The sequence below is a fragment of the Acipenser ruthenus genome, chromosome 21 (assembly GCF_902713425.1).
Source record: "Acipenser ruthenus chromosome 21, fAciRut3.2 maternal haplotype, whole genome shotgun sequence".
Classification (NCBI taxonomy): Eukaryota; Metazoa; Chordata; class Actinopteri; order Acipenseriformes; family Acipenseridae; genus Acipenser; species Acipenser ruthenus.
The window spans coordinates 18128730-18200818 of NC_081209.1; the positions used below are offsets into that span (position 1 = coordinate 18128730).

At 38.4% G+C, this 72089-nt stretch overlaps 1 protein-coding gene across 4 annotated transcripts; it reads left to right on the top strand.

The window, feature by feature from the left end:
* Positions 1-26950: 26950 nt before the first annotated feature.
* LOC117428152 (ubiquitin-conjugating enzyme E2 Q2) lies at positions 26951-46472 on the top strand. 4 transcript variants are annotated; one of them, XM_034046855.3, is made up of 14 exons: positions 26951-27209; positions 27301-27538; positions 29117-29221; positions 29925-30029; positions 34631-34687; positions 35745-35900; positions 36778-36862; positions 37275-37335; positions 37727-37817; positions 39576-39634; positions 39956-40004; positions 40935-41030; positions 41366-41432; positions 41680-46472. In XM_034046855.3, the coding sequence occupies exons 2-14, from the start codon at positions 27380-27382 to the stop codon at positions 41709-41711; spliced, it is 1122 nt and encodes a 373-aa protein (XP_033902746.1). In that variant the 5' UTR covers positions 26951-27209; positions 27301-27379; the 3' UTR covers positions 41712-46472. The 4 variants fall into 4 exon arrangements, with proteins under 4 accessions (XP_033902746.1, XP_058850876.1, XP_033902747.1 ...); XM_058994893.1 differs by having other exon boundaries at positions 35745-35885; XM_034046856.3 differs by having other exon boundaries at positions 26951-27105.
* The last annotated feature ends 25617 nt before the right edge of the window (positions 46473-72089 follow it).

Consider the following 72089-nt stretch of genomic DNA (forward strand, 5'->3'; position numbering starts at 1 on the left):
CGCACCGACTCCTCCCTTTTGGGCTGTGGACGCACCGACTCCCCCCTCTTGGGCTGTGGACGTTCGGGCTCCCCCCACTCAGGCGTAGGACGTTCGGGCTCCTCCCACTCAGGCGTAGGACGTTCGGGCTCCTCCCACTCAGGCGTAGGACGTTCGGGCTCCTCCCACTCAGGCGTAGGACGTTCGGGCTCCTTCCGCTTGGGCCGTGGACGCTCAGGCTCCTCCCATTTGGGCTGTGGACGCTCAGGCTCCTCCCATTTGGGCTGTGGACGCTCAGGCTCCTCCCATTTGGGCTGTGGACGCTCAGGCTCCTCCCATTTGGGCTGTGGACGCTCAGGCTCCTCCCGCTCGGGCTGTGGACGCTCAGGCTCCTCCCGCTCGGGCTGTGGAGGCAAAACCAGCAGGCATTCACCCTCTGCTGGTGGAGATGGGGACAGCAGGTACTCACCCTCTGCTGGTGGAGATGGGGACAGCAGGTACTCCTCTGCTGGTGGTCCTGCTACCTGGGCTGCTGTTTCGTTTATGGTTGCCTCCAGGTAGCTGAGGACAAACTCCACACCTTCCTCCAAGGTGTTTGGGGTGTGTTCCTCCTGATATGCCTCCCATCTCTCACTGTCCATCATCCACAGGGCCCGGACGACTATGGGCAGAGACTGGGCCTCCAGCCCAGCATTCTCCAGGAACCAGCCCCGTAGTTTGATGGCGTCTTCTGCCATTGACTTTTTTTTTTTTTTTTTTTTTCCCAAAAACAATATTTGTAATCCTTTTTTTTTTTTTTTTTTTTTTTTTTTAATCCAGACCCCTCCTGGTCTGACGCTTGGAGGCGCGGCTATCCCACGATGACACCACGTGTCACAAAGACGGCCAGAGTGGGTTGCATCAGACCAGAAAGGAACTCAAAACACAGACAGTGGTTGTGATGAGCTGAGTGCAATGGCTGCACTCAGCGTTTATTAACAAATAAAAGGGTTGAAAACAGCACAAAACACGGGACACGGCACTACACGCCAAAGTAAAAAGACAAACAAAACGGACTATACAGTAAACGGACAGACACACAAACAAACACGGTGAGTTTTAAATAAACAAGTATCGTGCTGGTCCTACCAGCACGTAATAGCAATTGATATTTAAATGTATTTCTCCTTCTCTCTCACCCGTTCTCCACTCACCGAACACCTAACCCCAAGTGACTAAAACGTGCATCTATATATACTGTTGTGCTGGGATTCAATTACTAATTAATTACTCACTTGAATCCCAGCACGTGAATTCATTACGTGTAACCCCGTGCCACACATTATACACATTTTATCTGCACATGAAGTGATGTGCCATCCTCGTGCCTAAATATAATTATACACTTTAAACACACGTGAAACACAGACCCGTTTATATCCCGTGTACCAATCTATACACCAACATTAACATACGCACCCATACATACATACACAGAACACACAAATGCACACAGGGACGGGCACTTTGCCACAACCACCTTGTAGAATAGAGGGGCTGGTGGTGATGTGCTTAGTCTTGTAGGCTAAAAGCTAGTCTTTGTTTCAATAGAGCTCCATTTTGAATTAAACTGTGGTCTGCAGACAAGGTGTCCAGTTGAATGTGAGAGTTTCTTGGCAACAGCGGGACCAGAGGGAGGGTTGGATGTGTGCTTGATCTTCATTAAAATTTAAGAAAAAAAGTGAATTCCAAAAATGTGGTTGACAGATAAGTAAATGGGGAGGTTAGGTTGAGGGGGACTAAGACAGCACCAGTCCCAGACATGCATTGCAAGTGAGTGGATTTAACCATCCGTTTTTTTTATTTTTTTAATTGAAAACCCGGACTTATTGGTCATGTGTTTCTGGCAGTTCCCAGGCTGGCTACAATTAGCTGTCCTGGCAAGTCTATGATCCTTGGCATTCTCTAGTTACCGCATGCACATTAGTCAAAGTGGGGCGGTATACGCCGGTATGCATACCAGTAAAAAAAAAAATGATAATATGGCAAAAAAATATATAAATGTTATACTGCTGCAAAACACTCTACCCGTATCTCTTTAGTTTCGAACAAAAAAAATGTAGTGATAGTGTCATGCCCTTATTCTCCGGAAGGACTTCCCCTGTAGATCACGTACCCGTAAATTGTATGCATTATTTTGGTGTGTTGCAAATCGTACCAGTCAAATCCTACTAATACATTTTGTGATGATTTTCGTCTGTTTTATTTTGTGTACTAGTTTTATTGACGTCAAAATGAAAAGAGCAATCTAGGACAGTCAAAGCAATCTAAGACTGAACAATCACAGAGTGACGATTCCGACAGTTTGGACAAAACAAAAACATCAGACCTAAAAGAAGAAGTCGGCACCAAGCCTGAACTAAATCAGCAAACTTCTCATCAGCCAGGACCTTCAATATCTGAACAAGTGCAAAGAAACTCCCTGAACTAAATCAGCAAACTTCTCATCAGCCAGGACCTTCAATATCTGGACAAGAGCAAAGAAACTCCCTGAACTAAATCAGCAAACTTCTCATCAGCCAGGACCTTCAATATCTGGACAAGAGCAAAGAAACTCCCTGAACTAAATCAGCAAACTTCTCATCAGCCAGGACCTTCAATATCTGGACAAGAGCAAAGAAACTCCCTGAACTAAATCAGCAAACTTCTCATCAGCCAGGACCTTCAATATCTGGACAAGAGCAAAGAAACTCCCTGAACTAAATCAGCAAACTTCTCATCAGCCAGGACCTTCAATATCTGGACAAGAGCAAAGAAACTCCCTGAACTAAATCAGCAAACTTCTCATCAGCCAGGACCTTCAATATCTAAACAATAGCAAAGAAACTCCCTGAACTAAATCAGCAAACTTCTCATCAGCCAGGACCTTCAATATCTAAACAATAGCAAAGAAACTCCCTGAACTAAATCAGCAAACTTCTCATCAGCCAGGACCTTCAATATCTGGACAAGCGCAAAGAAACTCCCACGCAAGTATTCATTCTGTTGGAGTAAACAACAGTATCTGGAATACAAAGATAAATATAAATAGCTGTTTTTTCAAAAGATTCTGTCGTGATGCAAATAAATTAAATACTGTCTATTCAAGGTGTTACATGAGCCACATAGTGGGTAGCATGTAGTACAATCCCATTTGGAAGCACACCAAAATTTCAACAGCAGTCACTAAAAAAAAAAGATTAACCATGTGCTGAGGATGCAAAAATTGTTCTCACCGACACTTTTTTAGAAATATATATTTATTTTAAAAAAAAAAGATCTTTGAAGGTTTCTACAAGAATCTTTTGGGTATTTTCCCATAGATGAATAAATGTACACATCTTCCAGAGAAACCGGTTCTTATGTTGACCTTTCCATCATTACATTTCAATGTAAAACCATTTAAATTAGATTTTAGTAGCAAGATTTAAAGATAGCGCAAAACAACTAGGCATGCACAAATTAATTTGCATGGGCGCTGATTACAAATTAGACTCTTTTCTTCCGAAGACAGTATTTGGCATAACACCGGAACATTTTTTTTGGTGCATACCGGCACCTTTTCAAACCGCTTTAAACCCTGCACATTCAGTATATTCACAATTAATCATTGAGACTTCGGGAACAAACAAAGTTCAAGAAGTCTGATAACATGCAAACTCAAGCTGTGCAGCAACATTTCTATGCTTATTATTTACACATGCAATTTAAAAACCATGCGATATTCATATTTAAAAAACATATATTTTGTTTAGTATACCTAAAGTTAAGATATATGAAGGTTGAGACACTCAGCAACAGGTTCTTATACAAGAATTAAAGCTTCTTCCAATGACACAATTTGGCATCAATGGCAGTATGGGACCCTGCTTTCAAATAGCTGCAGTGTATTAGCCCTGATTCTTGAACTAACCAGCTGAACTGTTGACACCATGCTGGCTGGTATCTCCTTTTCTGGGCTTTCCATTTAACTGCCTCCAAATACAAAGATTCATTCTGCTTCCCTTGTTTTGTGGATTACTAAATATATTTAATGTTATCCTTTTGAAAATTATAAATCTGCTATGTGTTTGTATTTCAATTTAAAAAACAATGTTTAAAATGTGAATTGCATTTTTTTAAATTATTATTAGCAGAGATTTACTGAGCTTTGAAAATACACTTTGTACTGCTGTACCTGAAGGAGAAAAGTGCAGATAATTGGAATTAGACTAGTGAAGGAGGGAGAGAGAGGACACAGCAGGCATGCAAAGTCTTTGAAATGGTCTGGAGCTCGATGAAGACTCACATGTCAAACACAGACTGGATCTGCAGTGTTAGGAGCTCCACAGGGAGTTCAGAGCACAAATCAGGCCAGGAACACTGGGTTCAAACAATGAATCTGCACCATGTGCCACATACACCTGCTTATAACAAGCATCAGCAGCCTTACTGAGACATCACGTTATACTGACGCAGACCTCTTGTCTATATCAGAGCCCAGATGAGTTCGAATGGGTCTCCAGTCAGGACGAAGAGGATCGTGGGAGATCACACCACTGCTTCATGTGCCATAACTATCCAGAGAATAAGTTAAACTCCTCGGTCTATTGTTATAAACACCTCTCCAGAGTATCAGTATTGGTTCTTTAAGGCTTGGGATCTTAATGAATTGCCATGTCATTTGCTGTTTTAATTTACGTTCTTTAAGACAACAGTGACAGAATTGGGAGCTATGGAACTACAATACTCAGCAGCATGTGCATGGAAGTGATATCATTAATACAGGTCCAGTCACAAAAGAAGCACAATGTTTAGGGATATAGTTGGTCTGTGTTAGCTAATACACATGAAAAATATAAATTATAACATCATATTGTAATGGATCCACAGTTAAATCCAGATTTTATTATCAATTGTTATCAAGTTTTTGATGCAATGATGTACAATGTAGCAGTCCAATGAAAATACCTAATTTTACTGTATTTTAAATATTGGTGCTCCTGCTGTGCCACTGTATAAACAGCACTTTTACATTGCTCTATTCACAGCTTTCTTGGGGGTATTTTACAAACAAATGGCTACCATAATCTAAGAAAGCACACTATGTAAATAGTAAAATTAATAAGTGGTTGAAAAAAACAAACCTGGGAGAAAACCTATCTGGATCAATTTTGAGTAGGATTAATATTTGGATCTGCCACTAATTAGATCATTAAAATAGACCCCAGTTTTGTTTTTTATTATATTACTACCAATAAATCATACATCTATGCAAAGGGAAAAGCTCTAGAACCCCAGTACAATTTTGAAAGTCTTCCCGTATTGTTACCAAATCGGTAAATGACATTGTCTTTGCATGTGTATGTCGGTTTCAGGTTAGGTTTTATGACAGCTCTGAAATGAAACCAATTAAATGGTTTTAGTGTATTTCTTCTATTGATATTGCTCACTTTCGCCATGGGGCTTTAGTTGGATTCCAGACTTCATCTCAAGTGAGACACGTGTTTGTTGTTCTCAACAGCCTTCCCCTGCATGCTGTGCCCCAGTCAAGGTGAAGTCGCTTCTTCCTGTCTCGCACTGATTTGTGAATCTCTGTCGCAGCAATAACTAAGGTTAATTCCAGCCTCTGTCTAGATTAATAAAACACTGAATGCATTGAAAGCCAATTGACCATAAAATGACATGGGTTATTCTGGATGTTATCCCTGTCTCTCCTCTTGCTCTACAGACTGTCTCTCCCTCCTTTATTACTCTCATTCCCTCCTTCTCCTTACGTTCAGTGCAGTAGTACTGCAGAAGGTATGTTTGATATTAAACAACCTCATAAAGTTGCTTCATTACCTCATTTTTTTTTTACTAAACAGTTCCACAGACAGAGAGAAGTAAAATATTTTCTTAGGATTAGGATGGTGTTCAGTTCACGTGCTGCAATGGCCAGTCACACAGATCACATTACCATTGCATGATTTCCATTACACGAGAGTAGATGTTAAAACTTCATGCTGATTTGAACTCGGCTCTCGCCAAGATAAGCACCAACTAAGACGTAGCTTTACAGTAAACTAATGTGATCCATATGTGTCTCCATCCATTTACGTTTCCTTCCATATGATGATGTAGATATCCTTCTGTCTGGTGTTAATGGCTGAAATGTAATGCTGGCTCCAGGGATCAGCTTATTTTGCCTCCCTGGCGCATCAGCACACACAACGGCTGCGATGCTGGCTCCGGGGATCAACCAAAGTGCGGCCTCCCCAGCGCATCAGCATGACAACCGTCTGGATTGAGCTAAGTAGGGTACATCTCTGGGGTTTTCAAGTGGGCACCTTCCATCCTCAGTGTTTCGTCGACTAGCCCACGACACCTCAAGATGGCTCGACGGTGATTCTGGCGTCCCAGCATCACCCCCCTCCGTCCCCCACTCAACTCAGCCCAGCTTACTTACCTGTACATCAGCGTTTCTTTCTTTCTATTGTGCTTGAGATCCCCAGCCAGAATCTTTCCGTCTCAACCACAGCCAGTTGCTGCTCCTCTCTGCTGCTTCAGATAAGTTCTTCACTGTGCGACGCAACACAGAACAATACCGTTAGAATTAACTCAATAATCAAAATTACAAGATGGCTTCCAGAAAGCATCCTAGCACTTAATAGAAAAGAAGAAGAACTGTTCATGCTTTGACAGCTGTCTTTCATTGGGTATTATGGGAGGGCTTACTGACAAAAGATGTGTAATCTGCATGAAACCAAGCAAATTTTGGCTGCTTTTGAAAAAATGGGGAGTGATGCACAAAAGGCCGCAGAAACATTTTTTCATTGTAAAAGACAAAAAGCCACATACTGTACCATCAGTAAAGAGCTAATCAATTCAGCTTGTATCTAAATGGATGAGACAGTGTTGGGACCCCAAGATGCTAACAAGCTGAAGGTTACTCCACTCTGACAGTACAGTAAAGGACAGAATAAACATAATGGCAGTTCACTGTGAGAAAACTGTAGTAGAAAAAAACCCAGTAAATTCACTATCCAGCTGGATGAAACAGCCACCGTGCACTTGTATATCTGTGATGCTTTGCAACCACTTATCTCTGAAACTGCTTTCGGTGCACTTGTGATCATGAAAACAAAAGCTTGCAACAGGTTAGATATGCACCATGATTTCTGACTTGCTGTTCCTAATATAACACCAAACATCACTCGTAAAGGATCCTCAAACCCAGGGATCTCACTAGATGCAACTGCATTCTCCATGCACAAGTCAGTTGTAGTAGGTAAGTGTTAATTAGGTCTGAAAATTAACGTAATATATGCATTGTATATAAATTATATACAGCACTTTATTACATTTGAGATGGGGGTATATGCCATACATTGCGTGTGCATATGGGGGTCTCTGCGTGGAAAAGGTTGGGAAACACTGGTGTTGAGGTCCTAGATGACAATATACTGGAGACAGGAACTTCAGTTTTATAATGAAGCTTGACTATAGCAGGATCTAAACTATAAAAAGTTTATTGCTGACTTCAATATTGATTAAAATGAGCAATCTATTTAAATGGTAGCTCTCGATTATAGTATTGTTTATTTGTATTTTTTTATTTGTACTTTATTTAACCTTTAATATAATTGGATAATAACTTCCCCAGCCTTGCATATCTTGGCTTCACCGGTTTATCTAATTTGGGAATCTGGGGATGTGTAGTGAGTGCTGCTATTTGCTTCCTTTAGAGGGAGCAGAGACCTTTTCAATATACCACCTTGTAGAATAGAGGGGCTGGTGGTGATGTGCTTAGTCTTGTAGGCTAAAAGCTAGTCTTTGTTTCAATAGAGCTCCATTTTGAATTAAACTGTGGTCTGCAGACAAGGTGTCCAGTTGAATGTGAGAGTTTCTTGGCAACAGAGGGGCCAGAGGGAGGGTTGGATGTGTGCTTGATCTTCATTAAAATTTAAGAAAAAAAGTGAATCTTTCTGTCAGCAAAATAAGGCTTAAAGAATGAATTGTACATACCAAAAAAAAAAAAAAAAGCCTTAGTCTGACAGGGGGTTGCAGCCAACCTCAAAATTCTGGTACTGGCCCATGGACTAAAACTGTGGGTGAAAGGGACTCCAGTGGGCTGGGTAAGTAAGAGCCAGGATTATTATTATTTGTTTCTTAGCAGACGCCCTTATCCAAGGCGACTTACAATTGTTACAAGGTATCACGTTACTTTTTACATAGGATTACATTATTTTTACAGACAATTACCCATTTATACAGTTGGGTTTTTACTGGAGCAATCTAGGAAAATACCTTGCTCAAGGGTACAGCAGCAGAGTCCCCCACCTGAGATTGAACCCACGACCCTCAAGTCAAGAGTCCAGAGCCCTAACCACTACTCCACACTGCCGATTAGCAGCAGGAATCTGTTTGCTACATTATTATCTGGTTTATATATACAGTATATTCCTCTTCCAGAATGTATTATATATTGTTTATGTTCCATGTGTGCTTACTGAAGAATTGCATTAGGGTAAAGATGGGAATTAATGGGAAATCCATATATTCAGGATGGCAGCCTGCTTATTCACTAAATTACAATCTCAGTTCATTTAATTAATTCCTGGTCTGTTCAATAAGAGTGACAATCAGTAACCACAATCCACTGCGCACATGGAGGGGGGGGATTCACTCACTGAAATAGCATACATGCAAATGAACTGCCATTTTTATAACCCAAGTGATCTATGGCATATATACCTGCTATGTAATTGGATATGGAACAGCCATGTATGATGCACACACACATTGGGATGTTGTTGCATATGTGTTTGCTAGATATATGTTTATGGCTGCTGAAAAACTGGAAGAAATACTGGCTGTAGGTTAAGCTAAGCATCACAAAATGGTTGATACACATCACTTCAAAGTGTTACAGCAGCAGCCCTGTAAGACAGAAACAGAAGAGACGCTACAAGCAATGGTAGGACATGGGTGGATATGCAAAAACTGCACAAACAAAATACTGTGCAGTAATAAACACAAAAGGAAAATAAAACAAAGTACACAAACACACTGAATCCTGTGTGCAGGGTCTCAGCCCTTCCACAGGCCCCATGCAGTCTATTTATCATAACACCATGCTTTGCATTAGGATGGTGTTCAGTTCACCTGCTACACAAACCAGGTCAACTTGAAGCGCAAGTTTTAATCGAAGGATAAGATCTTATTGTATTGCTGCCAACAGGCTAAGGGACGAGCCTAATTCACTTGGTTTTCCCTCATTTGGTAGACATTTTGAGAGTTGTGCCTTGAAGCGTTACAGAAACATGTTACCTGTAATCCTGTTTTGTCCTTATGACAACATATTTTTAAATGATATTCCTGATATTTTATATATATTTTTATTTCCACATCATAGTAAAAAATAACTAGGGAATGATCTTTTTTTTAGCTTTTACTCAGCAACATTCGGCAGGGGAAAGAATTTTTTTTAAACATTGCAGTGTATCCAGTCCATGCTCCCTCCTGCAACAAGGCTGGGGCTCAGATTAAAATAAGTGCAGTATTGTGGAAATAGAAAACCAGCAGTGTTGCAGGAGGGAGCATAATCTGGATACACAGTGATCCTGAGCACACATTTTCTCAACATTACTCCTGAGTAAATGTTGAGAAATGTATTGCCAGGTTGATTTATGACCCATGATGTGTGATTACAAATTTCAAAAGACTCGACAATATGTTTAAAACCATAACCCTTGCAATACGGCCAGCACCGAACACAGCAAAGGTAACATAATGCGTCTCTTCAGGGAGTTCTGTAACAGTTTTATCTATCACTCATATTTAAACAGGCAGGGTATTAACCTTTGAGATTCTGTGTTAGGAGCCAGGGTATTGTTACCTCAGAAATCACGATTCAATGTTTTGTTCTAGATGTACATGTTTTTACTATTCTTTGCTCAAGTCAGGGAGAGTGGATTAGGGGAGGCTTAAGCTTTGTTTAGCTCTATCTGTGACTGCTTAGTCCTCTAGCTCAGTAATCACAGATGAAATCACGGTGCTAACAGGGGAGTGCTCTGCCTCTCCACGGTAATAAAGGGCTTGGTCATCCATCACCGGGTAAGAGCTGCACATTGCAGGGTGCCATCCACTCCTCACACAGGCCTGCTCAATATCACTACACCACCAGACCTGATCAACACAAAGCTCCCCTCCCTCCCATCACCCAGACACAGCCCTGTCTGACACACTGTCCCCGTCACAGCTTCATTTACATCATCACTAAATATGGATCCTTGCTTAACACCATCTCAAGGCTGATCACAGTGGTGATGTGGATGGAGCCAGCATGCAGGGCCCCACAATGAAGAGCTGACTATAAGAAGCTACGCCTCAGGTTCCCAAGACCACGGTACCTAGTACATGTCTCAAGGTCCCTAGCTGCATTGTTGGGACGCCCAGTTGAAGCCAAAAGTGCTCCTTTTGGGAGAGGGAACAATGTAAAACGCAACTAAAGCTTGCCATATACTTTGCTGTGACTCAGTTTCACCAAACAGTACAAGAGAACAGAAGCTCAAAACTCCCGGTACATTTTCATGACTGGGCCAAGAGCTTGCCATAAAAATAATAAGACTGGTAATGTCAGCTTGTGATTGGCAGTGTGGCAACAGGTTACCCATCAGGCATGGCTCAGCACCCCGGCACGGCCCAGTCACTTCCAATTTACTGAAGCTGATGGCTTAATCCATCACAGCCCCACCTCCATGCCTGAGACCCCTGTAGCAATCCTCCACCAACCATGGCACGACTCAAAGGTCACTTACGCACTTCACAAATCTAAATCCAGTCCACTGGCATCCCGGGTTTCAGGCTAACTCAATTTTTTTTTCATTTAATTTAGATTTAAAGGCCACTCTGTAGCTACTTGATTCATTACCAACCGAGGAGCTCAGAAGACAAAATAATAAAACACCCTGGTGCTAGTTTGCTGGAGACTAGAGGAACCACAGAAAGACAACACGTTCAAGACATTGAAACCATGGCTTGTTAAATATGCATTTATTAAAGTTACGCTATAAAACAAAAATAAAACTGACACTGTAATTACAAGCAAGCAATTATGTATATTTTCTTAAAAAATCAAATTAATTTAAAAGCTAAAACCTATTAAAAAAAATATAGGCTGGTGTTTTAAAAAATTGAACTTCTGTACCTGGATCTGTAACAGTACCTTTCACTAAAATACATTATTTAAAATCTTAAAAGAGTTGACAAAGTTAACCAATATTGTAAGTGCAGCACAGTTACCAGGACCAAAAGACACAGTTTGCAATTAAGTGGACAATTAGGACTGAGGCAGTGGTCTAGTCCCAAATCAGAACGTTCCGGAACAGGAATTATTATATGAATTCACATTTTTAGTTGTATACTGAACTTCTAATAACACATATGATATCTACAAGTATTTCCACAAAATGTCTTTCTCCTTCTTGTCAGAATGCTTTGCTTTACGCATATGTGTGTCAGTGGCTTCGTTTGTGTTTGTGTCCACAGTACCTGCACTACAAACAACACCCTTTTACAATAATATATTTTTAACCCTTCAAGCCAATGCCAACGAGAGGGAAACATTGAAAACACAGGGGCCAGTAGATTACATGGATCAGTTCACACAAAAGGTACATCCGAGGACAATCTGCATAGTTCACAAAGTACGACAGAGCTCTCTTTCTGAAATAGGATTAAAAGACTGTTGAATTTGGCTTTACACCACTTACAGGGCAGAAAAGCACACTTTCATTGAAGAAATGTTTCATTGAATTCACAGAAAATAGAACAGCAAAAGCATGCAGGTGTTTATTGTAAATCTCACTATGAATGATTGCATTAGTAGCATGTTTCTACCATCCCATAACCCAGTCATAAAAAAGGATGTGTGTGCCCTTTAACTAAATCTGCTTCTCAGGAAATGGGCTCTGTTTGTTCAACATTGGAAGTCTTTGATATGTGAGTCTGAAAAAGCAATAATGTATGGGAATGGGTTAATAAGAAATGAAAGACCTAAATATTTTTCCAGTGGCATGTTGGCAGGTTGGCCTTCGTCAGGAAATATCAATAAGGAATAAATTTAAATGTCATTCCTCTCTCTCACATAGTGTTCCAGCTGAAATATGGCCTGGATTTATTATGGAGAATGACATACAAAGTACTTGCTTGTATTTTTACAGGCAGGGCTGGGTCCCTAGTATACAAATCTGACTCTCTACTATAGATTTCCAGAATGTGTCCAGTAATGACATAATTTTCTTACAAGACACCATTGTAGCAGAACAAGGAGTCTGTGAACAAGCTGAAGAACTTTAATTACATCCAATTCTCAAACCCTAAACAATGCAAAACATGTTGAAAACACCTGATTGTCATTCACGCCAGAGAAAAACTTTTCCACATGTTTTCATCACACATTATTAGGTAGTGTTCCATGAATAAGGAGCCAAAAAAAACCAAATCTAAATGAATCAACTGAATTCAGAGAATGACCTTCCTCAGATCAAGCTCCACATCTGCATAGCAATGCAGTGTCATTGGGAACAGTGTGTTCACAGGGTCATTTTGCAGTCCTTTTTCACTGAATGCAAGACAGATTCCAAAATGTAAAAAAAAAATGAATCACTCGGCACCACTGAATATGAAACAGTAACAATGCTAAATCTTTCTCAATAATGATCAAAGCCATCATTATTTGAGGACTCTGTTGTTCTTACTGGCACTAAAGTGTCTTTCTTGGCCTACAAGAACAAAGCAACTGAGGAACAAAAATGGCACCAAAGGGATCAATATATACTAGAATGCCCAATCCTGTGATTGTCATTATTAACAGCGACATATTTTTATTTTTGTAATCAGTTTTAAATTGGCAAATGATTTCTACCATGCTTGTGGATCAGTTTACAGAAAAGGCACAGCCTGACATTAAACAGGCCAGGCTTGGGTGTTCATATCTAAATAAATGTGTTTTTAATTATTATTCAGGGGTTTTATGCTTTTTACTGATACTGGTAGCTTTACAATATATGTGCAAGTGTTTTTACACCCGTAATTAATGTACATTTTGAGTAATAAGAGGTAGTGTTTTGTTAGGAGCAGGTTATTAATATATATATATATATATATATATATATATATATATATATATATATATATATATATATTATGTAACCCGGCCGGCACTCACGGTCGTTCGTTTGCCCATGTTTTTGGCAGGGAAGATTTTAACCCCCTCCCTGCCGTGTTACACATATGTAACCCGGCCGGCACTCACGGTCATTCGTTTGCCCCTTTAAAAGCAGACCCAGGACACAGGAAATGGAGTTTCAAGCGCGGTTGCGCTATTTTTAATAAACACAAAAATAAACACAAACACAAAACAAAACCTAACTCCGTTTTGGAGTACTTACTAAACGGGTTATTCCCTGACTAACTTGCAGGACGGCTAAGCCGTTTACCCGGCACCACGGAACATAAACCAAAACCACACAGGTTTAACACAGCACGTACTTCTTTTATGACTGCTCGGAAGCAGAGCACCTCTCTTCTGCTTCCTTCTACTCAGCAGCCCCGTGCAGACTGACTGCACATCTTAAATACCCCTGCACCTAGTACTAATTGATAATAACTACCAGGTGCGGGTGATAATTAAACAAATAAAACAATTAATTTAAACAAAATGTGCATTTGCCCATGTTTTTGGCAGGGAAGATTTTAACCCCCTCCCTGCCGTGTTACAATATATATATATATATATATATATATATATATATATATATATATATATATATATATATATATATATACAGTGTATATGACAGTTCTGCGTAGGTTTGCACATTTTGTACAATATTAAACATTAATGATCCAGCAGCATGATTCCCTATAGTAACTTTATTGATTTTCTTGTTTAGAGACTTTGGTCTGGACAATTGCCCTCGGATTACAGGAGGTGCAGGGAGATGTAATAAATCTTGAGGGAAAAGGAGCTGTGTTATTAAGTATGGCTTTAGGGAATTGATGAAAACCTGACAATTTGCAGTAATTTGGTCAGTAACTATGAAAATGACTGCATGAGCATTTTCAGTGAACAGCATTACTGGAGTGATCTCTTTTACATTATGCTTCGTATTAAGCAGGATTGTATCTGTGCCTAATTGTTAGATCTCAGCAGTGGTAACCTTTAGAATAGTTCAAGTAAATTTGTACAGTATTATTTTGGAGTATACTTTTCCCATACTGTGCATTTGTAAGTGTGCTTTACTATACCTCTTTGCAAATAGCTTGGCTGACCTCTGCTTTCACCACTTTTTTTTATATACCGAGGTAAAAGGTGTAAATCTTTGTAAGAGAAATACAGGTCCTATATGATGTGGTTGATGGGAAAGAAAGATTGGAATTAAATGGTAAAATGTCTGCTCTCTGTAGAGTTTCTCCACCACAGCACCAACAACAGTATGGTGACGTTCCTTTTTAAAATAACTACTTTTTCAATGGGATTGAGACACACTCACACACTGAGAGAATAAAACAAAACAATAACATTACAAAAAGATGCATGTAAGCCTTAAAACGGGGAGATAACATCAGATAATCACACGAAACGTAAACAGTGCTGTGTCTAAATTAGTTTGAATTAGTTTCCGAGAACGAGTAATGGGTTCTCTGCACATCCCTACTTAATTTGGATTTCAGTACTGACTGAATTTGATTGAAATGAACAGTGCTGCACACAGGGTTAGGAGTAGACCCTCCTAAAGAAATAACTGAGCGATACACAGTCTAGGTACCTGGCCTTTGGAAGTCAATGGATCTGGATTCAGTTACATAACTGTAGGCCAAGAGCAAGGCAAGAAAGGAAACACTGCCTTCCAGCTGACTGCTTGTGAACAGACTATTACAGGCCTGATAATAAATGTCTTCAGAGTTCCCTCTTACGGATCCATAAAAACAAATTATAGCCGGGCAGCAACCAAAAGAGCATGCTGTCTACGCTTGCTGTATTTGATGATCATTTTGGACGACCCCATACAGAAGAATGTTATGTTAAAGCAAAGAACAGAAATACATTGTGTTTATGTGTTTATAAATTATATACAATCCAGTACAGAAAGTACCATTTAAAAACAGCTGAGAACATTAACACACAACATTTTAACCATTACCATACATTATTTACACAATGTAAAGAAAGATATGACAAAGGTAATATCAGAATTGTATACATATTGTGTAATAACATTCAGTGATCTTTTAAAAAATGTTTAAATAATTTAACCTCCATCAAACTGCACATATACATGTATTATACCAAAGTTGTTCAGTTATTTTACACCAAAAATACTGATAGTTCTTCATTAAGTCCCACTGAAAACAAAATTCCCAGTTTATACGTCCAAATACCTTCAATAGTTTATACAGTTTATTCTCTAAATTAACCCCTCTATGACCCAAAAATACCTTTTCTGTCCCTATACAACGCAAACCCGAAAGTTTTGTAAATACTTTAATACTGCATTCAATTTCAAAATGTATTTTTCTTCAATTAAATTTCCTTGTTTCATTTTATTTTTTATAAATGTATAGCATTTGTAACCATGCTTTATGAAAATTTGCTATGATACAAAGCTTGTTTGACAAATCATAGTTACACAATGTCAATAATACACCATACACAGTAAATAAACCAAATCAATCAATGCTTTCCATCCCCTCTATGTTCTTTTCAAGTACAATTGCGATTATAAATGGTATGCTTTTAATGCCTATGAATTTATGTTACTGTATCATCTATTAACCTTGCCACAGAAATAATAATTGGCTAATTAGAAATCAATAATTCTGCAGTAACTGTTATTTTCCTTTCTTTTATCTTGTACAGAGTCACACATAGCCTGCACCTGAATAAAGGCAATACAAATGTGTGCTGTTCTTATTTTAAAATGTATGGGATCTAACTGGAGCATTTTATAATAAACTATATACAGGTTTGTCCATGTAAATGAAAGCAAACACCCCACACATGCATTTTTATCACACAAGCTTGTACCAACTGGAGCATCTTTACATGTCAGTCTGTCAGCAGCCTCCTACTAGACCATGAACTAGCTCAACATAATCAAATCAATGCCGTTTGGCCAGATAAAAGTGAGAAGTGACTATTCTTCCTGCTCCAGTCCATGATGTTTTGGGGGACAGCTACCTCCGTAAAGGTTATCTGTGACATTTTGGGGGAAACCCAGCATGATACATGTTTCCCTTTGACTCTCAGGCATTTCTAATTCAACACAGCTTTCATTTCCTCATAGAAGATTTATGAACCTGTCATCTGAGAGAAAATGAAAATATAATTATAACATGGCGATAACAGTTGTCCTATTAATTTCAATGGGAGATCTGATGTCTTAGCAGTGCATCTAATAGACAACAATTTACTGATAACACTCGGGGGGGGGGGGGGGGGCTGGCCTTACCTCGCCTCGCCTGTGAAGATCAAAATGTGTGTCAAAAGCTTTTAAAAGGGAATTCTCGCCACTATTACATGCTGCTACCCACCAGACGCAATGCGACAAGCAAAACTGTGCAGCGATGCAACAAAATGAATAGAACCTATACTTTTGATAAATATCTTTCACACCACAGGCGACACCACAGGCAATGTGGGACAGGCACCAGGGCGACACTGGTGCAAGACGAAAAAAATAAGATTGAATCCTATTTTTTGCAATTTGTCGTGCAATTAGGGAATTGACCAATCAGAGAACAGCTTTAATGCACTTGGTCCAGCAGGTTGAAGCAGTATCCAAAATGACAGAGGAAACAATAATACTTGCCATGGAAAAATACCCAGAGCTTTATGACAAAGGCCATCGCAATTATAAAGATATAGATTTGAAAGACAATATATGGGAGTCAATTTCGAAGGAACTGGAAAAGCCTGGTATGTATGATTTATTGCCATATATGTTGAAATACCATCAGAGAAGACACATAATTTCCACATTATGTTGTGGAATATGTACCAGTCTTGATCATATTTTTGTAAACAGAAATTTTGAACAGTTGTATAGATCTGGCAGTTCCCTTTCAATTCAAAAGCCCTTAGTACTTTGGTGCCTCAGTGCACATGGTGCTCGGTGTACACGGTGCTCGGTGCTTGCTGCACGCAGCGCGCACGGTACTTCGGTGACTCGGTGCTTGGCAAGCTTGGTGCACTTGGTGCTCAGTGCGCGTTGTGCTTCAGTGCCTCAGCACACATAGCGCCTCGGTGCTCGTGCGCACAGCTCCCAGTGCACTCCGTGCACGCGGTGCCTCACAGTGCATAGCGCCTCGGTGCTCAGTGCGAACGATACACGGTGCACACGGTGCTTGGTGTGCACAGTGTTGTGCTCCCTCCCTGGCACTGCAGTTCCATGCGGGACCTCCTCCCTTTCGAGGGATCACAGTTACATCAGTGAACGACCCTCTCCAGGCTTTGGCACTATGGTAAGAAGAAACTGCTTCCCAAACAGGCCATCCATCTCGTAGAACACTCCAGATACTCTCTGGTGCCATCCTAGACCTGAGACACCTCAGTGGGTGTTGAACTACCTGGATGACTGGTTGATCTGTTCCCAGTGACAGGAAAGAGCAGTGGCCCACACGACGACAGTGACAAACCATCAAGCAAGGCTGGGTCTCACTCTCAATGAGGCCAAGAGTCAATTAATAACGGTGCAGCAAAAAATGATGTTTAATGTATGGAGGTTGGGTTTTCACTGTCAAACACAATTCAACAGATGTCCTACTAGGTACTTCAAAGCACAATGTTGATGTAATTGTGAGGGATACATTTGGCAATTGTCTCCCAGCATAACAATCTCTGGATCCAACACTAATAACATCTTAAAACCAGTGGTTTCTTCTAGTTACAAGCATGTGAGACGAATAAAAAAAAAATGTATGTAAAATATATAAAAATACGGTTTGTAATGAGCTTCTGTGGTTCTTTTAGTCTGGGGAATAATAAGACACTGCACGTTACAGCACTGCAAAACATCACACAGGGCCACAGTTGAGACATGACGCCTTTTTTCAGTTTAAACTTTCTATGACAAGACGTTTAGAAAGATATAAAAAGAAAATACATGTTATGAATGAGAGGAGGGCATTCGAGCCATCTATGCTCATTCATTACCTAGTAGCTGATTTATCTCTTTACCCCTGATGTGCAAAAATCCTTGTACAGTGCTCTATTTCACTCTTATTCATAAAATAGCATGAAGGGCAGTGGATAAAGGAAGGGTCTTTGCACAGTAAAATATAGCACATGACAATCTAATGTCAACATAACCTAACCATAAATCAATGAAATTTGTGAATTAGTGAAATAACCATGAGAGGAGTGATGTATTAAAATCTTTTTAAAACCCCCAAAAAACATGAACACATTGGTATAAAAAACATCTGCGGTAAAAACAAACAGAATCATTACTTTAATATGCACAATCTAATCAGATTTCCTCTTCGGGGAATCAATTCCCAAATCCTCTGTATATTCTGCATGTAAAGCGGTATCAAGCAGGATTCTAGTTGGTAGTTTAATGGGATTGAAGTGCACACAGGTTCTGAATCATTGATTCCTCTCAATTCAGTTGAGTTTGGCATGTTGACTCTGTTGTTTTCAGAGTCAAAACAATCAATTACAAAGGGGTGATTCTTTGTACATATGTATGTAGTGAAGTCCAGAGTGAAAAACAGTTTTGAATATGTTTAAGTTTAAAAGTTATTTTGAATACTAATATAAAGTTAGAATAGATTTTATTTTCTAACCAGAATGTGTATTGCTCAATGTTGTCTACCAGGCCAGGAACAAACGGTTTGCAGACTGTGTCTGGCTGACCAGAGATTCTGGAGAGAGCACCTTTCCAGGGAGAGGGTAATCAGGATTTCTGATCATAAACACAGATGGTTGTCTGTGGATAGGCTTCGTGGAGCCAGAGCCAAAAAATTTCTGAAGAGCTAAACCTTAACGTTCATTTGCTCTCAGAAACCAATTGGCCGACATGCTATACTAAACCAATACTGAGGGTTAATATTGAAGTGGGAATGGAGAGATTGAAAATGCATTAATATCAGGAATATTCCCGTAAACTTCTACATTATAAATCATTGTGAAGTTTACTCTTATATTCACCGATAATTAAACAAACTTACCTTCAATAAAACTGCTAAGTCTTAACACTAGAACCACCAGATGGGTCACATACATTTTTAAACTGCTTTGTTATGAAAATGAAAGACATACTATTGGATACAACTGAAAAGCTTTATTCATGAACATCTTATCTAACATTTGCATCGCAGAACCACCATATTTAAATTAAAAATTCAACATAAAAGCCTTTATTTTTACAGCATGACTACAAACAGTGAAAAAATATAATAAAATATACATTTCAAAAGAAACGGGTATGTACATATACCTGTTTACAGGTGCAAATGGGTATATGTACATACAAAACTTTAAAACCAAAATCATTTTTTCTTAATCAAACCCTAATAGAACTACTAATGTGCTTAATTTGACCTTTTTAATCGTTCTCAGCTCTTATTTCATGTTTCTTATAAAATTGAATAGTTAACTTGAAATATCCAACTGTTTAAAAGCTGAAAACAATTAAAAGGATCTATTTAAGCTAATGAATAGTTCAATTAAGGGTTCAATTAAGTAATTGAGAGCTCAGTTGGAATTAAAACCAGCAGACACAGGGGGTCCCCAGGACCAGGGTTGGGAACCACTGATATAGAAGACAGATCTCAACCCCCCAGTGCACTAGAGTGGACATTTTGAAAAGAGCTTTGAAACTTATAAGCAAAAAAAGTTGTCAGGATGTTAACAATGAAAAAAAATGACAGGTACGTTATTTAAACAGTTGTAGAAACACGTGGGGACGGGTAATGCTATATTTTTCAGAACCCCGTTACTTGTGCTTTATGAACGGTCATTTGGCAGGACGACTAATTTCGACATTTTACTACTGGGACACTGGGATATACTACTTCGACATTGTACTCCTTAGGTATGTATCAAAAGTGTACAGTTTTGATAAATATCTAAGATGTTGATAGTGTGACTTGACTGCAGCACTCCCACAGTAAGCTGTGATGTGACACTCTGGCTGAGCAATGCTTCGGCACACACACTTGAGTGGGAGGGTGTTAAAGTGACAGATATTTCAATAAGGTTTCCAGCAGCCCAGAGAAACAGCTTCATTGACTAATGCTAGCTGCATTGCCGCAGTCACTCCTTCCCCCAGCCATAAATCACAGGTCCTGGGCTGATACATGTAGAGAATCTGTAGTTTGTACGTTATTTAACAGAAGTGTGCCAATGTCAACGAAGCTTGACCCTACTTTTACTTTAGACAAACATATTCGCAAAACTACAAAAATGTACATATGCAAGTGGACAGAAATTAGCACTTTTTTGGAACACAAATTAAGAAAAAAAAGTTTTTCTCTAAATAGTTTGGACACTTATTGAATAGACTTTAAGAAACGTGTGAAAACTGATCATTTCTCTTATGAGATCTGATAGGCCAGGCATCTTTAATGTACAGAGCTCCTGAATTCTAGAATCGGTTACCATTTGAAATTCGAAATGCAGCTTCATCGCTTACATTTAAATGTTGGATTCAAAATGATTTTCTTGTTCAAAGTATATGTTATCACTGACCAATGACAATGTGTTCATGGGTGAATGTGTCTACTTTTTGTTTCCTGGATCCCTCCTAATAACAAGCTGTCTGTGTTAAGCCAAGTTAATGAGGTTTTCCTGGTGTGTGCAAATGTTTAAATAAAAATAAAAGTCACCCTGTGATGGGGTGCAGCCTAGTTTGTGGTGGTTTTGTGTTTTTTGTATTGTTTAGAGTGGATATGAGTGAGTTTGGGGTGTGGTTCAGTGAGTGAGTTTGTGTGAGGAATGTGTGGAATGTGCCTGGGCTAATGAGGTGCGAATTGCCCAATTAGCCTGTATAAAAGGGAGTGGTTGGGTATTTTAGTGGGTGAGTGTTTGTGAGAGTGAGAAGACCTGTGTGAGAGAATGGGTGGTTCTTTTTTTGGTATAGTTTGTTTAAAGCCTGTTTTTGTGTTTGTCTTTTTGGTTGGCCATCGTGCCTTTTGCTTTGTGTATTTTGTTTAATTAAAAGTCTTTTATTTTCCCTGCACATCCTGACTCTGAGTCTCCTTACCCCGGTCAGCCTGTCACACGCCCTTATAATAGTTTCCCATAGCAAATGTATAGCATAGTGTAATAAAGCATGGAGAAGCACTGAGAGGTAAAAAAAAAAACTAAAAAAACAGAGAGGTATGGTAAAGCATATTAAAAAAAAAAACATGACCAGCCATGGTAAACTGTGGTAAATAAATATCATAACCAATGGAAAAGCAGGGGATTTACTGTGCAAATTTACTGCAGTAAACTTTTATAAAGGCAACTTTTCAGAAGTGCCACTTTCAAAAACTGTTGAAACCACTGTAACTATGTGCACAGAGCCGACAACAAACGTATTGTGATTGGGAATGACCCTCTGATTGGTGACACTGGAAAAGGATTGTCCATTGAGTGATTCTGAGCTAAATGGTGTTCAAGTTCAAATTGCATGGCTTTTTTACACAACCGAACTTGCCTAACCAATATGCTAGTCATTGAAGCAGTACATCACTGTGGATAGTGGCAGCAACACAACAAGGCATTGATGAGGAGTCAAAGAAATAGAAGTATCTCAACAGAGAGTGAAATGAAGCAGGCACCTGACATCATCAGAGACTCCCTGCACTACCACAAACAAGATGATGATACACACGGCAAATCCAAGTAAAACATTTCACAGAAACAGCCCAGTTAGAATGGATCAGCCACATGAAGATGTGTTATCTAAGAAAGGGACCAAATTGGGGGCAAGTCTCAAACTGTATATAAGGTCCAGCAAAAATACTGCATTTTTATGAACAGGAGTGTAGTGGGGCCACTTATGTATTGCCTAAAGTCAACATTTTGGTATTTTGGTAGTCAGTCAGCTCCAGACTGCTCCCAGTGCAGATGTCTTTGCCACACAGCACAGGCCAGTGCGCAAGGTACTTTAGAGTTTTGGTTATTTCATTAATGTACATCGAAATGCCCACAGACTGTAAAAATGACTTCATTCATCACATCGCCTTGGTTTCTTTTGTCCAATGATAGCATATGAATAACTGTTCAACATTTCAGTTTTCACCTTCTTATTTATACTGTATCACAGCTGATGGGATTGTGACTCATAATTAATTTTATGTACTGTTAGCACAGACCTTCACAAACACAAGTGTACATAAAGCGCTTTATTTAATATACATAGAAACAAACTCTGTATTTTCAGGTTGCGCTCTAATGGGGGCATTTGTATTTTACAAACTGGGAATAATTCTTAAAAAGAGGCTACGATTTGCTTTTTTACACGTTGAATTATAAATAACTTTTGGATTTCTTATAGTTAAATGCAAAACAAAGGCAAATGTCTTATTATATTTCAAGTAACTGATTTAGCTGTGCCACCTGAGGTAGCATTTATGTCTTTATATACTTGAAGTTCTAGTAACCATTGGTTAGTATGTGTATTTTGACTCACTTGGTATTTAGTTTATAAAAGGTTAACTGTTTATAATTATAATGTACAGTTAAATTATTTTTAGAACAGCTCCTGTTGTTTTTTTGCCACTACATATGAAGTGTCTGTTTATTAACATTATTTCTATTGAGAAAGTTATTGTTAGAGAGAAAGATATTTATATTAAAAAGTAGGTTTGTAATGTTTCATAAATTTAAACATGTATTACGTACGATTAGTAGTTGGAGCACAAGAGCTTGTACCTTCTAATTATTTGGGTTGGAGTGCTTTGCCTTTGTCTAAAAGTGTATACATTAAAATATGGGTAAAGAAGCCCAATTCAAATGTTGAAGTATACATTCTGAATGCAGTACATTTTTGGAGCCTGACTTACATTAGACTTTATAAGTATATCTTGTTCTGGGGATAGGTGTAGTGAGAAGCCTGGTATACATTTTAGAAACTTTATGGTACTGGCTGAGGAAACATCTTATGAAGCTGGCATACATAGCAACGTGGCTGAGAGTTGTCCAATAGCTTTGGGAACAGTAAGAGCTATATTCTGAACTATGACTAAGTCCATACTCTGAGATTGGAGTTCATTGAGATTTACATGATCAAGGCCAATTCTTTTTAATTTGTATTTGTTTACAAACAGAAATATGTGTATCAAGGTAAAGCGGATTACTAAAACTACTCAATGGGTCAAACTCTGAATCTGTTTCATGTACAACTCAATAGAGTTTACACTTTATTTTAGGAAACCTTTTCATATAATACAGCTCAAAAGTAGATGTTGTGTTGCTTTGTGGATAATAGCTTCTTTTAAAGGATATGCATATATTTATAGGAGGCAGTCAGAGCAGTAGACCAGGTGCATTAACCATACAGGAGTCAAGTCAAATCTGACCCATCTGTTCGGCTCCTGCATCTTTTTTTGAACACATTTAGATATCTAGCTTGCTGTCCGTCAGTGACAGAGCTCAGTGTTGCGAACATTACCAAAAGTGTGTATGTACTGCCATCTTCTGGAGCAAAACCAGAATGAATTACTTAATAAAAACACAGGCCTAATGGTTAGTGCTGAGAGGCTAGGAGGTAGTGTGGCCTTGTTATTTGAGCTGAGAGACTGGGATGTAGTATGGCCAAATGGTTAGAGCTGAGAGACTGGGGAGTAGTGTGGCGCAATGGTTAGAGCTGAGAGACTGGGAAGTAGTGTGGCCTAGTGGTTAGAGCTGAGGGACTGGGAAGTAGTGTGGCCTAGTGGTTAGAGCTCAGGGACGGAGAAGTAGTGTGGCCTAGTGGTTAGAGCTGAGGGACTGGGAAGTAGTGTGGCCTATTGGTTAGAGCTGAGGGACTGGGAAGTAGTGTGGCCTAGTGGTTAGAGCTCAGGGATGGGGAATTAGTGTGGCCTAGTGGTTAGAGCTGAGGGACTGGGAAGTAGTGTGGCCTATTGGTTAGAGCTGAGAGGCTGGGAAGTAGTGTAACCTAGTGGTTAGAGCTGAGAGACTGGGAAATTAAATCTAACTTGGTTTATCTTTCAATATTATTTTCTATTTTGTCAAGCCTGCATGACTATCTTAACAATATTAGGAATATTAGGACATTTTCTCTTTTTAAATAAAGTCATTCAGTGTTATATTTAAACTTACAGGGCCATATTCATAAAGCATGTTTATCTGTGCACAGATAAAAGGTACATAAGGACCTTTTTATTTTATTGTGTTACATGTTCCCATGTGTTGCTACAACTGTTTACATAAGGTGTGTGTATTGTTTTAATTTTTTTTACATTTTGACCACTTTTTTAAACTTTTAAATTACATTCCCTGCCTCAAGATGGCTTCACATGTACTCACATGGACCTCTCAGAACTGCATTTCCCATCATCCTCCCGCTCACATATGTAACTAAGATGGATTTACCAGTGAGCAGGAGGATGATGGGAAATGTAATTCTGAGAGGTTCATGCGGGTACATGTGAAGCCATCTTGAGGCAGGGAATGCAATTTAAAAGTTTAAAAAAGTGGTCAAAATGTAAAAAAAATTAAAACAATACACACACCTTACGTAAACAGTTGTAGCAACACATGGGAACACAATAAAATAAAAAGGTCCTTATGTACCCTTTAAGTGTGTTGTAAGTTTCAGACACTGCTAACCAAAATACAATAGAATTTGTTAAACCAAGGTATGGTTTGTTTAAGTCTTGTTTTAAGCTCTTGCAGTCACATTTATGCAGAGCTAAAATAAATACTCAGTCATGCTTTTTTACATTGCATTACTACTAATTGAAATAATCATTTTTGGGGGGATGGGGATTTAACCTATTTAATACTATGCATGTGAGTGCTGGCTCAACACCCCCTCCACCCCAGCAAAGGACTGTGTTATGCCATTGAACATCTGCAATTCCACGCTGCACACTGTAATGCTAGGAGGTCTCATAGATTTGTATTACAGCACTGGTGGTCAGGGCCGGCCTTTGTGACCACATAGGGGCCTGCGTCTCAAAGGGCCCTGCATATTGCTTCTGTTGGTCTTGAATTTGGATGCCCGCTCGCACTGCAGCACTGTCAAAGTTTTGTATATTTGTAAAGGCCATTAAAACCAGTAAGAGCACATACTTCACATGTGCTCTGACAGGTTTTAATGTCCATCATTGTGTCTGTGATCCACTTATATTTACTGTGGACTAAGATGTCAGCTACATTTGCATCCCTTCTAAAAGTCACGACTGGTGCTTTTGGAAATACAGTTTTAGTTTTTTCTGAATTATGAAGTATACATAAATGCTTCAAAACTATTTTTTAAATGTTGGGTTATAATTTAGAATATGTAATTATTAATGGTACTCTTTTAACCTTATTTTCTCTTTTATTATACTCAAGTGGCTCATTTCTATTAAGTTTGTCAACTTTCCTAATTCTTTCTCAATAATCTGTTCTTTATATCAACTTTTTAAAATATTTATTTTAATTACTTTCTCTGTTTTTTTTAATAGTCATTCTTATCAGAACAGATTATTTTTATCCTCACACCCAGAAATGGCTCTTTTAGTATGGATAGGATGTGTAGATGACATATGTAAGTACTGATGCATATCAGTAGGTTTCAAGTAAAGATCAGTTTTAATAGATCATTGATGAAGTTTAAACTTCAAAGGTATATAAGAATTCAATTTTCTGATGTTGTCTGTGGATATTATTTGCTCATTTGTGAAACTGGAAAGGAGATTCTTCTCCATGTGTCCCTATTCTAAATGTGTCATCCACATACTGTATGTAATCTAAAGGTTTCTTGTCCAGTTTACTCAATAACATTTCCTCCCATTTACTCATTGACCTGCTTGCAAAATGTCCAATTCTGAGCCTATTGCTTTGCCATCATTCTGCATGTAACTTTTACTTCCAAATGTAAAATAACTATTTTCTAAAACTATCCTGATCACATTTAATATTTCATCTGTAGGCATTATGTATTATGATCTTCTCTTGTATGTTATCCAGTGATTCTTTACATGCTTCTAATGTCTATTTCCTAGGGACACTAGGGTACAAGGATTTTACATCCATGGAAAATAAAATAGTATTCTCTGGAAATTTAATCTTTATTCTATTAACCCTTTTTAGAATGGTGTTGTATCTTTAACATAGCTAGGTAAACTTTCAGCAGGTGGCTGCAGCCGCTTTTCAGCTATTTCCGCAATCTTGTATTTTGGGTTATCAATTCTGCTAACAACACTATGTAACACAATTTTTGTTCCTGGGTAGTAAGTGTTATTTCCTAATTGCTTATGCCTCAAAAGTATAGAAAATGGCTATTATTCCCCACAAACTTTGCTTTTGTGACCATATTGTATATTTCCTAGTGTCCCTAGGAAATATACAAAATTGTTACACAGTGCAATCATTCGCATTGACTGAATTATGTCGAACCAAACCTCTTCTTGAATTTTTCTTGAATTTTGTGGGAGCATGTAATTTTTTACATGTAATTACTTCTTCACATGTATTTATATAAACAACTGTGTTCATTATTACCATTTATCTGCTGGTCTTATACTAATATGATCATCCTTTATTCATTATTTCAGTGCTTCTTCATTTTAGTAAATATATATATATATATATATATATATATATATATATATATATATATATATATATATATATATATAATAGTACTAGGCTTAAAGGGTCTCACTTGCCCTCAAAAACATTGTTATTTTTCAAAATGTGAATTCTGAATTATATTAGTGTGTAAAGCAGTTTTGTTTCCCTGTGCACATGTCCAGGAAAACAAATCATGATAGCGACATTGAGAAACTGAAACAGCCGGAGCGTTCGTCTGTTTCCATTCTCATACGCCACCCCTCTCTTTTCACTGATCGCGCAAAGGCTGTTGGGATTCTGCGGGCTTGTCCTAGACGCCATCTTTAAACCCCAGAAGCAGCCGCCGTTGAGCGCTGGGATCTGTGAGTTAGATTGGTCGTGTTGAAAATATTTCTGCGGGATTTTTATTTTAAATGCAAATAATTTGAGACTAAAGTACAGCAGACACATATAGAAAAAAAGGAAGGTGAGAAAACGAGTGACAGACTGTGTATTTACAGTTTTAAGGTTCAGAAAGCATTGTGAAAAGGCGTATTTTCTTTCTTTGTTGTTGTCAGCCACTAGCTGAGACTCGCTGCTTGGCCGCCGTCGGTCTCGAGTTCTCCCCCCCGTGGCCCGGCCAGAGATGAGTGGAAGATGTCGGTGTCGGGGCTGAAGGCCGAGCTCAAGTTTCTCGAGTCCATTTTTGACCCAAATCACGAGCGCTTTCGAATTATCGACTGGAAACCAGATGAGCTGAGTTGCCAGTTCAATGTGACTGGGGAAAAACTGCTGGTCATACACTGCAACATCACGGTAAGAGAATCGGAGAAGCAAACGAGCGGGCCCAGTGGAGTTAGGACAAGCCGGGGCCGAGCAAACCCAAACACGCATTAGGCAGACAGACCCACACAGGCAGAAATACACTGATCCAGGGAGATAAACACATACAATAACATCTATATACGATTGGGAAACTCGATATAATCACGGTTGAAAAAAACAAAACAAAAAAACACAATCGTATGTTTTATTAACATCGCATTAGGGACCGGAAGAGAAGTCAGCTGGTTAGGGGTTTTAGTCTATAACACGACATGTATGCGTATGTTGGTGTAAACAACATTTATGATTTGTTAAAGCAACATACAACATATTAAATATATTTGTTTTTTGTAGTGTTATCAGTTTAACGCCCTAATAACATCAAAGCAACGGACGATGTTTTGTATGTACGTAGTTCCTGGATTGGAGCTATAGGATTAGGTAAATGTTGCCCTCTGATAGCTAATCATAAATAAACATGAGTCGACACCCTTAGATGTAACTACTACCAGTTTACAGTTGTTACAGTACTTTGTAACTATTTTTGTTACATAAGTGATTTCAGGGAGAATGTTGAGATTAGTAATTACAATTAAATCAGTTAGGCCCTGGACACAATGTTTCCTGGAAAAAAAAATGATTAGTGCTTTAACAAAACAGGAACAGATGTATATGTACAATTGTAACCCTGGACACGCATTATTAGGCTTATAACAAATAGGCTTCACTGTGTTTAGCCATAGACCTAATTAAAAACACTTGATAGCTGTGTTTTGTAAATTGCTGCACAGAGATCAAAACAAACAGCGTATTGCCGATGGAGATCTAGCCACAACATGAAAGGATACGGACTTTCTCCATTTTATGTGAATTCTGGGCGTTTACATTAAAACGTTGTGTAGGAGCTGCTCGTTTTTAAAAATAATAAAAATAGAAAATAAGTTGTTGGCAGGTCCTATCAATTTTGACATTACACAAAATGATAGGCAGTGTTTAAATCCAAAAAGAATTAGTAAAAAAAAAAGTGACAGAATACTATACGTGATTTAAGTACAGAACTGAGCTTTATATATATATATAAACACACATGGATGTAAAATCCCTGTACCTCAGTGTCCCTAGAAAATAGACTTTAGAAGCATGTATTAAAGCTTTGTGCTTAAATTTACATCCATAATATTTACGGATAAAATTATACAAACACACACATATATATATATATATATATATATATATATATACTGAACTGATAAGAATCATTTCCTGTTTTGTTTTGTTACTTAAAGCTTAAACGTATCAGTGCATATGGGTTCTCATGTACAACTTCTGTTCCCTAGGTTTTGAAGAAGTCATCTGGTCTGTTCTGTTTTCACAGTGTCTAACATACTTGAGTTGCTTAAGGCCTATTACAACATTTCAACATATGTGTTGTGCATTCACTTTCTGAATTTAAGTAGGTCAACAATTTATACTTTAAGCAGACAGTATGGAAAGTATATCCCAACAATCCACTAGGAAAGGGATCTTGCAATAATTCGCTAGTTGTAACGAAGTCTTGCTCTGTGACAGGAATCATACCCCTCTACCCCTCCAATATGGTTTGTGGACTCCGATGACCCAAGCTTAGCGGCTGTGCTGGAGCGCCTGGAGGATGTGAGGAAGGGAACCACCCTGGTAAGCTGTTTCTTGATTGTGTATGTGTATATATTCTGGTTATTCATGCATTTACAAAGATACAACCTCAATTCCGCATATAAGAAAACGACTTATGGAGGCAGTTTGCAGCCGTCTGGTGTCACACTGAGCATCACGGTGATGCGCTGCTTGTCATTTCCAGTCGTGATTACTTGCACCTGTTTTTCTTCCTTTTTGTGAATTGTGGTATTGCTTGACATGTTGAAAAATACAGGGGTCTGATCAGCATTTCCGATTTGTCCAAGCTGGTCCTGTTTGCTAGAACTGAGCCCAGTAACGAAACGCTGAAATTATGAAAGCTTCTCTACGAATTCCTCAGGAAGCTAATGATGCTTCTTTGAAAATGGCTGCCTGTATGTCATGGATGAGTCGAAATCAGACAGTAGTGTTTTTGTTCGTCTTTTCTTGGGTAGTCAGTCGCATTCCCTTTTTTTGTGGACTCGGGAAGTCGCGTCTTTTGTTGGAGATTAATACACATCACTGTACTCAAATGTTAATGCAGGTGATTTTTGAGAAGAGAAAATTGGTTTAAAAAGTGCATCTTACATTTTGAAGGAATGTGGTAATAGGCTATTCCCCTTTTGTAGTTTGCAGCTATATAATTAAAATGGTGTGTGGTGCAAAAAATCATGCAGCACAACATTCAACTAATACCATTGCTGATCTGATTGTGTCCCCATAGCTCCTGCAACAACTGAAACGCCTGATCTGTGACCTGTGCAGGTTATATAATCTTCCCCAGCACCCTGATGTGGAAATGCTTGATCAGCCATTACCAGCTGGACAGGTAGGTACAGGCATCCAGAAACTCCACACAGGCTCTGTCAGGTGTGCAAGGTTACAGAACTAGCAACCTTCTGGGTCTGGCTTCAAAAGCTTTCGTGTTGCCTTCCTCTGTAATGAAAGGAAAGGTTAAATGCATTAACAGTATTTTTGTAAAATCGTTACATTTTGCTGAAGTTTGTATAGTCTTCTTGTCTTTTGATTGTAATTCCAGTTTGGTTTAAAAACTGAATGCATTCAAGCAAGACCAGCCTGGAAGTATTTTAGATTGATTGAGTTTTACTGAAACTATTGATTTACCACTTATTTGTTGGGGAAATTATTGGCTGATCAAAGTTCCTCATTCAAAAATAGGGATGCTGATTGTTTCAGTCTGTCATACTACTAGGTGGACTCAATTAACTGCCTTGATTTTACACCAAACGTATCATACTCGTAGTATCTATAGACGTTTTGAATTGCTATAATACGATAAGTTCTTGATTCTTCGTGATTGTGAGGGCCGTCTGTGTGCAGACACCGGTTTGTTGGTCATTTCGTACCTCAACATTTGCCAGAAAAAATTATCTAGCAATTGTGGTGATATGTTTGTATGGATTTATTGAAGGACTCTTTCTTGTACCACATGACTGAAGATAAGATTGTGATCGATCTACTAGTATTACAAATACATGATTCAAATAATCAAAAGCAGCAGCTGCTCCTGTGCACTTCTCAAGCTTAAGGTGCTGGGCTGCAGATTTGAGATTGTCAATTTAAATTAAACTGGAAGATAGTTAATGTCAAACATTGTCTCAAGTCCTGTATTGGAACACAGCCTTAAAACAAACTTCTTCTACTGCATATGATTGGGTGTCAAATTTGGCTGAAGTCTGCATTAAAAAAGGGCAAACTATCATAACTTGCAACTTTAATAGAAAAAGCAGGGGAGGGGGAAACATTTTGTTTTCCCAGTGCATCCTGGCTCACTGCTTAGAAGATTGTTATACCTGTAATGTTCTGGGTTACAGCTGGATCATAACGGCAAAAGTTACTGGCCATGTCTAGAGGGAATACAAAAGCAAGGTTAGACATCGGAGTTAGTGTGAAGCCGCCCATACGTTTGTGAATGGATTAATGCCTTGATGGTTAGCATTTGCTTGTTTTAAACAATAAGTTCTAGCATGTAATCATAAACAGGTACAGATATAAATAGTCAGTAGAATTCTGATAGTGCCAACAGACCTATCGTCCAAACCATTGTAGCATAGTGAAATGCGTGCTGATTACAGCTGTAGAAAGCAAACTTCAATATTATAAAGTGTTTAAAACTTACATTCTGTTCTCTGAACAGGATCTGTTCCCAGCTGGTTTGGATCAACAGAGACTGCTGTACATTGAAATTTGACTTAAGACTATGAAATCATTCTGGATTTTTCAAACTGGTTAAGCCCTGCATACATGAGGAAACATGTTTCCTTAAAAATTGTCAGGAAACATTTTTGGAAACATTTTCAAGCAGTAAGTGATCATTCCTGCTGCATGCTCTGAAATTGGAGGAAAGCCTTATTATACTGAGTGGTACTGCACTTAATTGCACTTCGACTTTGTAAAAGAAGGGGAAGCACAAGACCAGTCATGTGGATTGTAAATCATGAGGAGAGTGTAGCGGACAATCTCATGAAATGCTTTCTTTTTAAATTCTCAACACAGTTGTAGCAAGCCTGCAAGTTCTTACGTGAGCGCTAAAGAGAGACAGTCCGCTGCCACGTTTGTAGCCTACTTTAAATTACTTTACGATTTCAGCTTGAGTGCCTTTAAGTAAGATGACACTGCAGGCTTCAGCTAATGTCGTTTTTTTTTTTTTTCTACACAAATAAGCCTACTTGATTTGAAAAACATCATGAATGATACAAGCATCTTCTTAAACTACTTGGCTTGATTAAATGAGTAGACGCAACAAAATATGAAAGCTGAACATTAATTTCAACAAAGAACGACACATTTTTAAAAATATATTGTAGCCTACTTCAATAGGAACACTAGCCTGCTATATTATATTAAACCAAAACAATAAAAAATAACAATCTGCTTCTCTCTTGACTTTTTCAATGAATATAATTTAATTAATAGGGAATAAAAACATACTAAGATAACTACCTAGCCTAAGTTTAATTAATTGTTTTTGTAATCTATCAGCGGTTTCTGGTGCATACACTGCTGATAATAGTGTAGACCGTGGGTCAAACCAATGTTCGTGTTGGGGTGCGTATTTTTTTTTAACCCTTTGCAGTCCATTTATTAACTGCGCGTCAGGCACGCCAGGTCTAATTAATTTTCACACGCGCAGTTAATTTTATACGCGCTGTTTAAAAGTATTTTTTTTCACAGTCAAACGGGTTTAAATGGCCCTGCATATCAACAAAGCACTCACTAGGCATCTCCAGCCCCGCCCCACCCTTTCGTTTGCTATAGCGTTCACCTATGTAAGAAATAAATAATAATAATAATAATAGTCGTACATACCGATCGATCATCTCCGGATCACTCGTTTCACCAGACTCCTCAATAATGCGATCCAAGTCATTATTTTATTACTATAACATCTGAAAAAAGCTCTGCAAATGTCCATGATAGTCTCTGTGCGCTGATGCACTCAGCCAGCTTGTTTACTATGAACGCCCCGTTATCTGATACCTGATACCATGTATGACTATTCATGAGATACGCCTTTTTTTTTTTTTTCGACTTGTCTCGGCTCCTGTCGCTCCCACTCGGCAATTGAATGGTTTTCTCGGCTTTTTCCAGAGAAAAAACGACTAAACACCCGTTTATTGCGTTGCTATAATGATGTCGGACCCAGTCCGACAAAGGACCTGTGAGGAATAATTGCAATGTCGGACCCAGTCCGACAATGGACCGCAAAGGGTTAAGGTAAATGTCGTCCTTGTGGAGTCCTCCAAATGTCTTTTTTTATTTTTTATTTTAAATAATTTAGTCGTTGCCAATTAGTTTATTATTTTCTCCCCAATTTGAAATGCCCAATTATTTTTAGGCTCAGCTCACCGCTACCACCCCTGCGCTGACTCGGGAGGGGCGAAGATGAACACACGCTGTCCTCCGAAGCGTGTGCCGTCAGCCGCCCGCTTCTTTACACTCTGCAGACTCACCGTGCAGCCGCCTCAGAGCTACAGCGTCGGAGGACAACGCAGCTCTGGGTAGCTTACAGGCAATCCCGCAGGCGCCCGGCCAGACTACAGGGGTCGCTGGTGCGTGGTGAGCCGAGGACAACCTGGCCGACCTAATCCTCCCTCCCCCCGGGCGACGCTCGGCCAATTGAGCGCCGCCCCCTGGAAGCTCCCGTCCACGGTCTGCTGTGGAATAGCCTAGACTCGAACTCGCGATGTCCAGGCTATAGAGCGCATCCTGCACTCTAGCGAGTGCTTTTACTGGATGCACCACTTGGGAGGAGCCCCGAATGTCTCTTAATTTGTCTGTTTTTTTAAACCATTTAAATGCAAAATCATAACAAAACATGTATATAGGCTTTTTTATTTTATTTATTTATTATTTGTCCTGCGGTTGCCTTTAATTTTTCTGCACGTACTACAACTGTGTATATGATGTAGAATACGTGAAGGTAAACACAAAATAGTTTTAACAATGGTGTACTCAAGGACACAAAATAACATTATTTTAAAATAAACTTTAAAGAATGCTCAATTTGCTGAATCTCTGATTAAACGCTTTTTCTTATTTCCCCCCAGTTTCGGTAATCCATTGCAAATACAATCTGTTATCACTCCGACAGCAGAATAGCTTAACCAATAGCAGCTCAAAACACTCGGGCATCACATTTTTTCCTGTTCGCGCAGGTGCACAGTGACGCAATACTAGAACACATGAGATGCTGGCTGGAAGGGATGTAGGTAAAAAAAAAAAGAAAGTGATGTGGGAGCAAATACGGAAGTTTTAATCTGTAATAAAGTAATTGCTTGCTTGCTTTTGTTTTAGGGCAAAAATTGTAGGTGCCCGACTCTGGCATGTAAGCAATTTTTTTACATGCCCCCCTGAAATTTGTACATGCCCCGGGAATGTCGGGCAATATAATTTTCGAGCATTGCACATGACCGGTGACTCATGCTTGCAGAATCACTCCGGATTGGCTAAAGGCGAAATGTTTCTTAAATGTTTCTCAAAGTAGAGCCCTGATCCACTCTGGTAAACGTGTTTCCTTGTTTCTGGAAACACAGAAACATCCAGCATACACAAGGAAATATTGTCTGTTAGCATGTTTCCTTGCGTATGCTGGGTTTTAAAATCAATCAATAAATAAATAAAACAATTTTCCAGAACTAGAACCAAACAACTGTTATGTTTTAAGTGCTCTGAATGTGTTTTTGTTTTTCATTGACATGATAGGAATAAAATAATGGAGGAATTGCTTTGAAATTATGACTCATGCAATTACATTGTCTATGATGACGATTATTGTTTTTTTTTTAATGCATCTAAGGTTATTCATGGACAGTTTAAAAATGAGATGTATAAATCATCCATTGTTTGGTGACCTGCATAACCATAATTGAAAGTCCTATTTATATGCTGTTTACATTCATTTTTCAGAATGGAACTACAGAAGAAGTTACATCAGAAGAGGAGGAGGAAGAAGAAATGGGAGAGGTTTGAACTTTAATTCCTTTTTAAATTCTCCTCTTATGGTTCAAATGAGGGTAACATAACATTTTGTATGACCATGTAATGCCACAGAGAATGGCATGCACTGTCATTCCACAGTTCATTCCGAGCCCTGCCTTGAGGTTTGCAAGCAGCCCTTGCATCATTTCCTTTTTTTTCCCTGTCTGTTCTTGTCTACAGGTAATTATTTAGCTTTGTTACACAACATATTAACCCTTTGCGGACCATTTATTCAGCGCCTGTCAGGCACTGCATATCAACAGGACACTCAGTACTGCATCTCCAGCCCTGCCCCACCCCTTGTTCGCTGTATTTATCACATACCTATTCATAGTCGTGCATACTGATAAATCATCTCCTGATCACTCGTTTTATCACCAAACTCCTCAATAATGCGATTTAAATCATTATTTTATTACTATAACATCTCAAAAATCTTGGCAAATATCAGTGATGTTCTTTGAGAGCTGGATGCGGAAGCAACTATCTTGTTTGTTTATGTCTGTGTTAGGTCTGTGGTGCAGGGACTGTGTGTATTGCTCATTTGTTTTTCAGCCTCACACGGCCATTGAAAGGATTTCTTGGCTTTTTCCAGTGAAAAAAACGATTAGAGACCTGTGCCTGACGTCTTTTTGATGATCTCGGACAGGGTCCGACATCGGACCGGAAAGGGAAAATTGTAATGTCAGACCTGGTCTGACATAGGACCGCAAAGGGTTAAGTGGTGTTAAAGGGGATCTAAAGGCATGCCCAAATGTTGCCCTAAATCTGGAGGCTATATGGAATTGAGCATAAAAGGAACAGGAAGACGGTTTTGTGTTCTGTTTGAGCCAGCAGCTCATAACAAGGCTTTTCTTGTATTGGTCCCTATTGCTTCCCATGTGGATACTAATGTGTAAACAGCACTTAAAATGTAAACGCTATGTCATAGGCTGGTGTCAGTACAGTAAGAGCAATTTAAACACATATTCTAAAACCTCAAATCAAAATCTAAACCTTTCAATAGTTTTCTTTGATCAAAATGAACTTTATTGTCCTGCAGGATATTGAAGACCTGGACCACTATGAGATGAAGGAAGAGGAACCAGTCGATGGGAAGAAGTCTGAAGACGATGGAATTGAAAAGGAGAATCTAGCCATCTTAGAGAAGATTCGGAAGAGTCAGAGGCAGGACCACTTGAACGTAAGTGCTCATTCGGTAAGGTGACATTTCATACATATTTTGGGGGAGCGGGTAGGGGGGTGGTTGAGTGGCACTGTGGGCGAGAGAAGTAAATTGTTTTAAATCCTGCCAATGTAATCTTAACTCTGAAACTGTTTTAAAATGTATTAAAATAATAATAGTAGAGAAGATGTGTTAGTTGTATTTGAAGTGTGACAGGGATTTAATTGCATGTTTGTAATTAGCCAACCGCCTAAAATGCTGGGTGAATTAGACATGGTTTGTATTACATTTCTTCCACAAATATGCTTCAGAGAAATCCCACCAAAAAGGGATAAATACATGCATTTAGGTAGATTACAACTAATGTTTAACTGTATGTAGTTCTTGTAAAGGTTCATTTTTAATGTGTGTTGTCTGTGAAATGTACTGTCATTTGTTAAACTGTAAAATCAATTCCAGCCTCCACCCCCACCCAAAAGAGAGAACATTCAACTATATTGTGAAATGCATCATCTGCAATATACAGTGCTACCCATTGATGGCCATAGTTAATTCACTGCTGACTTGTGCGTCTAAGGAAAAGTCACTCCACACAACTGCAGACCAGTAAACAAAGCTAATGTTATTTAGTGTTCACTATAAAAACAAACTTTTCCGTTTTTTGGTCATTCATTCTGTAAAGTAACTGTGCTGTAAAAGTTCATACTCTGGGATAAACGGGAACCTTGACAATAGAGCTTATAACCACTGTATAAAGGGCAGCCTTATGATGAGGGAGCTCTTTATATCCCTGGAAAACGGTCAGAAAAATACAACTTATTAACAGTGTTAATGAATTTTTAGTAAATGTTTCCCTCGAAACTGGTAATTTCGGTGTATGAAATTTTTTGTACTGTTTGATGCCTTGTAGGGTGCTGTATCTGGGTCAGTGCAGGCTTCAGACCGCCTCATGAAAGAACTCCGGGAGATATACAGGTCACAAAGTTACAAGACAGGTAAGGGGAGGTTGGGGGGGAGCTTCCATGGAGTGAACAGTCTGAGATTACTCCTGCCTATTGCTATGATAAAACAAGTCAACTCGTCACCTGACTCAGGTGTACCTTTTATGAAAACCTCTTCTCGTCATAACTAGGCAACCCACAGGTTTGTCATTGAGTGTTCAGGGTTTATGACCCACCCGGTGAGTATATTGCCTAAGCTGTTGTATTGTTTTTGAAAATGCAGTGTCAGTTGTGAACAACTGTACTTATTATGAAGTAGTGAAATTATTGTTTTTGTTTATCCTGTTATGAAAGAAGCATTGGTTATTCACTTACATGTTTTGCCATATTGAGCTGGAAAAAGAGTTCCTATCATGTTTAAAATTTGAAAAGTAATGTTCTGATATGTTTGTTTTTCTTTTAACAGGAATCTATTCAGTGGAGCTTGTTAATGACAGCCTTTATGAATGGCATGTCAAACTGCGGACGTAAGTTCATATCCATACACTAACTGCTGTTTGTGCATGAAATATGAGGCATATTTATTGTGTTGTGTTGGTGAGTGTGTCTTGACAGTGACCTCAGACACGATATGATTGTCATACTGAGGTAATGCTTCTGGCGTGTGGACAGTATAGTCTTAATATTTGGTACACAGGTGTGTTCTTTGAGGTTTCTCTTAAGTTCTAATAACAGTGCTGTCTAGTAAAAAAAAGTAAAAAAGTTTCAGTGTGCATTGTTTTAACACCAGGCCATTTGTAATGCACCCCTTTTTGTGGTGCGTTAAACTTTTGTAGATTTTGTCAAATGGGTATTTAAAATACACCATGCATGGGTGATTTATGTTAACGTTTTGTTTTTCCTGTGTCTGCTGTGCAGGGTGGATCCAGATAGCCCATTGCATAGCGACCTGCAGGTTTTAAAGGAAAAAGAAGGGATGGATTACATCCTTCTGAATTTCTCTTATAAAGTAAGTGTTGTAGTTCTTTCTTAACCTGCAGTGTACTATACATCCACCTAAACTTGAGTTATGCAGTGTTCTCTTTCAGCTCTTGATTGTGTTTTATGTAAAAGAGTACATTCTGAAGTTTCAAGCAATTATTTATATTTGTATATTAGGGATGTGCTTTTGGTAAATTTTTATGAACATATAACACTTTGCAGTGTCAGCGTTTAAGCCATATCTACATACATACACACACACTTTATATTACATTCTGATACTGACAGCTCTGGTTAGTATTTTCTAAGCAAATAAACCGTAAACAAGCAACTAACGTTTTAACATCGCAAAGACTTAACTACAAAGTAGAAAAAAAAAAAAAAAACACATACACATCAAAGTATATATTGAATGGTTTATATTTATGGTTGTAATTAAAGCTGCTAGTGAAGATATCACTATATACATATTGAACACCCACTGTACAGCGTAATGCAAAATGGCTACAGGAAAGCGAGTTATGCTTACAATTGAAATAATATTTTCAGTTTTGGAAAAGGTAATTACCAGGGATAAAATAGCACTATTTTGGAATTTAAGAGCACTGTGACTGATTAAAGTCTGCCTCAAATTTAAACGTTTGCGGTCTTTGATAGTAGCGGTGGGATTTTTGAGATCTATTGTTGCTCAAGAATGAGCATTACAATTTCTGAGTACTCGAATCAAATGCCACTCTCCTCTACGTACTGTACTAGTGTATATAAACCTCCCAAACATTGCCTATTTTAAATGCAAATTAACACACAATCAAGTAATATATTAAGTAATTAATATAATGTTTGCCGCCTTGTGCAGTTAATTGTATGGTAAAGTATTACTAAATAACGTAAAGTATTCAAATTCACGTATCCACACAACTTTACATTAAATTGTAAAAAGATATGCCTGGCCTACTTGTTTGAAGTGTGTCTCAGGGGTCCTTTACTTTAGTGCAGTAGTTCCAACATACAAATAACAGTTGTACTAAACCTAAATGGCAGTTCGGTCCAAAAGCTTACAGAACAATTTCAAGTGAAAAAAGCCTTCCACCTATGGGAAGATTGGGGAATGTGGTCCATGAGCCCTTTTGAAAGTGTTGTATGAACAGCTGCAGCACGATTTTCTTTAAGTTTTTCCAGCCTCGCTGTTATTGTTTTATGGGTCGGCACAGTATTGGGATAATCTTACATTGATTTAAAAACTGCTGCATTCACGATTCACACTCACTGTCTTCATAGGGAATAACTTGATCACACCCTGTTCGGACAAATCTATAGCAAATGCTGTTATGGATGTGTGCTTTTTATCGCCATCAGTAGCTCCATCCACAATAATTCTGAATGTTTTCATTTCAAACTGTGAAGCATTGAACTTGTGTGTTTGTGATATGGCAAATTTGTTGGCATAATTATTTACATACCACGGTTTTCTCGTCCAGTTCCTCAAAATACTTCCAAACGTGGCTTACTTTAAGAGATGCCATTTTAAATATAAAACAAACTCAGAAAAACGCTTGTCATTAACGTTATTACCCCGTTGTGGGGAATTGATACCATACTGCACCTACTACAGGCATAAACACACACAGTGCACCAATGAAGCACCATATTGACAGAGAATAAGACCCGCCCCAGTGTCTATAATATATATATATATATATATATATATATATATATATATATATATAGCTCAAAGAGCCAGCTATATAATATAAAATGGTAACACTCACTTTGTTCTGATTTTCAGGATAATTTCCCATTTGATCCTCCTTTTGTACGGGTGGTGTCGCCTGTGCTTTCTGGAGGGTGAGTACTTAATTTGGTTATTTGTGTTTAAAAAAATAAATAAAATAATAATCTATACAATTGCAGTGAGTTTTATATAGCCATAGCAAAGCACACTTTTAATACCTGGGCTCGGAATATTGTTGCACCATTGTCTTTAACAACCAGATGAAATTACTAATAAGGAATGCATGCACTATAGGTTTTTAGACTAAGTCTAATCCAGAGCAAGGATTGGGGAACATTTGGTATTTTGCTATAAAGTTCAGTTGTTGTTGTTCTGTTGTCAAAGTATTTGTGCTACTTCATTTTGACCCTGATTTCTCATTTCTCTCATTTCAGCTATGTTTTGGGTGGCGGAGCCCTGTGTATGGAACTCCTTACAAAACAGGTAAATAGTTTGATTTTAAAGAGTAAGTAGCGGGCTTCTGAAAAATAGTGTTACACGTCCACGTGTTTCTACAACTGTTTAAATAACGTACCTGTAATTTATTTTCGTTGTTAACATCCTGACAACATTTTAGATCTCAAACCCCAGCGGACATTTTGAAAATAGCTTTGAAACAAACTTTACAGTTAAAAGTGTAAAGTTGTCCTGATGTTATTTAAACCATTGTAGCAACACGTGGGGACGTGTAACTCTATTTCAGAACCCTGCTACTTCCTCTTTAATTGGCATTAAAATGAGGGACGTTATGAATGGAGTGCTACAACTGAGTTCTGAAATTTGTATTTTTAATTAACTGTAGCAGTGATGACTGTGTGGAGTAACAGTCCTGTTCAGAGTTGCAACAATATCATATTTTAGGGTCATTTCAAATCAGACCAGCCAGGGATTAAATACCTGGCGACAGGAACACTGTGATTTGTCCTACTGATAGCTCTAATCATAAATTGCTGTGGCATGGGATGTATTTTTCGGACATTTGTTGAATTACAGTAATGGAAATAAGACTTCGGTTGCATAGCAGTTTGATCCATTCTTGGTTTTACTATGTTTATTAAGATACACCTGAGTTTGTTACCTATACACTGGGGCTAATCAAGCACATAATAAAACCTGGAATGGGTGAAACTAGTATGCAATGGGAGTCGTATTTCCATTCCTGAATTAGAATCTAGACCACACCACCCGTGTCACCCAATCCTGTTTTTTTTTTAAATTGTGCTGCTGTCTGTCTGGGATCGGTACCAGCCATTTATTCCTGAAGAGTAATGTTTCTTTATGTAAACTTTTGATGGGTAAATGTATTTAAAAATAATATAGTACTTGATCAAAACTGGAATGATTAAAATGGTGTTGTCTTCCCCCTCCCCTCAGGGCTGGAGCAGTGCCTATTCGATAGAGTCTGTCATCATGCAGATCAACGCCACTTTAGTTAAAGGAAAAGCCAGAGTGCAGTTTGGAGCTAATAAGGTAAATATCTCCATCTGGTTAACTTGTAAGTAGTATTGGAAATGTATGCAAGGTCCTTTTTAGGGGTTCAAGGTCTAGAAAGAGTCTAAAGAGCATAAGTCTCAAACAAATCGCCCCTATGCTGATCTGATCCCTGCACTAGCAACTAGTGGATACATATCCCTGGCAACAGAGAGGTGTTTGCACTTGGAATACATTCCTGCATTTGAGAACCAGAAGTCAAATGGAGAACACGGTATAGACTGGTTATTATTATGAATTAGTCATTTAGTTATTATGAATTAGTCATTTTGGATTAGTAACTTTTATTTAATTTGTTCTTTTCTTTGTCACAGAATCAGTACAATCTTGCCAGAGCACAACAGTCATACAAATCCCTGGTGCAGATTCATGAGAAGAATGGTAGGTTTTTCAGTGTTTTGATATTTCTTTAATAGAGGTTGCTGTGGAATGAAGCGAGACAAAGTATGTTAGCCCCAACTAACCCACAAACAATTTGTGGTTGGTTTGAAAATCTGACAAGCCCCAAGCTGTACTCCTCTTCTAGATCTGATCAGAATCCAAAGTGATATGGCTGCAAGTATATAGTTTCCTTCAGTCCTTTTTTTCTTCCAAAAGAAATTAACAGTACCCATGTCTTCTTCCTTAGGCTGGTATACTCCCCCAAAAGAGGATGGGTAAGAGACTGGCTCCTGCAAGTGCCCTGGGACCAGGTGTCTAAGGGTCAACTCTTTTTTTCCCACTCCGAAGGTATCTAATTGGGAGTGACCCCTCTTGGGTTGACTCTTTTGGTGGCCGTATAACCAACGGGTAACTCTCCTTGCTGACCTCTCGACCCTAAACTCGCAAGGCCAGTTCGACCTGATCGTTTGTCACTTTCTTTCTGTCATTCAGCAGACAAGTGAACTAAAAGAAGCCACTGCTGAGCCTGCCTGTTCTCCCCTTTTGTGTGGGCTAAGTGTTTGAATGACTGCAGTTTGTGGGGTTTACTCATGTTGTTTTTTTTTTTCTTTTTCTTTTTTAAACTTATTCATAAAATACTTGTGTAGTCTTTTGAGTATAATGCCTAGGTTAAATGGTAAGACAAGTTCAATAGAATTTGAGGAAGTAAACTTTAACACAAACGGGGAGGCTTTCATCTTTAAAAGGTCCCCTCCAGGCAGTGGTTACTATGAACAGTGGGCTTATCTTTTGAAATCTTCACTATAGCTAAATACCATCAAGGCATAATGTCACTAGACAGTGGACAGTGGCAGTTGACTTTGCTATCAGGAGTGTGAAGTTCACGAGCCAACCTTATTTTGATACCAATCAGGACTACCAGCAAATAACTTTTTACAAGCAAATCCACAACTGTTGTAGTGACTTTTAGGGAGATTGGAGCTGTTATGGATACCCTTAATTTGTGTGGGATGTGCCACTGGGTCATTCTGTACAAATATTTTGTATTGTGTGTAAAATAAATTATGCCAAGATTCCAAACTAATGACACTCTACAAAATTGGTCTCCTACTTCTATTATAACCCAGTGTCATATTAGCCAAAATACAACTGGAGTGCACTTGATCACACCTAAATTAAGGATCAGTAATTAAACTAAGATTGTCAGACAGACTATGTGGAGGCATGGTCTCTCCACCTACTAGCCATTACTTATTTTTTTTTTTTCATATAGCAGATCACAATTTTTAAAGAAATGTTAAGGTTATCTCCAAGTGACAAAAATAAAACCATGAAACACTTTCTGCACATCATAGTTTTCTTGTTTTCACAGGCCTAGTAAAATTTCTGTGTTCGTTGCTGTACCTAGATTGCACCAGCAGTCTTCAATTAAAATTACTAAAAAATAACCCTGAAATACTTCATAGATTTTCTATCTGCGTTATATTCATAGTGTGCTTTTGTAGGTCCTGAAGTTCAGGTAAATTGCCTACAGTAGCAATGTAATGTAGCAATGTAAAGTTGCTCATTAATCATAAATTCTAAATGAATAGCATAGCTTGTAACTTTTTATATTTTAAGTAGATTTAAGTTTTTTATTTTTATCCTTAACTTGGGTGTATTCCTGTTGGAACATAACTTGCCACTCCACCTAGTCAACCCTCTAATATATTTGTAGCACCTTTAAGTTCTCTGAAGAAATACCTCAGTTAGCAAGAAAGTATTCCCATGCATTTATTTTTGTCAGTTTTAATAAGATAACTTTTTTTTCTACACTCCATATATCTCCCTTGTTTCTCAGTGATTGGTATTATCCCCACTGACAAGCAATCGGAAGTTGCGCTTGGCATATATACCAGAATCCAGGGGGTCAGCTAAAAAATGTATGCTATTTAAATGTTGTCCCTTGTGTGTTGATAGACACCCCACAATAAATGGGCCTTTCTATAGTTTAATATAAATGTATTTTTAAAAGTGAAAAGTAATCTGTCAATTTGGTGTCTTTTAAAAAAAACCCTACTTCAAGGCTGCATAGGTGCACTGTTTCATGATTGCGTATTGTGAAAAAAAGTAGTAATTCTATTTTTTGCCAATGCTCCTGTAGAACGGCCCATATACTACCCCTTTAAACACTAGCAAACAAATCTATTTTTGTGAAATTCCAAGCAATGGGTTTATGTTGTATTGTTAATTTCATCTTCATTATATTCATACATACAAGTTAGTCAACCCCACTTATAACCTGACCCACGCACACAATATATCGTCAAAATAACTGTACTTGGCTGTAAATCAACTGGGTTTTTTTATGATGAGGTAATATACAGTGGTCTATATACACAGGTATATTCAGAAAAACATCCAGCTGCAGAAGGGGACTTTACTGAGAGCCTCCCGATTTTTTTTTTTTTTTTTTTTTATTATTTTTTTTTTATACCTTTTTTAGGACATTTTCTTTGTCAAGTAATTGAAATGTCTAGTACTTATTGATCAAAGTGTAATTATAAAAATGCCCTGCCCATCCCCAGTCTGATTTCCAGATTCCCAATACTGCGTGTAGTTGGAACTATACAGGACGCTGAAGCTGAAATGCATGTTGGGAGTTGTAGTTCTGTACAGAATTATTGATTGCTTACTAAAACTACAGTTTTATATTTGGTTCTGTTCATATTTGGATTCAAAGTCTTTCGGAAGGGTACAGGCAGGGATGCTTTACAAAAGGGGGAGTGGGGGGGAAGCTGTAGTAAAAATAAAATAATAAATGCAGTAAATTCTACAAGATATGATTCCAAGGCAGGGCTTTGGTGCACCCTGTCTAAAATTGTTGAAGTTTATGTTCTGATTAATTTCTTGCTTCTTGGTTATATATTTAATTTATATTTAGAAAACTATATGGCAGCAGACTTGAAATACTATTAAAGAACATAAAACTAACACATGGGATCCATACGTCCTTCGGATGAGACGTAAAACCAATGTCCTATTGTAAGTGACTCCGCAGCAGCAGCAGTTGTTGATGCATAATTAGCCCCCTAGTCTCTGTAAATAAATTTGGGTAAAAGCTTCTGCTAAATGACAAAATATGTGTCTGGATGTTCAAACTTTCAGACCACCACTGGCTTTGATTCGGGGTATTAAACTTACCTATAGAAGACAAGAAAGTAAGATTTGTCATTTTTCCCCTTTTTGAATTCTCTTAACCTTGCACAGGTAAAGGACTAAAAAAAGATGTTGTTGGGTGTTTTGAGGTTCTGTAGTAAGTATTTAAAGTCTGTTTGTCTGATGAGCTAGTATTATTCACAGGGAATGGATACCTACATGGAAGCATTATCTTGTGTCAAAGTGCAGTGACCAAGGCCTTGTTGTATTATAACAGGCTAGTTCTCCCATTTAAAAGGCAGTGTTTGAAATACTGACTTCTAATTGTGGATTTCCTTTGACGCCATTTTGTGGTGGGCAGGTTATCAAGTTATGCACTGTCGGCATGCTTTGACTTTTTTTTTTTTTTCTATTTTTGTTTTATTTTTTCATTGCAAGAGTAATTTTGACCATGTACAGTAATTTGTAAACTTGCATCAAGTTTATGAATAAAGAATTTTAAGAAATACTTTCTTGACTTGTGGATTTTTGCACTTTGATCTCTACTGCTATCACCTCTATTGACGACTGCACCCATAACTCTCCTTGTTGTATTATTCAAATGACCAGGTGACAGGAAATTGAGTTATCATGTCCTGGCTAAAGGGCATGTTATATTCACTGATTGTTTCCTCTATTAATTTGCAACCAAGCTTGTCTCAACATTGGTGTGCATCAGACTTAACTAAATTCAGCACAGTCATTAGGAAAAAAAGGATAAATGTGTTTCATCATTAACTTAGGAGGCTGTGTGGTCCAGTGGTTAAAGAAAAGGGCATGTAATCAGGAGGTCCCCGGTTCAAATCCCACCTCAGCCACTGACTCATTGTGTGACCCTGAGCAAGTCATTTAACCTCCTTGTGCTCCGTCTTTCGGGTGAGACGTAGTTGTAAGTGACTCTGCAGCTGATGCATAGTTCACACACCCTAGTCTCTGTAAGTCACCTTGGATAAAGGCGTCTGCTAAATAAACAAATAAGAAAGCAAAGTAAGAAAGTAGTGGATTGGCTGTCAAAAATATAAACTTAATCCTAAAAGTCTGAACAAGGTTAGTTACATTAAGATTTTTTTTTTAAATAAAAAATAGAAAGGATGTTTGAAAAGATTTAAGGAAAATGGTTTCACTTAACATCTGGTAACTTGATATACTTTCCCATTACTATTTTGGTGATTATTTATACTTTTATTTAGGAACCCCTTCAATAACTCCATAATTGACCTGTCATTGCTAATCAACACATAATACTGTAATGGTCTAACGGTACTGCTACCATCAAACTGTTTCAACCCGAATCTACTCTGAACTGATTGTATTTATAAAGCTTGAATAAGGCTCACCTGAGTTTCATGGGTCACTTTTAGGAGAGGATCATGGTGCTATAGGAGAGGCCTGATTGCTAAATTTCCTGGCTCCTGATGATTTAAATATACTTCATTTTGGTTAGCTCTGAAACCCAGGACGTTTCTAACCTTGCATTGTTACCTTGGGTAAGGTAGGCCAAGATTGGTGTTAACAGAGGTCTGTGAATCTGGTTGCCCATGTCCTTGGATCAGATAACTCGACATAGCCAGAGTCAAATCTAATGGCACATTTTTTGTGGCCTGATTTCTAAATTCAGTTGTTTAGAAATGTGATTCTGTAAGCCCTGTTAACATATGTGAATGAGTGAGTGGTTAATCATATTCACTACTTTGTTCATGACATTAATATGGCTGTTTTTTTTTTTCTTGTTTCAGCGATTTGTATAGATGTGTGTATAATGTACAACTTTGTATGCATGTACTGAATCTCATAACTCTTTAAAATGGAATGAGCTTAACCCCTGTTTCCTTGTTAAACACAAATAAAAGATAATGTTAGGTATATGTGCATTGTACTTCATTTTCAGCTCCTCCAAGGGCTAAATGCAATCTGTCAATAAGATTTTTCTTTTGTTAGTATTTTATGTGTGGTTGTGATGTTTTACTTCTGCTTTTATTACATTAAAACCATAATAAAAATAAATGCTTGCAACACTGTAGGCTACATAGACAATGCGAAAACAATTGGAAATGTACTTTTATACTTTATTTATTATTAATTTTCAATTCAAATAACTTGACATGCCTGACAAATCGACTTTACATCCTCTTTATCCATACATAAAATAGAAGTAGTGTGCCGATCCTGGCTGGAATTGCTTAGTACAAGATTCCTATACTGAAAAGAAATGGGAAAATTCCCAGATATATGTTATTAGTTAGGTTGTAATAAATACAGTTGTATGCAAAAGTTTGGGCACCCCTGGAAAAAATGTATGTTACAATGAATCTTTCAGTGAACAGAAGTTGACCTGACCTCTACATGGTACAAAGTTAAACATGACACCTTTCTGCAAATTTTAATACAGGATTACTATTTATTTGCATTTATTATAGATTCAAAATAATAAACAAAAGTGAACATGGCACGTGCAAAAGTTTGGGCACCCTGTCACTTAGTACTTGGTAACACCTCCTTTGGCAGATATAACTGCTTCCAAACGTTTCCTGTAGCCAGCTAAGAGTCTTTCTATTCTTGCCTTTGGAATTTTTTCCCACTCTTCCTTGCAGAACTCTTCCAGCTCAGAAAGATTCTTAGGTCTCCTGGCATGCACTGCATGTTTGAGATCTCCCCACAGATTTTCAATAATATTCAAGTCTGGGGACTGTGACGGCCATTCCAAAACCTTTCTCCTTCTTTCTTGTAAATATTTCATGGTTGATGTTGAGGTATGTTTTGGATCATTGTCTTGCTGAAATATCCAACCTCTTTTCAGCTTCAGTGTCCTGACTGACTTTAGAACATTAGCTTCTAGGATCTGTTGATATTTAGTTGAATCCATTCTTCCTTCCACCCGCACAATATTTCCGGTTCCACTGGCTGCCTCACAACCCCAAAGCATAATAAAGCCACCCCCGTGCTTAACAGTTGGCAAGGTGTTCTTTTCTTGAAATGCTTCACCCTTTTTTCTCCAAACGTACCTTCTTTGGTTGTGGCCAAACAGTTCAATTTTCGTTTCATCAGTCCAAAGAACATTGTTCCAAAAAGCTTCAGGCTTGTCAAGGTTTTCTTTTGCATACTTTAGACGCTGACTTTTGTGATGAGGTCGTAGAAAAGGCTTCCTTCTGACAACTCTCCCATGCAGATCCTTGTTGTGTAAGGTACGCTGTACTGTGGACCTGTGAACAACTACTCCAGTGTCAGCTAAACTGTTCTGAAGGTCCTTTGCAGTGACCTGTGGGTTCTGTTGTGCAGATCTGACCAGTTTTCGGGCAAGTCTATGTGATATTTTTCTTGGTCTTCCAGATCTTGCCTTGACTTTAACCGTTCCATTTAACTTCCATTTCTTGACAATGTTTCTGACAGTTGAAATTGCTAGCTGGAAGCGTTGAGAGAGTTTTTTTATAGCCTTCTCCTGTTTTGTGAAAGTCAATTATCTTCATTTTCAGGTCCTCAGACATCTGCTTAGAGGAGCCCATGGTTTTTGAAACCAGGCAGAACAACCATCACAGTCTAACAGATTAGAAAGTATGAAGTTACTTCAGAGTAATAGTTCAACACTGGAATTGACTTCACCTGACTAATTGAAGCCCTAATGAGTGAATCAACCTTTCTGGACCTTAGTAATCATCTTTTTAAGAAGTAATTAAGAATGGTCCAAAAGGGTGCCCAAACTTTTGCACGCGCCATGTTCACTTTTGTTTATTATTTTGAATCTATAATAAATGCAAATAAATAGTAATCCTGTATTAAAATCTGCAGAAAGGTGTCATGTTTAACTTTGTACCATGTAGAGGTCAGGTCAACTTCTGTTCACTGAAAGATTCATTGTAACATACATTTTTTCCAGGGGTGCCCAAACTTTTGCATACAACTGTACATTTCAGGATTTACTATTGAGAAACTAGTGAAAAACACAAAATACAGCATACAAAGTTGTACAGTAGCCTAAACAAATGCACAGACCCAATGCACCCTTTACCAGCACTAATTAACTGGATCAGTACATCAACGTTGTCTGCATACAGTAGGTGACGCCGATTTGAATGTCGATCAAGCAAAGTTCCCTGGTCTGTTGGAGCATATCAAAGTGGTTTATCGCTATGAGTCTTGGTGAGCTTAAACTTACAGGTTTTAAGGAAGTGATCAATTACTAAAGCAGTACAAGGAAGTGGAAGCAAAATAGCATGAATGCCATGTGGCTGAAGAATTGAGCGCATTGGTAAACCCGAAGCATTTTATATTTTATATTCCCGTTTTCTGCACATCAGACTTCGAACGGGATCCTAAAACCTGCAGCACAGGGCCTGTGGATTATGGAACTTGAGTGTTGTTAATGCGTTTATAAAATGGCACTCCCACCATCCCAAAGTGAGTCGGGCAGAGTGGTTCTAAAAGTTCCAAGTCGTCCTGGTATGGTGACACATCTGCACAGGGTGGAACACTTGTTTTCCAATGAGATTGTTCCCTCTGTTCTTACCATTTTTATAATACTTATTTAATGTAACTTGTTGGTAACTTAAAGAAACTGTAGATCAGGATACTTTATACAACCCATGCCATCCGTCTTGGTGTTTTTCAGCATTGTAAGTATTCTCTATCATGTAATTTAATGTATGGTGAATGTACAACTAATTTAACTTGGCATGAACTTGGAGGGACAAAAGTGTCCTGAACCATGTAGCAAAAACATACAGATCAGGTGTAAAAACAAAGTCTCCTCCATCTTTTCAATTACAATTGCATCCAAAAATGTTCATGTAGTAAAATAAATAATGTTGTACCTTTATATGACACGAGAGGGCAGCATTGTGTTTGATTGCTTAAGTTGTGACTGAAAGGTATTTTCTTGGTGATACCAATGATAATTACCATGAAAACTACTCGCCTGTGGGACATATAAACAAATCAAATTTGAAGATGGAGTACACTTCACTGAATGGACAAAAAACTAAAAAACATTTTAGAAACTATAAAAACTGTTGGTACCACCAATGAAATGTAGAATCGAAAATGGTGTCAAATATATTAACTGTGCATGAGTGTGGCAATGTGGGTTGCAGTGCTCAGGACAATGACAAAAAACAAAGTACTAGTGAAATGGTGGTTTAATTGTAATCCAAAGTCTGATGACAACAGTAAATAATAATGGAGGACTGGCAATACACAACGATGTGTAATGCACAGTTAAATAACACAGGGTTCAGTCCCAAAATAATAAACACAGTATTTAAACACACACACAGAACACAAACATGGTCACAAGTCCAGGGTGAGTGCTGTAGTGCTTGTGGTGAAATACAATTTACTCGTGCACAGTGGTGAAGTGTTGTCCAGTATTTGTGCTGGCCTGTAGCGACAGCTGCGGATCGTGTTAGCCATCTAATAAATAACAAAGAGTACAATTAGATTTGACAAAACAAACACCAAACATTATTTTACTTTCGCCCGTCAGCGTTTCTCTTAACCATAAACAAAGGAACAGATCACCTCGCTACGTCCACTATTTGTCCTTCAATTTGTACCTGTTTATAGTTTAAAATAATCCATGAGTGGGAATGTTACCTTTTTTAATTTTTTGATTTTATTTGTAAAAAATATAGCGTTGATTACATGGTGCTCTATGCATGGTTAATTAACAAAGTTACATTTTTGTATTTTAGTCAGATGTGTGTTGTTATGTGTCCCGTGCCTCCCCCCCCCCCCCCCTCTTTATAATGCTCTTCGGTTATAACGCTCATATTGTTTATTATTATGGAGGCTGTGTGGTCCAGTGGTTAAAGAAAAGGGCTTGTAACCAGAAGGTCCTCGGTTCAAATCCCGGCTCAGCCACTGACTCATTGTGTGACCTTGAGCAAGTCACTTAACCTCCTTGTGCTCCGTCTTTCGGGTGAGACGTAATTGTAAGTGACTCTGCAGCTGAGTGACTCTGCAGCATAGTTCACACACCCTAGTCTCTGTAAGTCGCCTTGGATAAAGGCGTCTGCTAAATAAACAAATAATAAAATTGTGTGTCCCCCGAGACCCGCGTTATAGCGAGGGAACACTGTATTAATCAAATGAATGTGCTACTATATTAAGGATACATATTACTGAATCATTTGTTATGCTTAAAGTGTAGATAAAGAAAGACCACACATTATTATTTTTACATTAATTTGTATTTGTCTTTGAAACAGCCTTGTTGTTCTCTAGCAATAAACTGTCTTCGTTTTCTATGTACGACCCCATGTCAAAATCAATACAAACATTGTGCAGTGAGACTTGAATGAAGACAAGATCAAAATGATCTTGTCTACATTCAAATAAACAAGATATACGGTATAACTCAAATATCATAACACATTGGAAAGCTGTGTGCTTTTTTATTTTATACCATGTTTAGACTCCTTTCAGTCCCTTCAACTACTCTGCTATCTCTTCAGATCGCCTCCCTGACTACTGTAAGAATTCCAGCAAGTGTGTTTGATCTTTTATATGCCTGCTTGTTTTGGGAAAAATAGATCATTAAACATGTAAGTCCATCAGACATTTTGTAGCCCTAAATACATTACATATAAACTGATTACAGAATCAATAGTATCTTAGGGGAATAAGTATTGCTCCTCAGTAACCCAATGACACAGTTAATTCGGGACCTGGCCATGTAAAATCATAAAGATTACCACTACAGTTTGGTAGTGATTTCTTTATAGCAGTATTGGCCAGTGAAAGCTAGAGCTAACTGGAATGGTCACATTTAGGAACATTCAACATTAAAAAAAAACACGTTGCCATCTGATCAACATCTTGCATTTGGGTGGTGGCAGAATTAACTGGTTCCATTAATTTCATAAAGAACTGACTAAAAAACAAACATTACAGGCAACCCCACTGAGTAATAACGGAGGTATTTCATTTTTTTTATTCTGTTCTTATGGATTAAATAAAGTTTGGTACTCACTCAATGTAAGGCATGTAGACTGAGTGCTTTCTTCAGCACAGTATTGTACAATATCAATGTTTAATGAACGTACATTTAAACACTTAACAATGGAGGTTTTATGTTCATGTCATTCTATAGTCATTTGACCACAGAATAGTATGCAAGGATGTACATAGACCATTTAATGTTTAAAAGTGGTATGTTGACTTCTGTTGCTATTTTTGAGCTCCAACAAATATTTAAAAAATTAGTCTAGTAAAAACAAACTAGCAATTAGTATTGTAACAAAAGGGGCGTGTTTTAATTAACAAATCAACTGCCATTTTCATTGCCTTCAGCTTGTCCCCTATTAAACCTGGTAAGTGCACAGCTGTGTGGTGTGCAGGGTGAGTCATACAGTTAGAGTCTATATTCTATTTGATGTTCTTCACTGGGAATTCCAGAGGGAGGGGTCATGAATGAATAATTTAAATGAAATAAGTTTGTTTGTTTAATCATAAATATTATTTGTTAAATTACTAGAAATGATGTAGTTTGCTTTGTTTTATTAAAAAGTTGTTAACGTTTACTTAATGCTTGTCCTTAATCTGTGATATATATATACAGCTCTGGAAAAAATTAAGAGACCACTGCAAAATTATCAGTTTCTCTGGTTTTACTATTTATAGGTATATGTTTGGGTAAAATTAACATTTTTGTTTTATTCTATAAACTACTGACAACATTTCTCCCAAATTCCAAATAAAAATATTGTCATTTAGAGCATTTATTTGCAGAAAATGACAACTGGTCAAAATAACAAAAAAGATGCAGTGTTGTCAGACCTCGAATAATGCAAAGAAAATAAGTTCATATTCATTTTTAAACAACACAATACTAATGTTTTAACTTAGGAAGAGTTCAGAAATCAGTATTTGGTGGAATAACCCTGATTTTCAAGCACAGCTTTAATGCGTCTTGGCATGCTCTCCACCAGTCTTTCACATTGATGTTGGGTGACTTTATGCCACTCCTGGCGCAAAAATTCAAGCAGCTCGGCTTTGTTTGATGGCTTGTGACCATCCATCTTCCTCTTGATCACATTCCAGAGGTTTTCAATGGGGTTCAGGTCTGGAGATTGGGCTGGCGACAGGGTCTTGATCTGTTGGTCCTCCATTCACACCTTGATTGACCTGGCTGTGTGGCATGGAGCATTGTCCTGCTGGAAAAACCAATCCTCAGAGTTGGGGAACATTGTCAGAGCAGAAGGAAGCAAGTTTTCTTCCAGGACAACCTTGTACGTTAATTGAAATGTCCACCAGTTAGCTTTCTGACTGCTTCAGAGTGATCAATATATCTATCCGCCAGTATCAGTGACAGCACTTCAGATGAATTGTAGTTGACAAAACAATTCCATAAATGTTACTCATTTTGTACTTCCATTAGCTGCGTAAGCCTCCAATGTGCAGTTTTTAAAGAAACATGTTATAGAAACCATTCTGTTTTAATACAGATTTCCCGTCTTGCACTAAGTCCTCAATGTCCTTGCCTTATCTTCCAGGAAGTCTGTTACTGCTTGACTTCCTTGCTCATTTCACCTCAGAAGTGTCTTCTGGGTGAAAGTATGTTACTGGTCAAAAGCATGTTAGTCAATAGGAGAAGCAGCTGATTTGTTATTCACAGAAATGGCCCAGGAAGTGCAAGACAGTCTAAAAGCATGGCTTGCAAACAGATGTCTTTAATTTAGTGTAGTACCAGATAACATGTTTTAAAATGAAAATATATGTTTTCTAAAACGTGTTTTTTTCAAAACTGCATATTTGACACCTATATACAGGGCCGGATTAACCCATAGGCTAATAAGGCCCTCATATTTTGTAGGCCCTCCTTTAGGTCCTCCATTCCATGTTGAAGTAACAGCTGAATGATGGTAGCACGGCCATCAGAATTTTTTTGTCTCATTAGATATTGCTTTGTACAAATTGACGACATTGACATTAACAACACAAATTGTAGCACCCTCGTGGTCAGTTAGCAAACTACTCACTTCGTCTTCAGCCTTCACTAGTTGAAAACTCTGTATATGCGGCAGCGACCCATTTTTCAAGCCGTTTCAATCTTGAGTCTGCCTGCATTTTTATTTCCTTTATTTTAGTGATCCACCATGACTCAAGAGCATCTCAGTGCTTCGTCCCTCTTGAGCATTGATAATGAAATTGTCAGGTCTTTGAATTACGATGAAATCATTTATGACTTTGTCACAGCTAAAGCTAGGAAAAAAATGTTTGTTTGAAGAAATGAGTGTAGTGATTTATGTTTGATGACTTTACCTTGAGTCGAATAAACTTGTTAATTTTACATAGGTAAATAAATAAATATTTTTTTTTGCAATATGTAATACATTCTTTGGCCCTTCCCTCCTATTAGCCTTAGGCCTCTCATAACCTTAATCCGGCCCTGCCTATGTAACGAATGGATACTCAGGGCAAAGTAATTATTTTGGAATTATTTGTAAGCTACACTTAACTTAAAATTTTACTTCAAATGTAAGGTTTTTATTGCTTTTTTTTTTTTAAGGAAAATTTTCTGACGAGAATAAAAAGATTCTCCATAAGTGCATGGTGGAGAAAATTCATGGAGCAATTTTGTTAGCTACAGTTAGTAGAACTGGCATTTGCCTTGCATTCAAACATTTAAAAAACCTTTCATGCCACTCTAAAATTGTGTACAATAGCAAAACCACACCATTCTTTTTAACATCCCTTTCCAGCCTCACGCTGTGTGAGGAATGATTCCGATGAATCCCTGGTCTGTGCTCTGATGAAATATTAATGTGGAAAATGTGAAAGAGATCTGGGACTCCGCTAAGTAGGTATTTTAATACTCAATTAGGTGGTGCGCTGTTGTGGCTTTTAACATTTGCTTTGGGATTTGAGGACAGAAGCTGCTTTCTTCAATAAGATCACTGTATCTCTATCTTTATATGTCTGTTTCTCTGTGTAAAAACATATACAGACGTGCTCAAATTTGTTGGTACCCTTACAGCTCATTGAAATAATGCTTCATTCCTCCTGAAAAGTGATTAAATTAAAAGCTATTTTATCATGCATACTTGCATGCCTTTGGTATGTCATAGAATAAAGCAAAGAAGCTGTGAAAAGAGATGAATTATTGCTTATTCTACAAAGATATTTTAAAATGGCCTGGACACATTTGTTGGTACCCCTTAGAAAAGATAATAAATAATTGGATTATAGTGATATTTCAAACTAATTAGTTTCTTTAATTCGTATCACACATGTCTCCAATCTTGTAATCAGTCATTCAGCCTATTTCAATGGAGAAAAGTAGTCACTGTGCTGTTTGGTATCATTGTGTGCACCACACTGAACATGGACCAGAGAAAGCAAAGGAGAGAGTTGTCTGAGGAGATCAGAAAGAAAATAATAGACAAGCATGGTAAAGGTAAAGGCTACAAATCCATCTCCAAGCAGCTTGATGTTCCTGTGACAACAGTTGCAAATATTATTAAGAAGTTTAAGGTCCATGGAACTGTAGCCAACCTCCCTGGGCACGGCCGCAAGAGGAAAATCAACCCCAGAATGAACAGAAGGATAGTGCGAATGGTAGAAAAAGAACCAAGGATAACTGCCAAAGAGATACAAGCTGAACTCCAAGGTGAAGGTATGTCAGTTTCTGATCGCACCATTCATCGCTTTTTGAGCGAAAGTGGGCTCCATGGAAGAAGACCCAGGAGGACTCCACTTTTGAAAGAAAAACATAAAAAAGTCAGACTGGAATTTGCTAAAATGCATATTGACAAGCCACAATCCTTCTGGGAGAATGTCCTTTGGACAGATAAGTCAAAACTGGAGCTTTTTGGCAAGTCACATCAGCTCTATGTTCACAGACGAAAAAATGAAGCTTTCAAAGAAAAGAACACCATACCTACAGTGAAACATGGAGGAGGCTCGGTTATGTTTTGGGGCTGCTTTGCTGCGCCTGGCACAGGGTGTCTTGAATCTGTGCAGGGCACAATGAAATCTTAAGACTATCAAGGCATTCTGGAGCAAAACGTACTGCCCAGTGTCTCAGTCTCAGGTCATGGGTCCTCCAACAGGATAATGACCCAAAACACACAGCTAAAAGCACCCAAGAATGGATAAGAACAAAACATTGGACTATTCTGAAGTGGCCTTCTATGAGTCCTGATCTGAATCCTATCGAACATCTATGGAAAGAGCTGAAACTTGCTGTCTGGAGAAGGCACCCATCAACCTGAGACAGCTGGAGCAGTTTGCTCAGGAAGAGTGGGCCAAACTACCTGTTAACAGGTGTAGAAGTCTCATTGAGAGCTACAGAAAACGTTTGATTGCAGTGATTGCCTCTAAAGGTTGTGCAACAAAATATTAGGTTAGCGGTCCCATCATTTTTGTCCATGCCATTTTCATTTGTTTTATTATTTACAATATTATGTTGAATAAAAAATCAAAAGCAAAGTCTGATTTCTATTAAATATTGAATAAACAATGGTGGATGCCAATTACTTTTGTCAGTTCCAAGTTATTTCAGAGAAAATTGTGCATTCTTCGTTTTTTGTGGAGGGGTACCAACAAATTTGAGCACGTCTGTAAGTCTAGCAAACATTGTGTAAATACATTACATCTAAACTGATTACAGAATCAGTGGTATATTGGGGAGTAATTATAATTTGTTAATTTGGGGTCTGGCTATATAAAATCTTATCAGCACAAGAATTTGGGAGTGATTCCGTTGTATAGCTAGTAGCCAATGAAAGCAAGATCAAATTGGAAAGGACACACTTAGAAACATGTTAGAATTCAATCAGAAATTGGCTGTGCCACCAAAACTTACCAGGTTTATAAACCATACATTGATATAAAGGTCCAAATTACCAGCATTGTGCTGGTTGATGCTGAAAAGCATATCTGTCCCCTGAGGACCTGGGTGTAGCTGTAAGATATACAGAGACTTCCTTAATGGAAGCGATGAGATCACTGGCCTGTCGGTGCTTTGTTCCTTTCTGCAGTATTGGTTCCAGTTCTGCTGTTTACATTGTGCCAGCACTGCCCTTCCATTCAGTAAGACTGAGGCTAAAGTGTTTCCACAACCAGGAGTAAACGCTGCGGGCCATACGGACAAAGGGTAAAGAAACATTCTGGCAAAATATGTAGAATCAGGACTGCACACTCCATGGAGTCATTCCTTTGCTTCCAGATTTATTAACCCCCTGCAGAGGACCCAAATCCCTGGTGCTGGGGGGGATAGTGGAGGCACTTGTATGGATGTTTGTCACATTCTGTTAACCTCTAGAGAACCATGTATCCAATTGTGCTGAATCAACCTGAATCAACTGAATAGTACCTATAGTCTGAGGTCTGCAGGGAGTCTCACCCACGGGCTTGTATGCATTCGTGGTTATCAAGCTTTTAATCTCACATCACCAACAGGGGACAGAATCCGTAATGGCAGTGCATCACACAACATCACCTGTTATACTTGCAATGTTATTATTGTTGTATGATGGTGGCATGTTTGATTGATGCACAGTCCCTGTTTTTTGGGGCCTCCTTGAAAACACAAGATGCATCTTAAATGGGCTGTCCTGGTGTGAACAATTCAATCATGGGGGCTTTGATGCAGAGTTTCAAACATGAACACTTGCACACATTCTCCAAATGTGTTGTTTATGAATGTGACACTCAAATTGTATGAAGATACGAAGACGCCTGGGTCAAAGCCAGGTAGATTCTGGGTCATTTTCTGAAATATAACAAGTTATATCGCAATATTACCTTTGGAAATCAGTTTCTCTTAAATTAAAAAAAAAAATCAAGATGATTAATCCCTAATTTAAATAAAAAATTATTTTTTTGTGATGAGGCATTTTAATGTTGCCATGGAAACAGAACTCTTTACAGTATTGAAAAATAAAATCCTTGTATTCTTCATGTACATAGATCCACGGCAAAAAATATATTGTTATAATATACATGTTCCTGTGTCATAACACTCCTTGGTCAGCCTCTTTATTTAAAAACAAACCACCGCCACTATCTCTCTCGCTAGAACAAGCACAGTACAACAGAGAAGAAATAATACATTTAAAACAAAGACACGAACATTTACCAAACAACGACGAGAACGCACAAACAACGAGGTTCAGACCAACAACGGAATCATTTAAGAAGACGTTTTAAAAGAGCCAGAAAATAAAAATCCAAGGAACCAAACACTTAATGATATAAACCTCACAAGACAGCCTCACCAGGTACCTGAAAAGAAGACTGAAAAAGGACAAATACCTTTCAAATTTCAACAGTAAAAAAGTAAACTGGGGAAGACTTTGAACAATCTTTATTTTGAATGTGTTATCTCTTCTCTTGTGCTGTGCTGTTGTAGCGAGAGCAATAGGTGGCGGTTTGTTTTTAAATGTTACTCATTTCTGTATACTTTAATAAACATATATAATAAAATATGGGTCAGCAAATATTATATCACACAGTAACACATGTCTCTCATTAGTTTGGGGCTGGTAATGCACTCATGACTGCGCCGCCAATGCATTTCTGCCTAAAACCAACTCGAGGTTATTGTGTGATAATATATTCTAACCCATATATTACTCTATTTATTTCTCTAAGGTTTACATACTCACCATGGCCCTAGGCTTTTAAACAAAGAGATTCTGACTCCCCAGTAGGGGGCAGCAACACACTTGAGGTTTGTATTTTTATTTTAAGGGGTGGCTGTTCAGGAGCTTGATAGTTGTTCTGTTCAGTTGTGCTGCTCTGTACAAATTGTCCCAGGGGGCAGAATTTCAGAACACAGCAACTCAAATCTCTCCAGGCATTGTTTTCACTTGCCTAGATATTCTAGTCTCCTTTAAGATGGATTACTGTATGAGAAAAACAAAGATAACTGCAATTATCTATTTTCAATTTTTCATAAGATTTTCTTTTGTAACACTGATGAATCTTTACATATATATATATATATATATATATATATATATATATATATATATATATATGGATTTGTATTACTGAGCAGAATATAAATGTCCAAAAATGATGAAAATCTTTGGAAAACAAAACTATTTTAAATGTAAAATGTTCTGCTTAATCTGATGCTACATAAAATATTAAAAAAAACAAATACAATAGGCTGCAAAATGAAATATGTATTTTACTTCATCATTTTCGGATGTTTCCACAATTAATGACTGAGTGTGTTTAGATCAATTTTGATGAAGTACATAGATATGCACATTTAAAAAAAGAGTAATGTCAATGAGAATTTTATCTTTTTGGATTGGAAAAATAGGACGGTGTCAAAATTTTTAGACACTGCATCTTTTTCTCTTTATCTGTTTCAACTGCTAACTTACTGAATACTGTTAAATTAAGAAACTGTTAGTTAGAGAGATAGATAGATTTTTTTTTTACCTGGAACTTTATTGCAAGTGAATATTAAGATCCACCAGTGTTCTTTAAATGAGGCCTGTGTCAGTGATTGAGCAGGGAATTAAAATACACAAAATCTCCTGGCTCACAGTTATTTGATCTAATATACAAATACCAGTACTGTAGGAGAATATTTGCCATGCGTTGATAATGATGAGGAATCTGACTAACAATAATTTATTGAAGGGAACCCTATATGATGTTATTTCATTTTACAAATCACTACAATACTTGAGTAATTGGTGTTGAACAAAACCCCTTCTGATAATTTCAGTAAACCAGCATGACTTCAAGGGTAATTTGCCTGTCCTGTTGAAACCAACAGTTGTCATTTTTATTTTTCTTCGGTGTGTTTAATAATGTAGTGTTGCCGGTAACTATAGTATAGAGTGCATGTTTGTTCTGTGTTTTTTTCTTTTGGAAAGTTCAATGCTTTTCTGGTCATCTAACATCATATAATGACCTCTCTACACAGAACCTGAAAACAGTCAGGTTTATAATTAAAAGTACATCACATCACTGGCTCTTTTGCATTATGGTTAAGACGCTCAGGGTCGTCGATTCGATTCACATGCTGTTTAGGATGATGATATCTAATTAAATTAGTTCATGAGCTGCAGGCATGTCAATAGTATCTAAAAGTTTCTATACATGTTTTATTGGAAGCTGACAGAGGTTTTCCAGGATTAGTCAGACATGATCTAATTTACAGGAGCTGGCAACATAAGCAGCTGCATCTCTAACAAATCCTAACATTATTTAATGCAGAGGAAGGCAAGCCAATTAGGAGTTCATTACATTAGTTGGTAATAAAATTGACTGATAAATTAAAAGTGAAATCCTGCCAAGTGAATCAGAATGTTCTTAAGTTCCTAAGAGTGACAACCAAGGCATTAAGATACAAACCAGCTCTTAAGATCATGTAGTTATGCCCCTCATCATCACCTAAAAGCACAGCCATGTGGTGTGCAGTGGAGTCATACAGTCAAGGGAGCACAGGGGTTAGGGTCCTGACTGCAAAGTCGCATTGTCTCTGGCGCTCCTGTAGGCTAGGCAGGGACTGTTTCTCCACGTTACAACGGACCCTACTGGCCAGGTGCTTGGTGAGCTCAAGCGGACACCTGTAAGGCTGACCTTTGTCCTGCAAAGGCTGGTAGCTTGCCGACTTCGACTCTCAAGTTCCTGGGTGTAAAGAGGCAATTGGACTGGTCGTGGGATCAGAGGACGCCCACTGACCATCCATTCTCCTGAACTGTTGTGGGGAATTGCTGCGGCGAGACAACGTAATTGGACATTTTAAAATCGGAGGAATTTCCCCCCCCCCCCCCCCCCGCCCCCCCCAAAAAACTACTGGTTCCTGTATAGTAGGTCACTGCTGGTGTGATTGCCACCCATAAAACCATAAAGAGCTAATGCTTTTAACAATCTCTCATTCTTTTCCCGAAAACCCAATTTCCTGTATCGAAGGCTCTGTAAACAGTCCAAAGCCCTTTGAATCAGGTTGACAACAAGATATGGCTGCAGGAGTTTCAATGATCTAATTTGTGCGTGAAACCATCTAGAAGCTGGTATTGGAATCCAGTACTGAACACTGCCTTTTTTTTATATCTGTTTATAAAATGAATGACGTAACTGTCCTTTCATTTTGCACTTGAAAGAGTTCAGCAGCATGACCCATGTAGATAAAAACACGTTTATATAAAATGTTTTGGAGCCTTGCTGGAATTCTAAGGACAAAACCATCCTTTTTTGCTGAATCCTATTTGTTAATCAATCACACCTTTCCCAAATTGTCTTTCTCCTCCACCTCCCCACCGCCATCTTTGCAACTGTATCTCCCTTCCACAGAGTCAATGGTTCTCCATCACCTGACCTTGGTGGATCTCAGACCGATGTCGGAGGTCACACCTTGACCAGAAGCCAAGATTCTGAGTCAAACTGTCCAGTCATTACTACACTAAATTATACTACATTATACTACACCACATTAAAGATTACAGCTATCATAGCTGTGCCTCGATATTTGAATTATATTCATATTAGTGGGTTTGAGTAGCTCAGCTGTTAGCATGTTGGGCTTCAGTGTGAATTTCAGGGAAAGCAGTGGATGCAAATAGCTTTTTTGTTATTATAATCCTCTTTTCAAGGGGGTCATTCATTTTGTTTTTTAAAAGCACATTAAGATGCAGGCTGGTGTGTGTTTACAAGACTAATGCATCCCTTTCAATGTGTCCTTGAGATGCCCTCTTCCTCCTCACCCCCTTCACTGAATAAATATACCTTTTGATAACTGAATGCTTTCATAATTACAAAGCTGAACTGTGGAAGCTGGTAATGGAATAGGTACTTGTAAGCTATACTGAGATGCTATCCTGGCCATTGTTACTTGTCTGTTAAGGAATTCACTGATGATTAAAGTTATAGTCCCCAAGGTTTTAAAGCCCTTACCTTTATTTTCTTAAGTATAATTTTCATAGCTCTCATGCTGTTGACCCTTTTTTTCATTGTTTAAATGTCTCTAAATCTACAATGTAATGGGTCGTAGCCACAAAGCTGTTACTAAGTTATTTAAGGATGTCTCTTCAAGTTTGATTTTCTCAAAACTGTAGGTTTCAAGGCTTGATCCAAGTGATTCAGCCTCAACATGACTAGGAAGATCTACTACCATTTCACAGGACAGGAGCAAGAGCTGCGTGGAGTGTACCTTGGGAACTGAAATAGGAGAGAAGTGCTTATGATTTAGGAAAGAGGACAGCGCTTCCCCTTGGCTCATGGAGAGCCGCCCTCAGTGAGTTACTTTCCCTAAGAGGAACCAAAATAGGATAGCGGATGAATCAAAGGGATGAATAGTCCAAAACATTAACATGCAAAGAGGGCCAGAGGTCTTCTCCCCCACCCCCGGCTCCCTGAGACCCACCTCCATGGAGTCATAGCTCCAAGGCTGGGAACAAGCTTTGCTCTCCAGAGAGAGAGACTTCCATACATGAAAAAGGATAGTGTGAGCATAGGAAATGGGAAAATGGAAGAAAGTTAGCATAGTTTTAGCCAGGGGTCCCCTCTGGCTCACGTAGGATGAGGCCACCGCGGCTGGGCCTCTGAGGTTGCGAAGTGAGCTTCACTTGCCCCCAGAGGGAGACCATTGCAGAGGTGCACAGCATAGTGGAGCAGAAAGGGACGATCGAGTCAATGAAAAAGCAGATGGAGTATAAAATAGTGAGATTGACACATATTTAGTGGGGCGGAACAGGGAGGGGAGGGCTAGCTCCTGTCCCCTGAACCACACATAAAGGTCACAATAATGCATTTAATAAACATACCTGTATATTCTAACCACTACAATACCCAATACCTTCTGCACTTCTGCCCAGCACTTCAACCACAGATCTCCTTAACAACTAGGATAAAGAAACCCACTGCCTTCTGCTCTTAGCCAAACACACTACCTCCTATACTACAGTATCTCAAATCATTTATTCCCACTCTGCCTATTGTTCTGCTAATCCTAGGGGCACTCCCTAAAGTGCCGCTGGCAAATGTAACACGTGTGTTTAGTGAAATGTCAGCCACACTGTCAAAGCCAAATGTCACATTTTGGGATTAACAAAAGGACATTCTGTGTATGTGTGATAAAATGTGCTGTGTTGAATAATTCCTTAAACTGTCTTGGGGAATTCTATGAGGTGTGTAAACCTGACCTCTAGGAGAGGATTGAATATGAGATTAAAATGGCATGTAGATTTCAGACAGTATATTGAGATTATTATAATGGCAGGTAAACCTAATTTTAAGTAGATTCTGCAAAACTCACAACAATAAACTATTTCCCTATCTCATCTTGCACACAACTCAGAAAGTTGTTTTCTCAAAAGACATACTAGAAAACCATACATGTCTCCTAATAGCATCTTGGTGTAAATGATCACTGAGGAGAAGAGGAAGATTATATGGAATGGGGGCATGTTCAGTGGCAATTGTGTTTGCTGCATTGACATGAACTGCAGTCTGTAGACATCCCAATGACATCTCAAGTCTACTATGGATATACAGTAGCCTCTGTTGAAAATCATTAGAATCATGTGAGACTTTCCTGTGGCTATGGTCTGGGATTATATATCCATTCTACAGTATATATGTGGGACTCACTTCATATGCCATACTACAATACATTTTTCCATTTTCGTCATAGCAACTAAGTATCCAGCAAATCTGCATACCCATAAAAATACATGGTAATAGTAAAGGAAGCTTAGCAAAATTATTTAACAGGTTTTGGTATTTTTATACCACACAGCAGTAATAAAATACCATGGGTACTCACAGGACAGAACTGGGCTCCTCCTGCAGTGGACAAGTTCTTAAAGAGGTCTTCAAATTGTAGTAATTAACACAATTATTTAGTAATATCTACCTGTTGTGCATTTGATTTACTATATATATGTCTCAAATGGCAAACCAAAGACTATAAGATATTTGATTGCAGGCTATGAGATATGATGTTAATCTATTAAGTAACATCAGCACAAATACCTTGCCAAGCATGGAGTAGGGGTGTAAAAAAAGAAAGAAAAAACACGATTTCCATATGAAGGACCTCAGCCCTGCCACCGGGAGAAAGAAAGTTTGTTATGGAAGGAGCCCCCAAAAGAAGAAGAAACATCTTCTAAAGCGTTCCAGTCAAATCAAATCATTCTCATAGTGAACTAGTCAGTGTTTTGTGGTTTTCATTCTCTTTTATTTTTTAGCTAATACGTTCTCAAGCATCGTGAGTGCTATAAGAACTACTTGTCACAATACTTATGCATTGGCATGATTTGTAAACCAAACTTCTCCACTTTTTTTTTAAAACGCACAGGACAAAACAGGACAAAATCCTCAAAACTATACAGACTCTTGGTACTAGCTGTGAATGTTATTATGGCATTAAGCTGAAGCATTTTCAAAGCTACACAACATGGCTTGGCATATCAGAGCAGTGACACAGAACAATATAGAGGTAACCTTTGTAAAGACACTGGTGTTATTAATGAGCACGTATTCCCTAAAGCACCAAGTGACCTACAGAAGGGGTGACAATTTGTATCTCTACCCTACAAACACTTCTCATTATAATTTCAACACCACATATTTTCAGACTTGCTCCAAATCATTTTTATGTCTGTGGTACAAACAGATCAATACATTACAATGCCGTGATGAGCGGAGAATTGTGTTTTTGGAATCGTACTGCTGTAAATATAACGGCTGCTGCATTTATTTATTTATTTATTTATTTCTTAGCAGACGCCCTTATCCTGGGCGACTTACAATTGTTACAAGATATCACATTATACATTATTTCACATTATACAGATATCACATTATTTTTACATACAATTACCCATTTAAACAGTTGGGTTTTTACTGGAGCAATCTAGGTAAAGTACCTTGCTCAAGGGTACAACAGCAGTGTCCCTCACTGGGGATTGAACCCACGACCCTCTGGTTAGGAGTCCAGAGCCCTAACCACTACTCCACACTGCTGCCCACTGCATACCAGTTGCAAGCCTGTCACTTACCAGTACCACATGTTTAAAACCACTGGTGTAGGTCACCACTGTAGGTCAAGAATGAACAATGTGGAGAGTGAATAACTGTCCCCCTACATCCAACACTGCTCTTCAATTTGTATTGAATAAAGATATTTCAGCATGAATGTTTAATAATATTTCATTTTTATATGAAATACCAAACTTTATTGAAGATCACATTAAAATTGAATACTTCCATTCAAAAACAAGAATAATCATGTTATTAATAAAACATGTCGTGGAATCAGCATTTTAAGCTCCATGATTGCAAATGGCATGGACTTGAGAACGACATTCTTGCAATAAATACATTTGAAATATATATTAGTTGCAAAAGACACAATGCATATATTAAACTAAAAGTTCAAGAGAACAATATGTTTATCAACTTGAAATTCATTTAAATGTTAATGTTGCTGCATATCTCAGTGTATTCTCAGTATATCTGAAGAATTTGTTTTGGTCCCTGGAAGCAATGATATACAGACGTGCTCAAATTTGTTGGTATTACAGCTCATTGAAATAATGCTTCATTCCTCCTGAAAAGTGATGAAATTAAAAGCTATTTTATCATGCATACTTGCATGCCTTTGGTATGTCATAGAATAAAGCAAAGAAGCTGTGAAAAGAGATGAATTATTGCTTATTCTACAAAGATATTCTAAAATGGCCTGGACACATTTGTTGGTACCCCTTAGAAAAGATAATAAATAATTGGATTATAGTGATATTTCAAACTAATTAGTTTCTTTAATTAGTATCACACATGTCTCCAATCTTGTAATCAGTCATTCAGCCTATTTAAATGGAGAAAAGTAGTCACTGTGCTGTTTGGTATCATTGTGTGCACCACACTGAACATGGACCAGAGAAAGCAAAGGAGAGAGTTGTCTGAGGAGATCAGAAAGAAAATAATAGACAAGCATGGTAAAGGTAAAGGCTACAAGACCATCTCCAAGCAGCTTGATGTTCCTGTGACAACAGTTGCAAATATTATTAAGAAGTTTAAGGTCCATGGAACTGTAGCCAACCTCCCTGGGCGCGGCCGCAAGAGGAAAATCGACCCCAGATTGAACAGAAGGATAGTGCAAATGGTAGAAAAAGAACCAAGGATAACTGCCAAAGAGATACAAGCTGAACTCCAAGGTGAAGGTATGTCAGTTTCTGATCGCACCATCCGTCGCTTTTTGAGCGAAAGTGGGCTCCATGGAAGAAGAACCAGGAGGACTCCACTTTTGAAAGAAAAACATAAAAAAGCCAGACTGGAATTTGCTAAAATTCATATTGACAAGCCACAATCCTTCTGGGAGAATGTCCTTTGGACAGATGAGTCAAAACTGGAGCTTTTTGGCAAGTCACATCAGCTCTATGTTCACAGACGAAAAAATGAAGCTTTCAAAGAAAAGAACACCATACCTACAGTGAAACATGGAGGAGGCTCGGTTATGTTTTGGGGCTACTTTGCTGCACCTGGCACAGGGTGCCTTGAATCTGTGCAGGGCACAATGAAATCTCAAGACTATCAAGGCATTCTGGAGCGAAACGTACTGCCCAGTGTCAGAAAGCTCTGTCTCAGTCGCAGGTCATGGGTCCTCCAACAGGATAATGACCCAAAACACACAGCTAAAAGCACCCAAGAATGGATAAGAACAAAACATTGGACTATTCTGAAGTGGCCTTCTATGAGTCCTGATCTGAATCCTATCGAACATCTATGGAAAGAGCTGAAACTTGCAGTCTGGAGAAGGCACCCATCAAACCTGAGACAGCTGGAGCAGTTTGCTCAGGAAGAGTGGGCCAAACTACCTGTTAACAGGTGCAGAAGTCTCATTGAGAGCTACAGAAAACATTTGATTGCAGTGATTGCCTCTAAAGGTTGTGCAACAAAATATGAGGTTAGCAGTCCCATCATTTTTGTCCATGCCATTTTCATTTGTTTTCTTATTTACAATATTATGTTGAATAAAAAATCAAAAGCAAAGTCTGATTTCTATTAAATATGGAATAAACAATGGTGGATGCCAATTACTTTAGTCAGTTTCAAGTTATTTCAGAGAAAATTGTGCATTCTTCGTTTTTTGTGGAGGGGTACCAACAAATTTGAGCACGTCTGTATATTGAACAGCACAATAAAGAGATTTAAAGTTGAACTAACTGCATACATTGTTTTCAGAAAAGTGAAATGAATAGCTGAGTGGTTATGGGACATGTTTACAACCTTTAAAGGACATTTTTAAAAATGCATTGTAAATCACCTCTCTCTTATCGTTTTATGATGAGTTCTGTTACTCTGTTATTGAGATTTTATAAATCTCTTTGTTTTTGTTTTTTTTTGCTTTGTAGACTGAGAATTCATGTCATTTTGGGACCTTCAAACTGACTTCACCTGCTTCACGGTAGAATACAGAAATAGCTGAAGGAGCAGGCTGCACCAACAGACACTGGTGGCATTCGGAGCTCACAGCTTCTTCAGCCCCACTTCTCTTTCCCTGCAGATGATCTGTACACTGTAGCATATCGGAGAAAAAAGAGTCACTGCTTCTATATGGTTACGCTACTTTATCTAAGGGACAAGCGTTAATAGATTGTAAATCCTGCTGGCAGAGTATTATTTTGTCATATGAAGCGCAGCTGCTGACTGTTCTGGACAAGATAATCCAGCTCCCCAATGTATGCATGGTCATGCACCTAGTTCCTTCCCATCCATGCATTGTGCAATTTGCTGCTTTAATGGATAACCTTCTGAATAAGCCAGAACTCCTGCATAGTTTGTGGGGTCACTATGCTGGTAACGGATATCCCGGAACTGCTCCAGTGCCAAAACACGCTTTATACAGCAAGTGAGAGATCAATCAGCAATTCCTTTTTCATATGCATAGAGTCACAGAGCTTTTAACCTCCTCTCATCTCAGCAAGAGGGGATATAATCACACAACACTGCCAGTTACAGCTGCTAAGTGATTTGGGGGATTTGTTTTAGATCTTTTGTCCAATGACAAAATGCCCAGGAGAATCGTAAACTATGGCTAAGCATATGAGCAGGTTGATCTAAGATAAGAAATTATCATAATTCAACTGTAGCCATATTTTCTTTTCCATATATTTAACATGTTTCATAAACAGATTGTAAATCATGCCTTTTGTGCTTATGGGTTACTTGGCCAACCTTGTGGCTTAACTACAGTACCCCATGGATGTTCACGTGTTATCCTGTACTTACATCACACGTGTTGAGCTATCTAGCATCAAATAACTAGCATAGTCGGTCCACAGTGATTATTTTCCATGACCAGGTGAATTGCACTCTTCCAAATTACACCGCGTTCTTAAGCAAACGCAGCGCTTAAGTAATTACTTGATATCAGCTATTTAATATAGGTTGAAACAAATATTTTTTTTCAAACATTTTACTTAAGGGCTTGTGAGTTCTTCAGCCATTCACATCCATGAAACTACTCCAGCACTTGTTGAACATTTATGGGATATCCTGTATGTATTGGGGCGCTAGTTTATGGGATAACTATACCGGCTCCATCTAAAAACACCTCAGTGTGTGAGGGCATAGACACAGGCAGATATACACACACTGGAGTGTGCAAAGAGAAATAATAGATATGAAACAGTCAAAACACAACACAGAGAAAACACAGCAAATCAAAACAAAAGTTGGCCTATAGGCGGCCGAACACTACCTCCACTAAAAGGAGGCTCCCGCTCCATGAAGCTACCGTGCTACACACCCCTGTTTATAATGAGGCGGGATTCTAAAATCCCCTAAGCTAGCCCTAGTCATACGGGTTTCAGTCGTTAACACGTGGTGATTTTTAACACAGACGTAAAAAGGCACAATTCTTACTGTGTTGGCTAGTTCAGTCTCCCCGAGCTCTCCTAACGATTTTGTTGCCGCAGGTGATTCTGTCTCTCACCTGTCGCTGAGACATGCCCCCCCCCCAATCAGGGATTCTCGGTCAGCCTAATAATCCAAGTTCCCCCTGCAGTACCGGAAGAGTGACGGAACCTGTCCCGGCACAGGTACGTACATAATAATAATAACAGTAGTTAGTTACATGCATCCATTCAAAATGTTAATTTCACAGGGAGAATCTTTTGAAGGAACCTATAGAAATATATTAAATATAACATCTCTGTTGCTGAATTGTGACCTGACCTTTTCTTTGGCTGTGGAATCGAAGGCTGCTTTCATGATGTTTGTTTGTTTGTTTTTGGTTTTGAGAGGACTGTGTTACTGTAGCTTTAACTATTTATATGCTAAGAGTACCAGTATAGGAAACATTCTTTTGTTTATTTATGTAACATGTTGTGGTATAGTGCTGCAGCTAAAAGCGTGCTTTTACTAGGACCAAAAAGGACATTCGATGGTGAGGTTACCCTGGTGAGCAAGATTTTAAATAAATAACTGTTGTTTCTTGAACTGTTTAGAGCCTAGAGTGCACATTGACACACGTAGCCCCCTTTCCCTTGAACAGTCGTCTGCTATTTGTGTTTCCACCTGCCCTCTGGGTGGAAATGCATAGGCATGCCTGAGGACAGCGAGTCTTTTTCCAGGGCTTCACTTAGAAATCTGTGATCACGTGAAACTACAGTGTGCCAGTGTGTGTGATTAAGCACCAGGAACCAGCAGTTTAATTTAACTGTAGAGTGAACGAGCCAAATGTGCAGTTTTGAAAGAAACGCATGTTATAGCAAACATGTATTTTCTGTTGAAATCTGGTACTACTTTAGGTTTGAAGGTCGTCTGTTACACTTGCACTTCCTGGGTCATTTCACCTCAGAAATGTCTTCTGGGTCAAAGCATATTGCTGACTGAATGTCGGTCAATAAGGGAAGCAGCCGGTGATTGACCAAGCAAGTGCAACACTTTTTATTTAACCAAGTAGTACCCTATAGTGTTTTAAAATAAACAAAAAAACATTTCTTTACTATAGCGTGGTTCTTTCAAAACTGCACATTTCATACCTAAATAACACATGAAAGTGCACAATAGATATGATTTATAGAATTATTCTGTTAGCTACAATCACCTTAATGTAACGCAGTCTTTAAAAGAAATCTTCAAAAAAGCAATCGTAAAACCAGCAGGGGCTGTTTGTGATGTTAATAAGAGGTAAAACATCGGGTTCTAAATCATTGGTTGTCACTTTATGGTTTAATCTATGCAAAGAGTTTGTAATGCAGTAAAAATATACATCTTTCATAGTGTAAAATGCAGCTAGTCTTCCAAATCAAAACAGCTTTTGCAGGAGACAACGCCCCTATTTTTAAGCGGTTTGTTGGAAAAGTGTAGAAATTTGCCAAAATCCAACCCCTATGGTTGCATACCCCTGGGATTAAGCTAGTGCCACTACCCCTGAATTTAGCCTAAGAGGTTCTGAGTTTGACAACCATGATGAAGGACCCATTGCTTTTGTTAATTAAGCTGAGTGTCTGTGGACAGGCCCTTGATGACTTAATCGGTTGATTGAGCGCGGGGAAATGAAGCTCCCCCAGGCAACGTGAACAAGTGTCTACAGAGAGCAGCATGAGTCATGCCGGACTGGTGACAGATTGGCCGAGGTGCAGTGCGTTTAAACAGCTGATAAATGGAAAGAGAAGCCTCGTTAACTGGATTCGCAGCACCATTAGGGAGAGAGACTCATCCAATTCACTTCCTTTGTGACCAGTTCAGAGGAGGTGTTCCGTCCTTATTATAGATGACAGCATTAAGAAAAGAGAGTCAAATTATATTTTCAATATAAGATCCCCATTTATGGGACCATCATTTTTCTTGTGCCTTCAGAGTAAAAAACAGAAAATGTAATTTTAGATCAGGAAACGACAGGTAAGGTATTTGGTATTTTGTCCATTCGAGAGCAGTTTATCCATATCAATATCTCAACACCCCTAGGGAGATGCATAATGTGCTGGCAATGCTTTGAGAGAGCAATTTAAAAGCTTAAGGTAACACTATACTGTAATGAAGATGGAACAAATCTGCTATAATTTCTGGCAAAATCCCAGACCAAGCCCTTTCCTTTACCTCCGAAGTGCTGAGCTAAGGGGTCTCTCAGAGGGTCCGTGACACTGTTATGACTGAAGTGAATTGTACTGTGCAGGGTCTACTTCATCTAAGGCAACCAGTGCTGCCAAACCTATAGGGGCACTGTGTAATCCTGCATAAAAGACTAAGAATAAGCAGTGCATTGTTGTGTTGTACTACAGTCAATTAAAACATATCATTCCCTGCAGCATTACACCCCTGGTCCTATATCTATCTCCATATATTAACAACAGGAGCAAAACGGTTAAATATTCACCCCTGCTCACCACTGGACCATTGTACATAAAAAAACATAAGGAATGCAAACTGTGAAAAAAATCATATACATTAAACAAAAATAAATTTAACATTTCAATCAATAGGCTACGCAGAGCCCTTTCCTTTTTGGAATATACATTTAAATTCGAGGTTACCTGGAAGCTGGGTACGATTTTTCGATTCTTATTTGAATCTTAGGATCTGCTGTTCCGATTTGCTGCTCTCCTACCTGCTGAAAACATTTTGGAGCAGCTATCCGAGATCCATTGTATTATTGTCTGTCAAGAGATCTTCCTGGGGGTGAAACCTTTCCACCATCCCCTCCTCTAGCCAGTCAAGCTGTGCCTTCACCATCAGCAATGAAGAAAGAGGACCAGGGCCTCTCAAGAGTATTATAGGCTATATCATCCACAAGTATTAATCACGCAATTATGCTGAATTGTTTACTGAATTTAGAAATACAATGCGGCCATGCTTTTACCACTATTATTGAATATATTACGTTTATTTTAGTATTTCTAAATAAGGACATTATTGTTTGCAGCGTAGGTCATACAGTGAGGGGAGCGCAGGGGAGTGTTGTGACTGTTCAAAGTTGCTGGTCTACACTGGGGGTTCCAGAGGGAGAGTAGCATTACTCTGGTGCTGCCGCAGGCACCTTAACCGGACACCTACAAGGCCAGCCTCTGTCCTCTAGAGGCCGGTAACTCGCTGATATCCGCTCTTGAGTTCCTGGGTGTAAAACAGGAAATGTGCTTGGTCGTGGGATCGGGGACGCTCACTGAACCTTCAGCTCTTCTTAGCTTTGTAGGGAATTGATATGGTGCAGGAACGTAGTTGGACGTTCTAAATTGGGGAGAAAATCATGGGTAAAACAATTAAGAATGCTAAAATAAAATAAAAACAATAACACATTTATGACACCTTTGTGTGCATTTATATATTTAAATAACATGTATTATAAAACTATAATAGTCCCCCAACTCCTATTAAATTAATAGTCAAGCCAATATATCATGGTTCTTTTTCAATGGGGATACATTATGTGTATCAATTCATTCTTACTGGTTCTGTTTCAATGTATTATTAACCTTCCACCATATACTATATATCTAGTGTAGGAGCACTAGCGTATCCCTGAAAACGTTCAAATCTAAAACACTTCACCACTTACCCAAACATGGG

Bases quoted from the DNA above. Each gene is read 5' to 3' on its own strand.
- LOC117428152 (XM_034046855.3), top strand. From the start codon at position 27,380: ATGTCGGTGTCGGGGCTGAAGGCCGAGCTCAAGTTTCTCGAGTCCATT. The intron at 34,688-35,744 runs GTTTGAACTTTA...ATTGTCCTGCAG, and splicing joins AGGAAGAAGAAATGGGAGAG to GATATTGAAGACCTGGACCA. The intron at 41,031-41,365 runs GTAAATATCTCC...TCTTTGTCACAG, and splicing joins TGCAGTTTGGAGCTAATAAG to AATCAGTACAATCTTGCCAG.